The following is a 72,089-nucleotide window of genomic DNA, read 5'->3' as shown; positions in this document are numbered from 1 at the left end:
TTTAGTTTATAAAGTCATTATTTTGTAGATCTATAAGTAGTGACTTGATGTGTTTTTCTTACTGTAAAAGGTAACTGTAGGAAATTCAGAAATTACACAAGAGTAAAAAAAAAGAAAATTTCTCCTACCACTCAGAGATGACCATTGGAAATATAATGAATGGTGTGTTGCATTCTAGAGATTTGTTTCTCAAGTAGGAAATCTTGAACAGAGATGTGTTTTAATATATAGTGGGTGATGTTATTAATAGCTAGCTCTAATTTTGGCAAATTGGTTCTCTTTCTGTAAGATTTGGGACCTCAGAGTGAACATTAAAGTGATTTCAGTTAAATAAATCAGACCCTTAGCTAGGAGGATTGTTTGCACTTTCTTTAGTACAAACAATTAGTACATACAAGGATAGAGCATATGTTTCAAGATCTATTTCTTCTTTACCTCAAGCATACACATATTAAAATAGTGATTCAAGGATGGTGCAGTGTAGTATATCAAAATCTCACTACCATTATGGAATTTTCTGAGTGTTATTGGGGTTTTTTGCCTACTACCTAGTATTCCTATATTGCTTGAGTGTTCAGCTGCAGTGAGATATATGGCAAACCAATTAATTCATACTTGAAAGCATTCTTCAGTTGGAGATCTATATATCAGAGATTTGTAGGTTTGTATTTTAAAACAATTTGCCCTTTAGAGCTTAGTGTTTAAAAGAGTCACTTTCACTAAATTAAAAAATACATATAACAGTATGTTTTTCATTACCTCAACTTTTATTACAGTGAAATTTATTTTTGATATTTTAATTTCAGAAAATTTATTTAGGGAGCAGTGTATTATAATGAAATATGTGTGTTTTGGAGCCAGACAAACCAGGGTTCAAACCTGGCTTTGCCACTTCCCAAATTGTTTTGGTAAAATGATTTAACTTCTTTGAGGTTGTTTAGTTCTTCTGTCAAATGGGCTTGATAGATCTTGCTCTTCCAAGGCACTACTAACATTTCTTGAGTTTCTACAGTATGCCAGGCAATTTTCTACATGTTTTAAGTAGATTTAACTGAGATGTAAGGGAATATAATAATATGGTTAGATCCCAGTAGGTAAGCATTTATGTAGATTATTCAAGTAGAAGATACAGTTGATGATTTTCAGATGGATGCTTTTCAAGGGGTGAAATGAGCCTGGAAGAGAGGTAACATTACTGCCATAGCAAAGGTATGACATTTTGATGATTTAACTTTGGGCAGTGGCATTGTGGATATAAAGGAAGGAAGGGCTTCATGAAATATTTAGAAAATAGCAATCAATGGAGTTGTTTTAAATGGATAACTAGGGTCAAGGAGAATTTTTTGATTTCCATCTTAACTTTGGAGAAGCAAAATTTGGTCTTGAGAGTGTGTTAGACCTTTTTGGATTGGTCCGTGACAGAAATTAGATTTAGTAGTTTTAAGATTTCTTATCAGTCTCTTTCACTTTCATTGTAAAATGGGGCTTTACAGTATGTACCTTATAGGGTTGTTGTAAGGACTAAATGAGTTAATATTTAGAATACGTAGTAAATGCCCAGTAAATGTTAGTTATTTTCTTCAGATTTGCACAGGATTACAAGTAGGGATTTGCTAACCCTTTTACTCTCACACCTTTTTAGACCATACATATCTTCCTATATAGTTTTGAAAATTTCGAAGTTATTCACTATTTTAACAATTAATGAGGTTTTATATCTATCCAGATAATCATGAAAGTAAAGGAGAAAAGCTTTGGGGATATAAATGTGCACTGAGTTGAAGCCTTGACATAAAAGAAATTTTTATGATCTAGAGATAACTGGGGTAGCCACAGCCCACAGTTTATTACTTTTAGGAGCATGCCACAAAGAAAGTATAAACTGCAGTAAGAATAAAGCATTCCATAAAATGTCAGAGGATGGCCAACATTGTTCAATCTTTCTTAATAAAATCTCTTTTCAATTGTAAAAGCTATGGGAAATAGTCTAGACTTTTTAAAAAATTTAAGAAAAATTTTTTTAAATCAAAGAAATGGAAATCAATAGGTTTAAAAAAGAATTGAAGCCCCCTTTGGTAGAGTTGAGTAAAGCTAACGAAAATCAATCTCAGGATTTAAATGGCTTCACACTATTTCTCGCTCATATAACACTGCCATGCAACTGTTCTTGGTTGATGGCTGACACTCCATGTGGCGATACAAAGACCCAGACTCCTTTCATTTTATGGCTCCACCATCTTCACGTGGTTTCCAGGGCCAAAGTGTTCACATATATGAAGATACTGGAAATGGGAAGGGAGACTGTAGAAGACATTCCCAGTGCTCAAGTTCCTTGGAGTCTTCATGTGACATGCCTCATTGCTGATCATATTCTATTGGTGGGAGAAGTCACTTGACCCCACCTACATGTAAGCATTCTGGGAAGTATAATCCTTGGCCACCTCCCAACAGCTGTGAAGAGGGCACACGGATCTTTGGGGAACCACCAGTTTTCCCTGGTGTATCTACTTTGCTTAACTCCCCAGTACCATTTACTTTTCTCTCAGAGGCAACTACCATTTTGAATGTAGAGTATATACTTCAGTTCAAGTTTTTATGATTTTACGATATGTGTATATAGCTATAAAGAATATATATTGCTTTGTGTGTGTATTTTATTTAGAACATTTATTTTTAAATGTTCTAATTTATACCATTTTGTAACATTTTTACTCAACATTGTGTTTTTGAAATCTGTCCAAGTATCTACATGGAGATCTAGTTAACTCATTTTAACTGTTATATAGGATTCTACTTTAAGTACACCAATTTTTGTTTTTACTTTTCCCTATTGATGAACCTTTTGGTAGTTTCTAGTTTTTAATTATTATGAACATTATGAACACTAGCATTCTATACATGGCTCCAGGGACAAATGCATTTGTTTTCCTATATAATCTGGGAGCTTCCTTGTTGGGTTGAAGAGTACGTGTACATTTTCTATTTTATTAGATACTACCAACTTGCTCTCTGAATTATTCCATTTTATGCTCAAGGTTTATAACAATTCCCATTTTCTCGCATATTTTCTCACAAACCAAATTTGGGGATTTTTTTAGACTATATTTTATTTTGATGGGCTAATAAATAAGATACTTTAATTTGCTTTTTCTTAATCACTGTAAAGTGATATTGAATATCTTTTCATATGTCTATTGGCCACTTAGTGTCCCTCTCACATGAATTGATTGTTCATATTTTTTGTCCATTTTTCTATTTGATTGTTTATCTTTTTCTTATTAATTTATAATTATATATTCTGGATATTAATTCTTTGATATATGTGTCCCATATTACCTCTTTTCAGACTGTCTCATGTTTTACATTTTTCATGGTGACATTGTCATGCAAGGATTTAAAATATGATGCAGTCAAGTGTGCCCATCTTTTCCTTTATGAATTGCTATGGTAATTTAAAACATGGCCCCCAAGTTCTTTGACATTTTCCCCATTAAGGGTTTTGTATCTCTTCTTGAATCTGGACTGTTTGAGTTCTTGAACAGTAGAATATAGCAGAGGTGGTATTGTGCCAGTTTGGGGGGCCCCGGCTTTAAGAAACTTGCAGCTTCCACTTCCTGTCTCTTGAAATGCTTTTGGAATATAATCACCATCCTTGTGAGGAATCCCAACCTGCCTTGTACTGCAAACAGGTCCATGAGGACAGCAACTAACAGCCAGTACGAACTTGCCATCTGTGTGGGTGAGCCATCTTGGAAATGGATCTTCCAGCCCCCATCAAGCCACTCCAGCCGACATGGTGTGGAGAAGAGAGCAGCTGTCCCTTCTTAGCCGTGCCCAAATTTCAGATTTTTGAGCAAAATAAATGATTGTTGTTGTTTAAAGCACTGAATTTTAGGATGATTTGTTATGCAGGTGGAATAGTTGTACTTTGAGGTCAAAAAGATATTTCCCCTACTTTTGCACAGTATATTCAAAGCTTGATTTTTCTTACTAAGTTTCTGTAATATATCTGCCACATTTTGTTTTTATTGTGCTAAAATACATACAACATAAAATTTACCATTTTCACCAGTTTAAAGTATATAATTCAGTGGCATTTAGTACATTCACAGTGTTTTGCAACCATCACTGCTGTTCAGTTTCAGAACATTTTCATCATCTGAAAAGGAAACCTGGTACCCATTATACAGCTTATTTTTACCCACAGGTTGATATGGGGATCTAATCTCTTTTTTCCAGATGTAAAGCCAGTTTTCCCAGTATGATTTATTGAATAGCCTATCATTTTTCCCACAAATTTAAAATGTTACCTCTATCATGTACCAAGTTCCCTATATATTCTTCAGTTTGTTGCAGGGCTGTTTTTTCTCCTCAGTTCTCTTGCCCAGGGATTTTAGAAGGCAAATTTTTATCTACAAATATATTGCCTTGTGGTTAGGCTTCTTGCCAGCATCCCTTTAGTGTGTAGTTATATATGTATATTTTTCCCTGATAAACTATAACAGATCTCTGAATGGGCTTGCATGTGACTAGGTTGTTAGGACTTTACAAAATTACATAACTGCTTTATTGAAACTTACTATGTTTTATATGATTTGTTGTAAATTCATATGTTCCTATGCAGGTCATTCTAACTTGATACTACTTTCAAATGCCTCTTGATAGTAACAGTCATATGTTGAGTTTGAAATTTTCTGTTTGGCAAGACTGTAGCTTTAAGTAGCATTATTCTTATGTGTTCAATACATATCTTACTGCTATTCCACACTGAGATAAGCCAGTGTGGTCATGCCCTACTCTTAGGCTCTTTTTGGAGGATAAATAGTAGCCTGCAAAGAAATTTGAAGTAGGTAAGGACTAGCCACTTCTGACAACCTCATTGTTAGGTTCTAATGAAAGCAAATCTCTGACCAAATTCTGTTGCACATATAGACACACACATATAGAAATTTACTAATTAAATATTAACAGGCAGGCATCGACAGTTCTTGGAACCTGAGGAAACCCCGTTGCTTACTCCACAGAGAGGCTCTGACCAACACCTTGCAGAAAAAGGGGTCACTTAAGGGAGAATTCTCCTTCCTTTATATCCAGCAACAGGCAAACCGAATCCTCCACATTTCACAAATGGTAGTGGAATATTCAATTTAAAGGAAAGCATAATCCATAAGGGAAAAGCATCTATGCTCTAGTTGATTCTTAGGCTCTATTTATGAAAGGATGGGCCAAGTCTTTAAAATACTGTTTTAGCCAGCCCTTATTTCTTAAATGCTTTTTATTTCACAAATGGACCCCATACTTAATATTTATCATGCTTTTTGCACCAGTGAAAATTTTTCTGACGTTCAGTATGCTGATGGCAAAGGGTCAATTGTTCATTGAAATACAGCTAGTAGAGGTACTTATAGTGGCCACCTATGGAATATGAATTTTTATTATGACTAGAGTCGACTATCCCCTGAATTGCATATTTGTCACTTTAGGCCATATCACACTATTCCACTGTATATTATATTTTTTAGTATTTCAGAGCAAACTGAAGACATCATGATCAAGTATAGTCAATATTCTTTGATTAAAGTAAAAACAGTTCCTAGAGGAAAAATATAAATATCAGTTCTGCTTGTAAATTCTATTTAGACTCTTAATCCATATTGAATATATGCAGAGAGGGACGTTTTATTGAAACAGAAACACTCTTTCTTGCAAATGTTAGTTCTCATCAAATTATCATCTTTCAAATTCAGGTGTATTCTGATGTGATTCTCAGATTATTTTGAAGCATCGTGAGTATTCTAACGTTAGAAAATCAATTGCCATTTGTGACTCTCAAATTTTTGGACATAAATCTTCAGGATTCTGTATTATGTAATTTATTAAAATTAAAGTACAAATTAGGATTGTCTATATAATGGTGAGGTTTTGCTTCTGTGCAGGGAAAGCTGAGGAATTTCAAATTAAAAGTATCAAAAACAGTGTAATAGCCCGTGATGAAAGCAACTTGGTCATATGTGTTATTAATAGAAATTAATCATATTTATTGTTTCCTTCATCTCTTGTAGCTATTGTCACTTAGCAGACTCTGTAGCAGTATGACAGGCAAGCAGCTGCCTTCACAGCCATTTCCACCACTAAAGATTTTTCTAGGCTTTTAGCACTCTTCTTTCATCTGCAAGGACAGGCAACGCAGCTGTCTTTATGTATTGGTGTAGGGTTCGCATGGTTTGCTAAGGCAGCTGCTACACTGACTTCATAGCTGGAGGAATAGTGCTTGGTATTAACAACAAAATTTAACGAAAGTATGAAAAGGACGGGGGGGGGTCTTTTAATCTTAGAGATGGCCACTTGGAGTGAAATAAGATTATTGATTTCTCCTGAAAATGTAGTTAATTAATGGGAGGATATTGAAATAGTTTTGATTGTATTTGCTGCTAGCCTTTTTTTTTTTAAAGATGAGTAGTAAGGGGATCTTAACCTTTGACTTGGTGTTGTCAGCACCATGCCTACCCAGTGAGCTAACCGGCCATCCCTATATGGGATCCGAACCCCTGGCCTTGATGTTATCAACACCACACTCTCCCAAGTGAGCCACGGGCCGGCCCCACTGCTAGCCTTTTTTGTTTTTCCCCTTTAAAGAATCTTTTAGAATCTCTCCTTCCTGCATGATTTAGGACAGGGACATACAACTGTGAGTTGTTTGTTTCTTACTTTTATTCAAAAGTGGGCCCTGTATTCAAAATTTCTTTTATCTGTAGACAGCTTATGATTTTTTTTTCTTATACAGTACTAGCTGTAGTTGTAATAGCCTATTAGATAATTTAAACATATTTAACCTTTTTTAGTATTTTAAAATAAATCTCAGGACCAGTTTAATTAACTTTAAATGATAAAAGTGCACAAGTACTGGTCTAGCATTGCCCAGAGATCAGTTTTGATCAAATAAATGAAAACACTGATATTCTTGAGAACTGTTGGGTAAATTCACACTGACTCCATAACAACTCTGACTCCAGACTTCTAGAACAAGTATTCTCAGCTTTATTTATAGAAATTTCATGAAAGAATCTTGTGTTATGGAAGCAGATGGATACAAACATTGCCTGCAGTTGGATCATTTAGCCAGGTGTTTGGGGATAATTCTGAGATTTTGAGACTTGTCTTCAAAATCCCAGAGGTGTCATGCCTTCACTTTGAGCAGAGTCAGTTCTTGAAACTGAACCCTCTTGAGGTAGCCATAAAGCATTCATGAATTGTTCATGAAACTGTGCCTTGATTTTCACAATTTGTGCTTCTTCCACAGGTATCATTCCCTTAAATGCAGCCTGGATTGGCAGTGGAGAGTTATTGCGATCTCTGTTGCCATCTATTAATCCCCTTTTTCTTGGACTAAAATAGTGTTCCTGAACCTACTTGAGCAAATCAGAAATGTTCTCATTTTTACCCTGATGTTTTCAGTTCACTGTGCTTAGATGCGTTATTCCTCAGTAAGAAAGTCTGCATGCCACTAGGGGTTGTAAATTGAGTCTCAGATCCCTAGGTGCTTTATCTGACTTAGCTTTTTTAACAACTTTAACAAATTTTCTTGCCATCTGACCACAATAAAATAAGTTAAATATACTTAGTGTGCTTTACCTTCTTTCACAGCAACTGTTCACAGTAGTTAGCATGAGCATAAACATGAAAAACATATTTCAACTTAATCCCTTTCTCCCTAATTTACAATATTCAAGTCACAGATTTTTATAATGGATAATGCAATGGAAGATATACATATCTACCATCTCCTTAGATCTGAATAAATTGTTGAAACATTTTCTCTCTCTTTTTTTTTTTTTTTTGTCTTTTTCGTGACCGGTACTCAGCCAGTGAGTGCACCGGCCATTCCTATGTAGGATCCGAACCCGCGGTGGGAATGTCGCCGCACTCCCAGCGCCGCACTCTCCCGAGTGCGCCACGGGCTCGGCCCAGAAACATTTTCTCTTTCATTGCAGCTGACTTATCTTTGCCAGTGAGCTTAACTTTTCAGCATTTAAAACCCAACTTCTCAAATTCATTTCCAGCTCATTAGTTCACGCTAGTTAATTTAACTAAACATAATAATAATAATGACTGAGTCTAAAATTTTGGGAGAAGTGTATTTCATTATAAGCACAATGTTGATTTAGTAGAACTAAGGGAAGGAGATTTGACTAGGTGACTTCTCAGAGACCCCAAGAATTCAGTTTTTATACTATATTTACTGTTTTGTTCTGCAGATGTCTTTCTTATCAATAATTACTTAAGTGGGAGAAGTGAGCTAAAGATGTCTCTGGCTTTAAGATTATACAGACACAAAATGTTACATATAGAGAATAATAGAGGATACAGAGAATAATAATAGATCTTGACGCTGTTTGCCCCATTTTTCTTCAATTAGTGATCTGGAAGAATAGAGGGAAATTGAGCAATGAATGGATGAAGATGTTATACCACCACATTTGAATCAAGGAAGGGCTGGAGGATTTGAGGATTTGCATATATTTTTCAAAATGATTAAATTTTTAAAGTAACTACCAAAGATTCTATGTCTCACGTTTTCTTTCTTTCTTGATGGTTCTTGCAAAACACCTCAAATTTTACTCATGGTACAAAAGTATTTAGTAAGCAACACATCCCTGAGAAAAACACGTAGCTTATAGCTCATCTTTAAAACCAGAATACCCAAGTGAAAAGTCAGTACAGATTCTTATTTTTACTTAAAAAAAAAAAAACTCAAAGGCGCACAGTGGGAATTGAACTACTATGTTTTCTTCTTTCTAGACATGTGAAATACATGTTTTCTGCTAATCTACCAAATGTACTAAACCAAAGCAGATGACAGTAAAGTTGTTTGCTACCTCCTACTATGCTGAGCTAGGCCAGAGGCACACCATCTTGGCAGAAGAGATTTTGACAGGAAGAGGAAATTGCAGAGTCCCTACCTACCCCGTCAGAAAACCTAACAAACTGGTTTATACAGAAAGAATTTTAAGCAAACATGCACAAACGCACCTAACATGCTTTAAGAACAGGATACCTTTAGTCTGTATCTAGCACACAGCATACATTTACTGGTGCCCGGAAAAATGGGAACACCAACATAGAAAGCATTTTTGCCTCCACATCACTAACAAAAAAGCACACAGCATATAATACTTTGATCTTTAAGTGGGTAATCACGGAAGTTCCAAGATCATATCTACTAGCTTAGCCTGAGTATTCATCTATAAAAAATATTTTTTTCAAGAATAATGCTTAAAAGAGACTTACAGAAACAGTGGGACAAAATCAGGACCAGCAAAAGACAGTGATACAAGGACTGCAAATGAAAGACTAGGAGTTGATTTGCAATGTAGCTTTTTTAGGTAAAGGACATCTATCTCAGTTGATTCCTACAGCTCAGACAATCTGTGATCATAGGAGATTCAGAAATCTCAAGATGGGCAGCTAGCCTTAGTAACACTCTACATAAATATTCCCAAACAGTCGAAAATCCCACTGAGGCTGAACGACTCAAACTCTGACCCATGTAAAAAAGAAACAAACTGTGAATAGATTAAAAAGATTCACGCAAAGCCTGCTGGGGCAAAGAGGGTTGTGATGGTGGGTTATGCCACACTGTTGACACACCAACACGGATGCTGGGGTAAGGGGACCAGGTGGAATGCATGACATGGACTTGCTCCAGAGGAGGCTGACTCAGAAGCACCTGAGAGAGGTGTCTACTTGGGGAGGGGAGGAGTACTAGGATTACTGAGCACTTGGGAACGACTTCTAGGGTTTCTAAATATAAGAAGGTGTTTCAGGAGAAACAGTCCAAGAGGGTCAGGCCATTTTGTTTTGACCCATCAATACTTAACATGAATGAGGAGTTGGAGATCAGAGTCAGTCTTTTCAATATGTATTCTGTCATCTTTAGCTGAGGGCTCTCCCAGCCTACTGGGCCAGTGACATCCACAATGAGCCCATTCCTTGCCTGTGGGTAGGATCTAGTGCCACAGACTGTTCTGGGAAGGTGGCATAGAAAATGATTTGCACAGTGAGGTCACCACTAAACCGCTGCTTAAGTCCAATCCCCGGACTTTTTCTTTTTCTGCTCTGTAGTCCAGAAACATTTCTTTAAAAGCCAGAAAATCTGTAAATATGAGCAAGATGTCATATATATCACTAGCTGCTTCATCTTTATGGTGCTGTAATGTTGTTGTGAAAGCTGCCATGTTAAATCTGGGAATCCTCTCCCCGAGCTGTCCTTCGATATACTTTTCTACGAAAGAAATATATTCATTAAAAATGGGTGTGTAGGTGAGTTTATTCTTTTCTGTGTCTTCAAACTCTCAGTAGTACATGTCCATGAAATTTCACTGTAATACTGGAACTTGTCATCCATGATGATGTCCTCCAATATCCAAGCACAGCATCAAATTCTGCATCAGAGGCAGAGGAGGTGGCTGGCAAATTAGTGTTGGCTCTTCACTGGGAGCTCAGCTGTGGATACTGGGAAGAGGACTAGGGGGTCTCAGTTCATTTCCATGTAGGTCTTCCCGGGGATGCTTGGGTTTTCTCACACCATGGCGGCTGGATCCAACAGCAAAGATCTCACCTTTTCTTAAAGACAAATTTTTTCTAGGGTTGGGACTAGAGTCCCATTAATCTGACTTAAAATTTCAATTTTATTTTTAAGCATAGGCTAATATCTGATTCTTCTGTTGGTGGGAAAAGGGGATTACATGTATTAAAAAGTGATGGCTTCCTTTCAGATATTTCAATACCTAGGTCCAAGAAATAATGAAATAAAAATGAGTGTTGTGCTTCATTGCTTTTTCATGTGTGAGAAAACTCTTTAAACAATTATTTCTACACCAAGGGTACTATAGATTGCTTGTACTGTCAATACTTTTCTCTATTTCTTTTGTCCAATAGAATACACCTCCTTGTCCCTTCTTTTGAGAGCTGTGGTAGAATTTCACCGCCATTTAAAATGTAGATGATTTATTGTTTGGAAAAGTTGGCTTTGAAAAAAAGTAGTTTAAATCTAAGTGAATTATCACCTACGTTGTGTGTGTACCTAGACCAGCAACCGGATACTGTGGGAAAGTTACAAGCCACATTTGGAGATGATGAAAAAAGACTCTGCTGTAGAATTTCTTTTGCTGTGCAATAAAGGCAGAACTTCTTAATCGCTTGTCTATTGTTCTTTCCATATTTGGAGCCTGCACACCTTTCTGTTAGGCTGATGTCAAAAGCAAAATTGATAAGAGAAACTTTTAAAAACCATTTCTTCTCATTAGCTATCACCATACTCTTATTTTCTAGAGGGGTATAGGAGTTCATTTTACTAGCAAATGCATTATGAAAAATGTTCAATTAATTTTAAACCAAAGGACCAGATTATATATACAACAATACCTCATTTATTTAGAATAAGACTCCTGTAGTGACAGTTCTCCAAAACAGAGCAGAGAACCTGAGAATAATGTGGAGTTCTAAAAACAATGATCTTAAAACCTCTAGTATCGTCTTACCAGAGATTTTTGCTCAATATGCAAATCATTAATCTCACCCCAAATGTAAAGAATCAGAATATCTAGGGACGAGGCCCAAAAATCAGCCTTCAGCACATCCCCCAACTACTTCAAATGCTTACTAAATGAGGAAGCATTGCTTCTGGCCCTCATGAAGAGCTTCATCAACGCTTATTGATACAGGTTTCTTACTAAGATTATTTGATTTCCCAGCTAAGAGACTAGAAGTGGTGTACTTCTACAAAACATACAGGAAATTGAGGCAAGTACCAGGATAGCTGGAGGAGCAATGATAACATTGTGGAAAGAGATGAGAAATCTAACAGGTGCTTTTACTTTCCTTAAAGGAAATTTCCATATTGTACTATTTAATGCATTTTGTGACTGGTAAGGGGATCGTAACCCTTGGTTTGGTGTCGCCCGCACCGTGCTCAGGCCATCCCTATATAGGATCCGAACCTGTGGCCTTGGCGCTCCCGGTGATGATGCGCTCCCAGCGCCGCACTCACCCGAGTGAGCCACAGCGTCGGCCCATAACAGATTTTCTTAATGATAATTGAGACTAGGCCAATTTGTTTGGGTTTGCATTTTTTTTTTCTATTAAAACATGGCTTCTGCAATAAATTGTAAAATGCTGTTATGTTCATAATAAGCTAAAAAAGGAAAGGAAGTATGTGTATTTCCATCAACTCTAACTAGGTATACTTTCTGCTTTAAAGCCGCCATGCAGGGCCAGCCCGTGGCTCACCTGGGAGACTGTGGTGCTAATAACACCAAGGCCACAGGTTCAGATCCCTATATAGGGATGGCTGGTTAGCTCACTTGGGAGAGTGTGGTGCTGACAACACCAAGCCAAGGGTTGAGATCCCCTTACCAGTTATCTTAAAAACAAAACAAAACAAAACAAAACAAAACAAAAATAAAACTTGCAAGCAAAGGATTAAAAAAATAATAAAGGGGTGATTGATGACTTAGAAAATGTTTGTGTAATTGCATCATTATGAGCCTCAAGGAATCAATATACCCCTCAGCAAGCAATGACTTTGTCAAAGGAATGTTGTCCTGCTTTTAGATGTGTTAGAATGTTATGCGACCACTAGAGATATTTTCTTCAATGTGAGCAAAATCATTTTGAAGGGAAGGATGAAAATCATTAGTAAAAGCTGGGTGAGACAACTGAACCCAGTCTTACAGAATTTGGAGAGAACCTCTGCCCCGATCTTTAAATAAGTATCTCTGAAACCATGATTGCTAAGTGGACATCGATAGAAACTAGAAGTCATAGCAATAGTCACCACCGATACCCTGCCACATTCCTTCCCCTTCCACAGCCAGCTCAGCACAAAGAATCCTCTACTTATAGAATATTTCATGTTAAAGGTGTGCTTTTACTTATGTATGTGAAGGTTGTTTCTTTTCTGTTTATTTGCTTGATCAAATCAGAGTCCCTGAACAGAAAACCCATTTTTTTTCCCCCTTTTTTTTTTTTTTTTGTGACTGGTAAGGGGATCACAACCCTTGCCTTGGTGTCACGGCACCGCGCTCAGCCAGTGAGCGCACCGGCCATCCCTATATAGGATCCGAACCCGTGGCGGGAGCGCCATTGCGCTCCCAGCGCCGCACTCTCCCGAGTGAGCCGTGGGGTCGGCCCAGAAAACCCATTTATATCACTGAACTTATCATCCAACTTCTCTAGAAATCAGTTAGCTCATAACTTGACAGTCTGGTGTTCCTTTTCAGAGATTTGCAATAAATTTGTTCATTTATCTACAGATTCTCATTCATCAAACTCTTGGTTTGAGTTGAGTCTAACTTCTCTAAACAAATGCACTTTGCTAGTGTCTTTGAAGGGAGGGAAACAACTGGCAACAGTAAGGTATTTTTTTTAACCTGGTGGCATTCACTACTAAAATTTCATCCATAAATTATCCCTTAGTTTTAGCATTTAATTAATCTACTTCTCTTGACTCAGTAACATAGTAAAAAGAGCATAGACTAGAATCAGAGAGAATAGGGGTTGAATCCAAACTGTACTAAATACTAGCAGTGTAACTTTGGGAAATCTTTTTCACTTGGAAATGGTGATAGTAATGTCTACCTCTAAAGTTGTTTGTGTGAGAATAAATGGAATAACATGTAAAGTGCAAAACACAATGTGTGGCAAATAATAAGAGTTACCAGTGGGAGCATGCGCCCCACCTGTGTCTTGGTAACATGGCCTCAGATTTCACTTGATAGGTCACACTGCAGGGAAGAGATTGCACTCCCCTACAAGGTGTTTATGCAGCAATTATATCAGAAGGACTTCACATACTGAGTTTGCTCCTCTGCCTTTAATTTTATTTATGAACGTCATGAACACACACACACATAAGAACCAGATGAATTAATTAGCTTCCAGAAAAATTCTTCTTTAAAAATATAACAAGAAGTCTGCTTGTGTACAGGGAGGAGAAATGCAGATCACAAATCAGGGCACTTTTTATCGCTTTTCCAGTGATCCATCTTAAATACCATGTAGTAAACCTGCGTCACTTACAGAATGCAGCTCTGTCTCTCATCTGTTTATTTACTTATTTTTTCTGACCGCTAAGGGGATCGCAACCCTCGGCAAGGTGTTGTCAGCACCACGCTCAGCCAGTGAGCGCACCGGCCATCCCCATACAGGATCCGAACCCGCGGCCTTGGTGCTCCTAGCGCCACAGTCTCCCGAGTGAGCCACGGGGGCCGGCCCTGTCTCTCATTTATTTAACAGCTGCTTTGCAAACATATTAAATGTCAAGTATCAGAGAATACCTTTTCATCCTTTAAAAATAAAACCAGAAAGTGATTTCCTTACTAATCCAGTTTGGAAGCGTAAGGTAATATTACACCATGAAAGGTAAAAAGAAACAGTCCATATTGTCTTTGATTTAAAGAATAAAAATCTCCTTATTTTCCATTCATTCCATTTCTCCCAATGACTACACACAAAAAAATGCACACAATTACACATATTATGGTTATTGTTCATATTGTTTCAATCTATTAAAAATTAGAGGTACTTTTCACGTGGCCTGGTTTTTCAGGCTGTGAAATTCAGTATCAATCTGATATAACTGTATCTTCATTAAAGTTTTTGAGGTATAATTTTACAATTGCCCGCTACTTCTTAAAGTGATAAATCTGAGAGATTTTTCTCTTCCTTGTTCCCTAAATTATTGTTCTGACTCTGTCTTCCAATCTTTCTCTTATTATAGCTTTCATATGAAATTTTACATAATTTTCAAGGGCACAATTTTTGAAAACCCAGGAAAATGTTAATATATCTTTGAGAAGAAATGAGTTACCCTGTATTTCTTTAATGATAATAAATTAAATTTTACTGTCTATTCTAAGAGGCAGTAATGCAGGGAGGGTTTTTTCCTCATTATGAAGCTAAGAACATGTTTATTATAAAATAGAGAAATAATATTATCACAGCACATGAGATAATCCTATTAAGTTTTTTCAAGCAAGCACAGAATTTTTAAAAGGTGGGTTGCCATCATATATCATATTTTGTAATCTGCTATGAAATATATAGTGAACTTTTTTTTATTACATTTACTCTTAAACCTTATTTATTTTTGGTTGTATAGTATTCCTTGTAGAGGTGTAAAATAATTTATTTAACCAACCCCCTACAGTTGGATATCTAGGCTGTTTCTGAATTGTTTTTATTTTGAGTAAAGCACAGTAAACATCCTTACGCCAATCTCTTCTCACTTGTGTTGGATAAAATTCTTGAAATGAAATTGCTGGACCAATTGCTGTAAAAATTCATATTGCCAATTGTTCTCTTTTAGAAAGGTAGTACTCATTTAAAATTCCAACTAGCCCATTTCTTTGCAAACAAGGATTACTTTTAAAAAATATATTAACAATGTATGAGAGTTCCTTTTTCTCCACAGCCTCGCCAGCATTTATCGTTCATAGTCTTTTGGATTTTAGCCATCCTAACTGGGGTTAGATGGTATCTCAATGTGGTTTTGATTTGCATTTCCCGGATGCTGAGTGATGTTGAGCACTTTTTCATATGTCTGTTAGCCATTTGTATATCTTCCTTAGAGAAATGCCTACTTAGCTCTTTTGCCCATTTTTTAATTGGGTTGCTTGTTTTCTTCTTGTACAGTTGTTTGAGTTCCTTATATATTCTGGATATTAGTCCTTTGTCAGATATATATTTTGCAAATATTTTCTCCCACTCTGTTGGTTGTCTTTTAACTCTTTTAATTGTTTCTTTTGCTGTGCAGAAGCTTTTTAGTTTGATATAATCCCATTTGTTTATTTTTCCTTTGGTTGCCCGTGCTTTTGGGGTCGTATTCATGAAGTCTGTGCCCAGTCCTATTTCCTGAAGTGTTTCTCCTATGTTTTCTTTAAGAAGTTTTATTGTTTCAGGGTGTATATTTAAATCCTTAATCCATTTTGAGTTGATTTTAGTATACGGCGAGAGGTATGGATCTAGTTTCATTCTCCTGCATATGGATATCCAGTTATCCCAGCACCATTTGCTCAAGAGGCAGTCCCTTCGCCACTGAATAGGCTTGGTGCCTTTGTCAAAGATCAGCTGACAGTAAGTGTGTGGGTTGATTTCTGGATTCTCTATTCTATTCCATTGGTCAGTGTGTCTGTTTTTATGCCAGTACCATACTGTTTTGGTTATTATAGCTTGGGGGAAGAAGATATAACAACCACAATTACTTGAAGTTGACATGACAAGCAAACAGAAAGGACATTGTTGTGGGGGAGGGGGGGAGGGGAAGGGAGGGAGGTTTTGGTGATGGGGAGCAATAATCAGCCACAATGTATATCGACAAAATAAAATTTAAAAAAATAAATAAATAAATAAAAAATATATTAACCATACTGATAGCAAACGTATCTAGATTTAATTTGTATTTATTTGAAAATTAGTGAACTTAGGATTTTTTTCCTTTTGTCTATCTAGGGGGCAGATTGAGGTTTCAAGGTTATAATATGTAGTTTTTCTCTGATGAATCTGTAGTGAAATTTTTGTCCTTTTATTTTTTGTGCCTCAATATATTTTACTTCTTTAAGCCAAATTATTAATTTGAGGTGAAAGTAAACAGAACAGAAAAGAACATAAAATACCAAAATATGATATTCTTATGGAACTGCTTGCTTACGTTATAAATATTTTACAGGGTACATATAGTTTACAAGTTTTTCATTTTTGAGAGTATATTAACTTTTTTTAGTGTTTAATTTGCACTTATCACTTTACAAATATAAATGAAGTTCTAGAATATTCCCAGAATTGGATAGCTTCTTTTTATTAATATACTTTTAGGGATCTTCATTTTTAAGGTCAACACTCTTCAGTTAATCACAAATCTAAGCTCATATGAAATCAGAAAATAAACTTTACAGTGTTTTCAGGATTGGAACCTAAAGTAATAGTGGATGGCAGATGTAGTTGTTTGACTATCAGTTAAACAAACAAACAAACAAATAAAAGGGAAGAGGAAGGGAACGAAAGACCATTTTCTTACCAAGCAATCACACACTTTATTGTCTAGGAAATAAAAAAGAAGAAGAAAGAAAGGAAAGGAAATAAAAAAAAAAAAGAAAAGAGCTAGTTTTGTGTACTGTCGAGCACACAGATGTTCCTCTTGGCAGCCAGACAGTACTAGTCAGGATTGGGGCTTTTGCAGACATAGAATGTGAGGCTTCTTTGTTGGAGACAAAGTGCTGCCTGTGGTGGGTGGGAACTGCTGCAGTGATGGGAAAGTATCATAATGTATTGTTGGATTACTGTGATTTTCAATAGAGACAGTACATTAAAGTAGCTTTGCGGGCAGTGGATTGTTTTGGCCAAGCCTGGCTAATAACACACTCATCTTGGCAAACTGTGTTTAAAAGGTAAAGCGAGCTGGCATAGTTTTGTAATTATGGAACCTGTCCTATACTTGGGCATCAGAGTTACTTTTGCCTGCACTAGTTTTTTAACAATCAATTTATGTAATGTAATTCAACAAAAGTGCTTGTGACTATCAAGTTAGAACTGTAACCGCTTTTCAAATGGAACTATTTGTTTTTTTGACACTTGTTCATTGAAGATAAGGTTTTGTTAGAAAATAGAAAACTCATAATTTACATGTTTAATGTTTTATCAGTCTCTATATATCTGGAGTGTTTTTTGCTTAAATGTAAATATTGTATTGTGAAATGTTTAAACTGTATGTGAAAATGTAATCACTACAAAGCACAGGTGAGTTTTTTTTAATTAGTTTGCCAGCATTCTCTGTCCTGGTCTTTCATATAGTTTACCTGAAGTGGAAAAGTTAGCAGTGCTATGCTGAATGGTAACATCAATGTTAACTGTGTAAACTTTAGGGAATGATAATTGAATGTGTTTTAGTTGTCCCTCCCTTCTACCCTCTATGTTAACTATACTATCAAATAAATTTTTATGGCCTTTTAATTGGTTACATAATATTCAAACTGGAAGGGAAAAGAGAATATAAAAAGTAGTAAAGACTAGAAACTTTAAATTTACCTCTAATTAGATGGAGTTATTGACTTGGAGATTGAACTAATATGACCTGTAAAAACATAGATATTTAGTCACCCCTCTTTTTTGACAGAAAAAAAGTGAGATCCAGAGAATTTGACCTGTAATAGCCTGAACAGTGAGGAGTTGGAACCAGATTGTAAAGGTTCTAATTCTCTCATCAAAATGTTTACTCTCGTTTATATCCTTCAATCTCATCAAATTAAAGCAACATTCATTTATTGAACTCCTACTTTGTTGAAGGATTCATCAGATATTTACCATGGAGAAACCTACTTTCTAGCTAGTAAACAAGGAACGCACTCATTAAACAATAATAGGAGCTATACCTCAGAGCACTACTTTCATGGCCAAATGAACTGTGCAAAAAATTATTCTAGAAACTCAGTAAAAAGATAAATACAAGTATCTTCAGGCTAGGGTAGTTAAAGGTCTTCCTTTGACCTTATAGTATTATCTCATGATGGTGTGATAATATTGTCTTAGAGGTTGGATTTTGAGGTGGGTCTGGATTTTCTTGTCTGCCTCATTTTTGCAGAATTTTATTCCAGAGATATTTGACTCTCGACAATATTTTAATCTATTAGAATTTAGTTACCCTAGAGATACCAATCTTCTCAGAAACAATTTATTTTCTCAGATCAGAAGCAAAAATATCAACCCATTGAGCATAAGCACCCTGCTCACTGTGTAGTCACACTTCTGTTTTGACAGGGATGACCCAGAGAGCAAGGAATGCTTCCAACATTCTAAGTAACACATTGTCAACACCAAGGGTGCTCTTCAGGATTTAAAATAAATGAATGTAGCTTTGAGATTGGAATCCAAGTTCAGGAGTGCATATGACAGATGGTGGAATGCAGACTTGTCCAAAGACCTCAGACCTCCAGTTTGCAGACCAAGTTGAAGATGCAAAAAAACAGACAACATTGCATGAAGCCATGGAGATTTCTTTTTATAATTTAATTAATTATTTGTTACCACTGAAAGTAACCATTTTTCTAATGGAGAATAATTGAAATAATCAGTTGGAAGGCAGCAACATAGCTTACATTTTATTTCAAAGGAAAGAAGGAAAGACATTATAAGTCTATATGAAGTGGTAAATTCTTACTACTCCTGAAGGGTTTAAGTTTACTGTTCTTGCAAGCAGTCACAGGTCATTGAGAGCTTTAGAAAAGAAAGCAACCCCCCCCCCGATGAATCATCTTATACCTTTGTGTGGTATTAAGCCAATAGCTTTACTTTCATATACCATAATGTTTCTATCTGTAACATGGAAGAAGCTACCTACATAGAGAATTTAATTTTAACCCCTAAATATCTAATAAGACAGTTCAGTTGCTGTGTGTCTAGTACATCAAAAAGATTTGAGGAAAAATACAAAAAGTAACCAAAAGGAAAGAAACATTAGAGGGGTTAAAAATGGTAAATGTGGAGAGTCTCTGATAGTTTATTATTGCTGGATCTATTATCACTGATTATTTCATTGTACTATCTTTCCTGTAAAACCAGCCTTTCTACCACAATGTGTATTTATATATTGTGGGAACAAGTATGCTTACCATTTTTATTGTCAATTTGAAATTTTTAGAGCTGCACCATCACATGCCTATTTAAATTTTACTTAATTAAAGTTAAATATGATTTAGAAAGTTAATTCCTCAGGCACTTTAGCCATATTTTAAGTGCTCAGTAACCATATTATACAGAATGTTTCTATGATCACAGAAAGTTATGTTGGACAGTGGTGTTTTAGTATTGATATTTTAATTACGTTTTTATCAATGCATTTCATTGAAAGTTGAGACCATAAATCACATGTTTTTAGATGGCAGGTGTAGAGGAGACTGCTCTCCTACCAATGGAAATATTAAGCCAAAGGCCAAACTGTAAAGAAGGTACATTTATCACAGGTCACAAAACATAAAAAGGATATGGTTGCATTGCCTATGGTGGTGTGATTTTCTGAAATAGTGAACAAATTCTTGCTAACATTCTGAACAAAGACAGTCTTCATTAATTTACATAGTAATCACATTCCTGGAAATTTAATGTATACTTAACTATATTTTTAAAAAACTTTTTAGCAGACATAAGTTCTAGGCTTAGATAACTATAAGCAGGTTTTCACCCCCATCAAAGTCTAGCACAGATGCAGGACAACTCTGTCATACAGCAGAAGAGTTCTGTGCATTACAGGATCCCACCTGCCCCCACTAAATGTCAGCCCTGTCACTGGGACAACCAAAAGCAACTCTAAACATTTCCAACAAATTTTAGAAACCTGTGCTTTGCAGTGTAAATATTCAAAACTGTGGACCCACTCAGCCTCTTAAGATATCATCTTAAGCCTATTGCTTTGCTGGATGCATTTTTTGATTTATCCCTTTATTCTATATTTTTTAAATTGAAAATATAGTGTTGCTGTAGACCAAACTCTTCTTTTTAACACCTGTTCTTATTCATCCCTAATAAGGTGAGATTTATATAAGTGCCAAGGGATAATGAAGGAAAAGTTTCTCTTTTACATATATTATGGATTTTTGTCTTACTTCCATTAGAAAATAAGGCTGTGGTGGAGGTTGGCTCTGCTACTTACTAGCATCGAGCATTGGCCCAATGAGCTTATTCATAAAGTCCTGGGTTTTCTTAAGAAGCACATTCAAAATTGTAAAAAAACAACAAAAATAATTATCACAAGGCCATGATGTCCTATAGATGAAAAGAGAATCCATTTCTTTTACTTCAAGAAAGACAGAGTTAAAATCTAGAGCAGCATTTATTAATCTTAGAGGTCCATGGATAATTTTCAGGTAATCTGTGAACCCCCTGAAACTGTAGCAAATTATGTTTATGGACATTTGGCCATTTTCTAAAAGAGAGAGGCCACTGAGATAATAAAAGGAATGAGATAAAATGGATTAAATAAAAGAATTTTAAAAACCCATTATAGAAAGAAGACAGGAGATTAATTTGAGCTTATAAAATCATGAAGGGGAGGTAGTTGATTAGGTTAAAACTAAGTTTGCTATTGAAAGGGTAGATTGAAAAGGAAGCTTAAAAAAAAATGTTTCTCGGAAGAACAAATAGTGATCCTATAGGAATTATTATCTTCTTCTTCCAAGAAATGATATGTGCTAAAAATACAAGTAGATTCATAGAAGGCTGTGCTCTAGCTGTATCAAGACTAAAAGCAGCAAGAGTGAGAAGAGATAGGTAAAGTTAGCCAGCTCCTCCTGCCCCTCAGTCTTCCTTGCACCACTGTGGAAAAGAATCCTAGAGTAGATTCATTGCTGTGACCTTTTTGTGACTGACATTATGTGCTACTTTCTTGTTTCCAGTTTGATGGTGGCTAATGCTTGGAATAGTGGGCTGTTGTTAACTGTGTAGTCTCTTAAGTGTTTTTGTTCAGTGTTATTTTGCCTAACACCCTCAAAAGAAATTCAACATTCATTTCAAAAGAAACTTTCATTTTTGTAGAACATTTATGTTATATTCTAAAAGAGGAATGTTTATACCATTAAAATAAATAGGATTTTAATCAACGCAAATGTTGACTCAAAACCCACCACCAAACTTTCTATGCAAATCCTTTACTGGTTAATTATGACCTGAAATTATGACTGGGAGAGCTCTTGTACTCTCCATCTCACACTAGAGGGTCAGACGTCACTGGGTTTGTTTTGATGATGAGGATGATTAATGATGAGATCTACTATTTTTTAATGAGTATTTATAAGGACTTGGCATACGTTCACTCATTTTATGCTCACAAGAACCCTAGGAGATAGGCACAATTATTATTCCCATTTTACAAATGAGGAAAACTAAAACAGAGATAAAGTAACTGGCTCGGAGTTGTATATTTAAAAGGATAGAGCTGGGCCTCACACCTAGTCATCTGGGTCCACACTCTGAATCACTGCCTCCTCTGAATTTTTTATACTTGGCCAGAGCCATTGAATAAAGTGATCATTTAAAGACTGCACAAACAGTCTGGAGAAAGACTGTACTAGCATATTTATTTTAAATCTTGTTATATGGAATAATGGAGAGCCAAATGAGAAGACTAAGAATAAATGATTATCAAATACTATAGTACTGAAGGTTCACCTCAAATTACATTGGCAGAAAGGGAGTTCTTGGAAATATAATACTAGTTAACTTCTTTTTTTCTCTTTAATAAGTGTTTTAAACTTAAGGTAAGGTAATAAACTCCACATTTATTATATAGCTGCTGCCCTATTGAGGAAGGAGTGTGCTGACCTTTCAATGCCCTGGGTTTCACAGAATGGACAGTCTGTGCATAGGGGAGGCCACCCCCAGGCTGCCAGTGGGCTTTGTGGAAAGTTCTCCTTTTAGGTGCATTTCTCCACTGGAAATTGCTATTGCCTTTTCCCTCCCCCCATCTAAATGACTCACCCTAAAAGACTCTGTCATCACTTATGGAAAACATCTGTTACTCTTGAAGGTTGTTAATGGTGGCCACAGCATTCTGTCAGAGGTCCTCATTTTACCAGCCCTTTATATTCATGTAGGATGTCCTGTCCTCCTGCACTTGATTGTACACAATATAGGTAATTCTAGGCCAGTTTTTCTCAGGTGGTCATCAGAGAAGACTGCATCAAGATCACCTAGGGAACCTTTAAAAATGGCAGATTCCCAAGTTCCACAAGATTTGCCACATCACTCTCTGCGGTTGCTTCCCTCTCTTTGCATTTTTTAAAAAATTATGAATATTCATGAGATACAAAGCTAATTGTCACCCCTCATGTGCATGATGTGAGGGCCAGATTCATACTGGCAGCATGCCATTACCAGAAATTGCTTTTGTATCCGTATCCCCCACCCAATGATCCCCTAACCTCCCTCCCCTTTCCCCTCTCTCCCCCAATCCACTTTTAGCCCAAGGAATGTTCTTTCCCTCTGTAGGACCAACCCACTGCTGTGGTCTTACTTTCTTTCTTTCTTTTTTTTTTTTTTAAAGATGACCAGTAAGGGGATCTTAACCCTTGACTTGATGTTGTCAGCACCATGCTCTCCCAAGTGAGCGAACCAGCCATCCCTATATAGGGATCCGAACCCTTGGCCTTGGTGTTATCAGCATCACACTCTCCCAACTGAGCCATGGGCCAGCTCTTACTCTGGTCTCTCTTTCCTTCCTTCTTTCTCTCTTAGCTCCCTCATATGAGTGAGTGCATGCGGTATCTATTCCTCTGTGCTTTGCTTACTTCACTCAACATAAGTTTCTCCAGGTTTATCCATGTTGTTGCAAATAGGAGTATTTCATTCTTTGTTATGGCAGACTAGTATTCTACAGTGTATATACACCACAGTTTCCTTATCCAATCATCCATCAATGAACATTTAGTTTGGTTCCATCTCCCGGCTACTGTAAACAGAGCTGCAATGAACATGGGAGTGCAGGTATCCCTTTGACATGATGATTTCCATTCCTCTGGGTATATACCCAGAAGAGGGATTGCTGGATCGTATGGAAGATATATCTGTAGTTGTTTGAGAAACCTCCATACTGTTTTCCATAGTGGTTGTACTAATTTACAGTCCCACCAACAGTGTAGGAGGGTTCCTTTCTCTCCATACCCTCTCCAGCATTTATTATTCACTGTCTTTTTAATTATAGCCAGTCTATTTGGGGTGAGGTGGTATCTCAATATAGTTTTAATTTGCATTTCCCTGATGACTAGTGATGTTGAGCATTTTTTTCATGTACCTGTTGGCCATTTGTATGTCTTCCTTTGAAAAAATGTCTATTCAGCTCTTTTGCCCATTTTTTAATAGAGGTTTTTTTTTTTTAATGTATAATTGCTTGAGTTCCTTGTATATCATGGATATTAATCCCTTGTTGGATGCATAGTTAGCAAAAATTTTCTCCCACTCTGTAGGTTGTTGTTTCACTCTGCTGATTGTTTCCTTTGCTGTGCATAAGATTTTTAGTTTGACATAGTCCCATTTGTTTATTTTTTCTTTTGCTGCTTGTGCTTTCAGGCTCATGTTCATAAAGCCTATGCCCAGACCTAGTTGCTAAAGTGTTTCACCTTTATTTTCCCTTATTAATGTTACAACTTCAGGTCTTATACTTAAGTCTTTAATCCATTTTGAGTTGATTTTAGTGTATGGTGAGAGATGCATATCTAGTTTCATTCTTCTACATATGGATATCCTGTTTTCCCAGCACCACTTGTTGAAGAGCCAGTCTTTTCCCTAATATAGATTTTTGTTGCCTTTGTCCAATATCATCATCATTATTATTATTACTTTGGCAGAGTAGTATTCTCTTGTGTAAATATACCACATGTTCCTCGTCCAGCCGTCTGTTGATGGACATTTAGGTTGGTTCTGACTCTTGGAATTTGGAAATAGAGCAGAGATGAACATGTGAGTGCAGGTCTCCTCTCACCATGATGACTTCCGTTCTTTCGTGTATGTGCCCAGCAGTGGAATTGCTGGATCACACATCAGTTCTATGTGTAGTTGTCTGAGGATCCTCCATACCATTTCCCACAATGGCTGCACGATGTTGCAGTCCCAACAACAGTGGTAGGAGAGTCCCGCTTTCTCTTCATCCTTGCCAGCATTTGTTATTCTCTGTCTTTTTGATAATAGCCAGTCTAGTTGGGGTGAGATAATATCTCACGATGGTTTGAGTTTCATTTCCCTGATCCAGAGAGATGCTCAGCATTTTTTATGTGTCTGCCATTCGTACATCTTTGAGAAATGCCTATTCAGCACCTTTGCCCATTTTTAAAATTAGGGTATTTGGTTTTTTTATAGTTAAGTTGTTTGAGTTTCTTGTATCTCCTTGATATTAATCTTTTGTTGGATGCATACATAGTTAGAAAATATTTTCTCCCTTCCTGTAGGTTGTCTTTTCACTCTCTTAATTTCTTTTGCTATGCAGAAATTTACTAATTTGATATAATCCAATTTGCTTATTCCTCATTTTGTTGCCTGTGCTTTTGGGGTCATATTCATAAAGTCATTGTCCAGTCCTACTTCCTGAAGTGTTCCCCTTATGTTTTCTTTTGTGGGTTATACATTCAGGACATATGTTTAAGTCTTTAATCCATTTTTTTTTTTCTTTTTGGCTTTTTTTCATGACCGGCACTCAGCCAGTGAGTGCACGGGCCATCCCTATATAGGATCCGAACCTGCGGCGGGGGCGTCTCTGCGCTCCCAGCATCACACCCTCCCGAGTGCACCACGGGCTCGGCCCAATCCATTTTGAGTTAATTTTGGTATATGGTGAGAGGTACAGGTCTAGTTTCATTCTTCTACATGTTGATATCCACTTTTCCCAGCATTGTTTATTGGAGAGGCTGTCTTTTCCCCAATGTATGTTCTTGTTGCCTTTGTCAAAGTTCAGTTGGGGGTAAGTATGTGTGTTGATTTCTGGGTTCTCTGTTCTGTTCCATTGGTCCGAGTGTTTGTTCTTATGCCAGTAGCATGGTGTTTTGGTTACTATACCTTCGTAGTATAATTTGAGGTAAGTAGTGCTATGCCTCTGGCTTTATTTTATTTTATTTTATCAGGATTGCTATGGCTATTTGGAGTCTTTTGTTGTTCCATATGAATGTTAGGACTATTGGTTTTTTTTTTTTTTTTTATGAGGAATTCCTACTGATTTATTTAGAAATTCCCGCTACCTTGGGGAGACAACTCAAATTTTACTTGCTTTTTTTTGGTTGTTATTGTATTTTATTTTTCTTACTTTTATTTTATTTTATCAATAAGCACTGTAGTTGATTTTCGTGTCCCTTTACTGAATCTTTCCTCCCCCCTGCCTCTCCCCGCTCCATCAATATCATATCTGTTCGCTTGTCTTAACAAGTTCAAGGAATTGTGATTGTTGTGTCTTCTTCCGGGGGGAGGATTATTGTTTTTCATGTTGGTGAAGAACGTCATTGGTATTTTGATGGGAATTGTGTTGAATATGTAGATTGCTTTGGGTAGTGTGAATATTTTCACAATGTTAATTCTTACAATCCAAGATCATGGGATGTTTTTCCATCTGTTTGTACCCTCTTTGATTTATTTTAGCAGTGAATTGTTCTCATTCTAGACATTTTGCACCTCCTTGGTTAAGTTTTTGCTTAGGTTTGCTTGTTTTTTTGTTTGTTTTTTGTGACTTGAAGTGGGCTAGCTTTCTTTTTCTGCTACTTAATTGTTAGCATATAAAAATGCTACTGACTTTTTTGCATGTTGATTTTGTAACCTGGAACCTTTACTGAAATTGTTTACCAACTCTAAGAGTTTTCTTATAGAGTGTTCAGGCTTTTGTATAGATGGGATCATGTCATCTGCAAATAGGAACACTTTGACTATGTCTTTTCCAGTTACAGGCCGTTTATTTCTTTCTCTTGCCTAAGTGCTCTGGCTGGCACTTCCAATAGTACATTAAATAACAGTGGTGAGATTGGGCATATTTTTCTTGTTCCTGTTCAGGGTATATAGTGATGATTGGCTTGTTCTATATGGCTTTCATTGTGTTGAGATATTTTCCTTCTGTACGTAATTTGCTTACAGTCTTTATCACAAAGGGATGTTGAAATTTGTCACATGCTTTTTCTGTGTCTATCAATATAATCATATAGTTTTCGTCCTTGATTTTGTCAATGTGGTGCATCACTTTAATGACTTGCCTATTTTAAACAATCCTTGCATCCCTGAGATAAATCCCACCTGATAATGATGTATAATTTTTTTGATGTGTTGCTGTATTCCGTTTCATGATATTTTGTAGAGAATATTTGCATCTATGTTCAGCAGAGATATTGGCCTGTAGGTTTTTGTTGTTGTTGTTGTTGTTTTGTTTTTTGCTATTGTTGTATCTTTTTCTGGTTTCAGTATCAGGGTGATGTTGGCCTCATATAGTAAGGTTGGGAGAGTGGCCTATGTATCAGTATTTTGGAACAGTTTGAAGAGAATTGGCATTAATTACTCTTGAAAAGTTTGGTAGAAATCAGCAGTAAAGCCATTTGGTCTTGGGATTTTCTTTTTTGGGAGATTGCTGATTACTTTGAATCTTGTTGCTTGTTATTGATCTGTTCAGGTTTTCAGTGTCTTCTTGGTTCAGTTGTGGTAGTTTCCATGTGTCCAGAAATTTATCCATTTTCTCCGGGTTTTCAAATTTGTTAGTGTATAGTTGTTTATAATAGTCTCTAATGATTCTTTGTATTTCTGTGGTGTCACTTGTAATGTCTCATTTTTTCTTTTATTGTTTTCTGTATTAAGAATATTCATGAGATACAAAGCTGATTGTCACCCCTCCTGCCCATGATGTGAAGGCCGGATTCATACTGGGGGCAAACCCATTGCCAGAAATTACTTTTGTACCCTTGTCCCCATCCAATTGTCTCCCAAACTTTCTCCACCTTTGACTTTCACCCCCCCCCACTTCAATTTGTAGCCCTAGGAATGTTCCTTCCCTGTGTTGGACCACGGCACCACTGTGGTCTGTTTTTCCTTCCTTCCTTTCTCTCTTAGCTCCAACATATGAGTGAGCACATGTGGTATTTATCCCTCTGTGCTTTACTTGTTTCACTCAACATAAGTTTCTCCAGATTCATCCATGTTGTTGCAAATGGGAGTATTTCATTCTTTTTTATGGCAGAGTAGTATTCCATAGTGTGTGTGTGTGTGTATATATATATATAGCATTCCATATATATACATATATAGTATTCCATAGTGTGTGTATATATATATATATAGCACAAACAACCAAAGAAAAAATAAACAAATGGGCCTATATCAAACTAAAATGTTTCTGTACAGCAGTGGAAACAATCAACATAGTGCAAATTACAGAGTGGGAGAAAATTGTTGCTAACTATGCATCTCACAAGGGATTAATATCCAGAATATACACAGAACTCAAGCAATTATACAGTAAAAAAAAAAAAAAATGACCCAATTAAAAAATGGGCAAAGGAGATGAATAGACATTTTTCAAAGAAAGACATACAAATAGCCAACAGATACATGAAAAAATGCTCATCATCAGTAGTCATCAGGGAAATGCAAATTAAAACCATATTGAGATACCACCTCACTCTAGTTAGACTGGCTATAATCAAAAACGGTGAATAACAAATGCTGACAAGTGTGTGGAGAGAAGAGAACACTACTGCACTGTTGGTGGGACTGTAAATTAGTACAACCACTATGGAAAACAATATGGAGGTTTCTCAAACAACTACAGATAGATCTTCCATATGATCCAGCAATCCCTCTTCTGAATGTCTATCTAGAGGAATGGAAATCATCATGTCGAGAAAATACCTGCACTCCCATGTTTTTTTCAGCTCTGTTTACAATAGCCAAGATATGGAAGGAAACTAAATGTCCATCAATGAATGATCACATAAAGAAACTGTGGTATATAATGTCTCTTTTTCATATCTGATTTTTGTTATTTGTGTCTTCTCTCTCTTTTTTAAATTTGCGTAGCTAATGGCTTGTCTATTTTGTTTATCTTCTCAAAAAATCTACTTTCTATTTCATTAGTCTTTTGAATCATGTTTTAGGGTCTATTTCATTTAGTTCTACTCTGATCTTAACTATTTCTTTCCATCTACTAATTTTGAGTTTGGATTATTCCTGTTTTTCTTTTTCTTTGAAGTTTAATATTAGGTAGTTTATTTCAAATCTTTCTATTCATTGATGTAATCATTTATTGCAATAAACTTCTCTCTTAGTGCTGCCTTTTGCAGTATCCCACAGGTCTAGGTATGATGTGTCTTTATTTTTATGATTTTCAAGGAAATTTTTGATTTCCTGTGTAATTTCTCTCTTGGACCCACTGGTCATCTGAGAGCTTCTTGTTTAATTTCTCTGTATTTGCATAGTGTCCAGAGTTACATTTGTTATTGATTTCTAATTTTAATCTATTTTGGTCTGAAAAGATATTTGAAATAATTTCAATTAAAAAAAAAAATTTCTAAGACTTGGTTTGTACCTAACATCTGGTCTGTCATGGAGAATGATCCATGTGCTGATGAGAAGAATGTTTATTCTATATTGTTGGATTAAATGTTCTGTAAATGTCTGCCAGGTCCAATTGGTCTAAAATGTAGGTTTAATCATTTGTTGATTTGTTGATTTGTTGCCTAGAGGATGTGCCCTGTGCTGAGCGAGAGGGGTGTTAAGGTCCCCAACTTTTATCATATTGGTCTCTATCTCTTTCTTTAGGTCTAGTAGTGTTTTCTTTATATATCTGGGTGCTCCAGTGTTGGGTTCATATATATTTATGATTGTTATGTCTTCTTGCTGGATAGATCCCTTTATCATTATATAATGCCCTTCTTGGTTTTTGTTTATGGCTTCTGTTTTAAAGACTGTTTAAAAATCTGTTTATAAAAATAACTGCTCCTGCTCATTTTTGGTTTCCATTTGCATAGTATATCTTTTTTCCATTCTGTCACTATCACTCTGGATGAATCTTTACAGGTGAGGAGAGTCTCTTGAAGACAGCATATAATCGGTTCTAGTTTTTTAACCCAATCAGACAGTCTGTGCCTTACAAGTGAGGAATTTAATCCATTTACACTTGGGCTGTTATTGGAAGGTATTGACTTGCTCTTGTCATTTTAAGAATTTTTGTTTTGATGTTTTTAGTATCTTTTTTTTTCAATTTTTTCCCCTTATGTTATTTGCCTTCCATGTTTGTAGGTTTCTTGAGGTGGTTAGATAATGTTTCTTTCTATTTCTCATTTGCATTTTTTTCTTTCTTGTGCACTTATGGTAGCGATTATTGTTTTGGGAATTCTACATGCAGTATTCCCTTGAGGATTTCTTGCAGGGATAGTCATGTGGTGCTGAACTCCAGTAGTTTTTGTTTTTCTAGGAAGTACATTATTTCTACCTCTTATCTTAAGGATAGCCTTGCATGGTATAGTATTATTGGCTGGCAATTTTTTTCTTTTAGTATTTTGAATACATCATCCTATTCTCTTCTGGCTAATATGGTTTCTTTTGAGAAGCCTGCTGTTAGTCTGATGGGGACCTCCTTATAAGTGGCTTGGTGCTTTTCTCTTGCTGTTTTTAAGATCCTCTCTTTGTCTTTCAGCTTTGCCAGTTTGGCTATAACTTGTCTCAGAGAGGACACTTTAGGATTGAATCTGTTTGGGGATCTTTGATCTTTGGATCTGAAAGTCTTCATCTCTCCATATTTCTTGGAAGTTTTCTGCTATTATTAGGACTTCTGAGAGGAAACATGTGAAGACTTTGGGGATGGAATGAATGTACTTATCTGTGAAAAGAACATGAACTTCAGGGGCCAAGGTTGAATGCTTTGGGTTAAATGTGTCCCCCAAAGGTTAATGTATTGAAAAATTAATCCCTACTGTAACAGTGTTAATAGGGTAGGAAATTCTATTATGGTATTTGAAAGGTGGGGCCTTTCAGAGGTGATAGATTGTGAGGACTGTACCATTATGAATGGATAAATACACTGGGGGGTTAATGGGTGGCAATGAACATGGTTCTGATGGCTTTCAAAGGAGTGTAGGTAAGGAGGATAGCTCTCTCTTGCTTAGCCATTTGTCACGTTACACCCTACATTGCCATAGAGTCACCATCAAGAAAATGGTCCTCACCAGGTGTGTTTCCTGGACTTTGGATTTCCCAGCCTCCAGGAATTTAAGAAATAAGTTTTTATTTTACTATAAATTATATTGTTTATGGTCTTCAGTTATAAGCAACAGAAATGAACTAACACAATTATACCAAGATTAATTAGAAACTACCAAGTCAAATTTGGGGGATTCCAGATATTAAAAAGATTGTTTAATTGAGAGACACATCTCTACAAAAACATCAGAATTCATCTTGAAATGATTAGTTACTAAAACATAGGTCACTTTTTAAAATGTAAGATAACTAAAATAATTATCCACTGTGCATTTAAAGTATGGACTTTCTAATTACTCAGCTTGAAGGAATTTTTATGGATTGAATTATTGCTTAAACTAGCTTTTAACACTGTGCCTTTCCCCTCCTCCTCCTCCTCCTCCGTCTTTTTCTTCTTCTTTTCTCTCTCATTTTTCTTCATTTAAACTTTTTCTCTCATGGCAGAAACAAAGTATTGGAGCATTGGACACATAATGATGAGTTTATATCTGCCTAAAGTTGGTGCCTACTCATTTCTGTTTTCTGTTTTTTATTCTACTTTTCCTTATTTGAGGGAATCAGTAATATTTCCTAATATGAATACAGATATTCATTTATTTTTAAAGAGTTGATGTATTATTCCTAAGAAATAGAAAACTTTTTGACTAATTTAGATTAATTTAAGATTTAAAGCTATTATCTACTTCCATGTAAAAATTTTAATGCGATATTTTCTTCATAAAAGATTTTAATTTAATTTCTCATGATTTCATTAAAATCTTTTACGCTAGTTTTATAAACACAATAATTTATAATCATTTTCAAATTATGATTTCATATATATATATAAAATTGTGTTTCAACAAAATTGTAATAATACATGTCTATTAACATGAAGTATTTTTGAAAACTCTGGTAATGCTATAAATGTTAAAAACTTTAATCAATTGGCCAAAATGGTAATGTCTAGATATTTAGTCACCTACAGACCTATACAGCCCTTTTAGTTTATTAAGTGCAAAAACAGAAACAAAAAGTAGGAAATACATCAAACATTACAAAATATATAGTTCTTCAAGCAGCCTTACATCTAATTCTGTGGGTACTTCTAATTAGAAATAGAATATGTCAATTGGCCCAATTTGAGTACTGTTTAGAAACTTGTTTATTGGTTTCTGGATTAAAGTGAACTACAAACTCTGACCCTAATCATTTCCTAATATTTGTCTACGTAAAAATGCCCAAATGTGCAATTTCTAGAGTCTTTAATGTTGTGCCCAAACACTAATCATCAAATAGTTTACTATAAGGAAGAATGAGATGTGAGTGAATGATGTCAGGAAGACAGTGAATTAAGAATCTCCAGGGGTTTTTTTCTCCCTTAAAAATATTAAAAAAACAAGTAGACACTGGCCAAAATAATTTTAACAAACTCTGAAAAACAATCAAAGGTCAATAGCAACCAAGAAAACACCCAATCAAGGAAAAGTCACATTCAAATCAATAGAGATATTTGTGGTATTTTTACTGTTTTTGCCCCTCCACCTCATTCCTGGAGTTGTGCAGTGTCATCTGGCAGAACTGTAGGCCCAGCTCTCACTTTTTTTATCTGGTATCAGAAAAATCAGAATGGACCTTAATGGCAATGTTAGAACTGGTTTGGAGGAAGCCTGAAAAATTAGTCATTGTTTTACCTCACTCAGATCTCATATGGGGAAAAGTAGTGTGATTGGGATACCAGGCTTGGAAAAACTGCATAAAGCAGTGGATGAGGCTCATAAAACTGCAGATAAATTGCAGAACTACAGGCTACTGGGGCAAGTGATTACAGGTACAAGACTACAATAAAACATCCAAGGCTCTGAAAAGAAGCATGTTGAGACTTTATGGGAAATAAAGAGATTGAAGTGAAGTTAGGTGCATTAAAATGAGGATTATAAAAAGCACATCCAGAAGCCATATATATATGACCATAACATGCCTGAGAATAATCCAACCATTTTTTTAAATAGAAAAATAACTTCTAAAATCCAGAAATTTTTCTAAAAATGCCTGTTTTTCAATCAAAAATAATAAGTTATACAAAAAATATAAAGAAAGAGTCCAATTCAGAGACAGAAGGTAAAGAGACAAAAATTACCTTTAAAAAGCCACAGGTATTGGAAGTAAGACAAACACTTTTTAAAAATGTATTTTAAACATGTTTTAAAGACTAAGAAAAATATGGGCAAAGAAGTAGAAAAAATCAGGGAAACAATATATGAATAAAATTTAAATAACAAAAAGTTAGAAATTATACCAAAAAAAAAAAAAAAAAACCCCAGAAAATTCTGCCACTGAAAAATACAATAACTGATTTGAAATTTTCACTAGTGGTTTCAACAGAGTACATGAACAGGTAGAAGAAAGTATCAATAAACTCATACACAGGATATTTCAAATCACCAGTACTGACCAGCAGCAAAAGAATAATAAAGAAGAAAAGTGAACGGAGCATAAGGGACTTATAGGATACCAACAAGCCACCCAGGATATGTATGAAGGGGTTTTGTAAAAAATAAAAAAGAGAGGGAAGGGCAGAGAGATTATTTTAAAATGTAATGGCTGAAGATTTACCAAATTTGAAAAAAGACATATGCCTACAAATTTAAGAAACTCAACACACTACAGTAGGACAAACCCAAAGAAGACTTTGCTGAGACAAATTATGATTAAATTGTTTAAAGACATAAACAAAGATAGTATCTTGAAAGCAGCAAGAGAATAATTCATCATGTAAAAGCGTTCCCCAAAAAGTCTGTCAGTGAATTTCTCAACAGAAAACTTGCAGGCCAGAAGGCAGTGAAATGGTAGATTTAAAGTGCTAAAGCAAACCAACGGATAAAAACTATTAGCCAATAATTCTATATCCAACAAAACTGTACTTTAAAAATTACTGAGAAATAACAATATTCCCAAATATACAAAAAAAATGAGGAAGTTTATAACCACTATATCTTTTCTAAAGAAATGGTAAATGTAGTCTTTGAGGTTGAAAGAATAATAGTAAGTAATTTGAAGTCACACAATATAAAGTTATTCAATAAAAACATATAAGGGAACACATAAAAATTGATACCAATGAAATTTTTAGTTTGTAACTTCATTTTTTCTTTGATAGAATTTAAAAGAAATAGGCATACAAATAATTATAAATTTATGCAAATAGGTGTACAATATATAAAGTTGTATTTTGTAGTGTCAATAACATAAAATGGGAGGAATGGAGCAGTAAAAAAAAAAGAGTAGTTTTTGTATGCAATTAAAGTTAAGCTAACTTCATTATAAAATACATTGTTATGCTTTTGCAATGTTATATAACCAGTATGATAGGCACAAGAGAATGCCTGCAGAATATAGAGATGAAAATGACAAGGGAAAACATGTCATTACAAACAACTAAGCACAAGGAAAGACAGAGTAAATGAATAAGAGAAAAATATTAGCATAAATGAAACAAATAATAAAATGACAATATTAAGTCATTCTTTATAAGTAATTACTTTAAATGGAAGTGAATAATACTCCCCAATCAATGATGTAGATTGGCATAATAGAAAATAAAAAGCAACCCACATACACAACATGATTCCACACTATTATGCCTAAAACAGACTCACTTGAGATCTAAGGACATGCAGAGGTTGAAAGTGAAAGGGAAAAGATATTTCATGGAAATAATAAACAACGAGCAAGCAAGAGTGGTTACACTAATATTAGAAAAAATAGGTTTTACATCATGAACTGTCACAAGAAACAAAAAAGAACATGATTGTATTGGTAAAAGGGTCAATTCGCCAAGAGGTTATAACAATTACAAACATATATGCACAAATATCCAAGCTCCAGTAACTGAAGCAAACAGTGGCAGAACTGAAGTGAGAAATAGAGAACTCTTCAATAATATTAGGATACTTAAATATCTCAAATTCACTAATAGAGCAAAAGATGGAGGACCAATTTAAAAACAGAGGACTTAAACAACACTATAGATCTATTGTATCTAATAGGCCTATACAGGACACTCCAGCCAACAACAGCAGAATACACATTATTCTCAAGTGTGCACTGATTAACTATACCATGTTAGTGCACAAAAAATTTCTTTAAAAAATTTTTTAAATCATAGCAATTATCTTTTCTGACCACAATGAAATGAAACTAGAAATAAAATGCAGAGAGGAAAATGGGAAGTCACAAATATGTGAAAATTAAACATTTTTACAACAAATGGATAAAAAAAAAAATCCTCACCAGAGAAGTTAAAAAAAAATCCAGAGATAAAAATACAAACAATGCCATGACCTGTGAGATACAATGAATGCTGGGTTGAGAGAAATTTATAGCTGTAAATGTTTATAGCATAAAACAATAAAGATATCAGATCAACAACCTAATTTTACACTGAATGAATCAGAATACAATGAAGAAATTAATCCCAAAATTAGCAGAAGAAAATAAGATTAAAGCAGAAATAAATAAAATAAAGAACAAAAACAAGAGAAAAAATCAGTGCAATCAACTGTTGGCTTTTGAGAAGACCAACAAACTTGATGAACTATTAGCTACACTGACTAAAAAAAAGAAAGATGTCTTAAGTAACTAAAACCAGAAATAACACTTGGAACATTACTAACAATGTTGCAAGCATAAAAAATTAGGAGAGTAGTACTAATTATTATATACCAACAAATTGGATAACCTAGATAAAATGGAAAAATTTCTAGAAACATACTGTCTATCAAGACTGAATCATGCGCCGACCCCATGGCTCACTCGGGAGAGTGTGGCACTGGGAGTACAGCGGTGCTCCCACCGTGGGTTTGGGTCCTATGTAGGGATGGCCCGGTTTGCTCACTGGCTGAGTGCGGTGCGGATGACACCAAGCCAAGGGTTGTGATCCCCTTACCGGTCACAAAAAAGGAAAAAAAAAAAAAAAAAAAAGACTGAATCATGAAAAATTAGAAAATCTAAATTGAACTGTAATTATTAAGGAAATTGTGTCAGTAATTAAAAACCTTCCAATACAATAAAGATGGAAACAGATGTCTTCACTAGTGAATTCTACCCAAAATGTGAGGAAGAATTAACTGCTGGCTGGTCCCCAGATAGCCTTTGGTGACCCAGTCTCTCCCCCTTTTCTTTCTGCCTATAGTTCTCAGATTAGCTGTAAAAAGCACTGAGAATTCCCTGTTGTAAGGTTGGCAGGAACTGTCTGGAACATCTCAAGCTTTGTTCCTCTCTCTTCTAAAAGCAGGATGTTCCTCCAAATTGCCCAGTGAGTCCCATTGTCCCTGAAATATAAAACCCAGGTAGGGTTTCCTTTGACACTCCCTCATCTGTGGTAAAAGCGTGGCACATGCAGTCAAGACTTGATTTACCCTGGGCAGCATTCTTGAGCCTTGGAGGACAGGCTCATAATGCATCCTAAGCTTCTTCTGTCCACTGCTGCCTATTGGTAAGTCATAAACACACTGTGCATAACTTGGCAGCCAGTGCATGGTGGACTTAAATGGTAGCCCAGGATGCACTGGGCAAAAGTATTCCTGTCCTGTTCCTGGTGGTTGGCATAGTGATGATCTTTGGTATTTTCCACAGAGTGGATGTTCTCTCCAGGGAGAGCATGAATCCATTCATGAGGGATCCGCCCCCATGACTCAATCAGTTTCCAACACTGCCACATTGGAGATCAAATTTCCACATGAATTTTGGAGGGGACAACACATACAAACTCCATCACCCAGTCTCAGATATTTCTGTTATTATGTTATAGCAACACAAAAAGCACTAATACAGCCATATAAGACAAACCCACAACGAACATTATACTCAGTGGTGAAAGTGTGAAAGATTATGATCTAAATCATGAACAAGACAATAATTCCCACTTCCCACACTTCTATTCAACATAGTAATAAAATCAATTAGGCAAGTAAAAGAAATAAAAGATCTAAACTGAAAGTAACAAAATAAAATTATCTGTTTGCAGATGACATATTATATTCAGAAAAATCTAATTATTTAAAAAAATCTTTATGACCAATAAATTTGTCAGAGATGCAGGATACAAGATCAATCTCAAAATTCAATTGTGTTTCTATACACTACAAGTTAACAATATGAAAATCTGATTATAAAAATTATTACAATGACAATAGCATTCAAAAGAGTTAAATACTTAGGAAGAAACTTAACCAAGTGTGGGGAAAATAGGATAATTTAGTCAGGCTCCCTTGACATTTCTTGTAAACAAGTTGTGTGTGGGTAGAGTTAGTGTGCATGTGCACCCATGTATCTTTCTACTTTGTTGCTAATGTGTGTTCTTGAGGTTGTGAAGCAGGCTGGGGGCAGAGAGCTTGTGTCTAACAATAGAGCATGTTTACTCTGCTGGCAGCTGCTCAGATTCAGTTTGTCTTTGGACATTGCTGGTGGCATTTGAGTTTCTGAACTTCTCCTTTGTACTGCTTAGCTCTCAGAAGTATGTGTGCTGAATAAAGACTAATCCTTCTTCAACCAAGGCTCCAAGGACCTTTTTGCCAGTTACCTGGCTCATAGACCTGCATGTGAAGGGTTTGTGAATTAGCTTGAGGGGTCTGTGAGCTCCAGACCCAGCCCTAGCTCTACATATGGTCCAATGGTGTTCAAGACATGTGCTAAGATCATTCACTGGGGACTATGGAGTTACTACAAATGGATATTATTTGGAAAAGTCAAAGATAATACTTATACTTTATGTAAGTGTTAACTACTGTGAATTAAGACAATTTTTGTTCACATTTTCCTTAAGATCTATACAGACAAAGAACCTGTGTCTTAAGTTTGTTATTTTGTTACTATCGGCATGCTCATTACCACAAATTGTGATTATTCCCCATGTCCCCCACCCCACTGTGCAACCCTAGGTATGCTCTCTCCCTCTGTGAGTCCAGCACACCACACCACTGTGGTCTTTGTTTCCTTCCTTCTTTCTCTCTTAACTTCCACTTATGAGTGAGGACATGTGGTACTTTTTCCCCCTTCCCTGGCTTATATCACTCAACATAATTTTCTCGAAGTTCATCCATGTTTCCACTAATGGCAGAATTTTATACTCTTTTATGGCAGAGTAGTATTCTATAGTGTATACATACCACATTTTCCTCATCCAATCATTCATCAGTGAACATTTAGGTTGGTTCCATATTTTGGCTATTGGAAATACAGCTGTGATGAACATGGGAGGGAAGATATCCCTCTGACATGATGATTTCCATTCTTTGGGTGTATGCCTAGAAGTAGGATTGCTGGATCATGTGGTAAATCTATCTGTAGTCATCTGAGAAAACTCCATACTGTTCTCCAGAGTGGTTGTACTAATTCATATGCCTATCAACAGTGTAGAAGAGATCCCCTCTCTCTACTTCCTCGCCAGCATTTGTCATTCTCAGTCTTTATAGCCAGTCTAACTGGGGTGAGGTGATATCTCAGTGTGGTTTTAATTTGCATTTCCCTGGTGATTAGTGATGTTGAGCATTTTCTTCAAGTGTCTGTTGTTCATTTGCATATCTTCCTTAGAAAAAAATGTCAGCTTCTTTGCTCATTTTTGGTTTTGTTTTTTGGGGGGTGTTGTTTTTCTTAACATGTTATTGGTTGAATTCCTTGTATATTCTGGATACTAATCTCTTGTTAGATGTACAGTTTTCTAATATTTTCTCGCACTCTGTAGGTTGTCATTATGGACACTTTAAATTTGATAGTTTCAACATTTAGGAAATCATTCTACTAGAACTCTATTGCCTGAATAGAAAAAAAAAGTAGCCACTCCCTGCAGCTCATTCCTAGGCTTACTACAATAATAACTCCAGATCAGAAGTCTCTTCCTGTAGTGAGAATGTGAGATCTTCGCTTGACTGAACAGCAGAGTGAATACTGTCTTCATCCTCTTCCCAGGCTTGTTAAAAATAATAATTTTGGTTTCACAATCTCTTCTTAGAAAGAGGTTGGAGGCCTTTAAAAGCAAGAATGCACTTTCTTCCATTGCTTGCTCCAGAAATAAATACGTCACTTTAATATCTCCTTGGAAAAAGGTTCAAAGACCTCTGCATGCCTAATTCAATTAGTGGTCATTCCCTTCACCTTCTTCTCCAGGTTGTTCTGGCAATAAATCCAGGCCCTCAACCTCTCCCTGGAAAGTGGGTGGAGGCTTCTGCAAGCAGGAATGGGAGAGAAGTCACTTCTTGGGCCTTCTTTCTTGGCTTGCTCCAGCAATAAATCCAGGCCTGCAGAATCTCCTTGAAACTAGTTTCTGCATGCATCGAGCGGGTTAGACAGGAACAAAGAGTTGAGGCAACTACAATCTCTTGTGAGGCTGACTGAGGAGGAACTGCTCAAACAGGAGATGATGGACTTTGGATGTGTTGTCACCTCCAAAACTCATGCGGAAATCTGATCCCCAGTGTGGCAGTGCTAGAAGCACTGTTTGGATCATAGGGACAGATCCTTCATGAATGGATTGATGCTTTCCCTGGGGGTGGAGGGATTAATGAGTGAGATCTCACTCTATTAGTTCTGGCGAGAGGTGGTTGGTTGTTTAATAGACCCTGGCACCTTCTCTCTCTCTTGCTTCTTCTCACCATGTGATCTGCTTGTACCCTCCGGCTGCCTGCCATTTTCCACCATGAGTAGAAGCACCCTGAGGCCTGTGCCAGATGCAGCTGTGCCAGAATCGTAAGCCAAATAAAACTCTTTCCCTTATAAATTACCCAGTTTCAGGTATTTCTGTTATAGTAACACAAAATGAACTAATGCGCCAGACCATTTTAACAAGCCTAGAAAAATACTTGCCTTATTTAACATGCGGAAACCAACTCAGAAACAGCAAAATGTGTGCCAAATAAAAGAACAAAATAAATAAGTATGTAACTAGTACATAATCAATTTAGCATATGGACAAACTCAAAATTCTAATATGGTACTCATGGTGTAAAAATATGATTATATCTCTAGTATAAAGGTTAAAAGACAAAATTATTACAAACAAGTATAACTACAATAATTTGTTAAATAATGAAAATTATTAAAAGATGTAAAATGTGAAACCAAAAACATAAACTGTAGGGTGGGGTGAGAGTAAAAGTGTAGAGTTTGTTTAAGTCATCAAAGTTAAGTTGTTATTAGCTTCAAATAGTGTTCAGTATAAGATGTTTTATATAAGCCTCATGGTAACCACAATGCAAAAACCATTAGTACATACATGAAGTTAAAAAGAAATGATTTAAAGCATTCCATCACAGAAAATCATCAAATCAAAAAGGAGAATGGTGATAGAGAAAGAGAGGAACAAAGGATATACAAATCAACAAGAAAAAAAATTAACAAAATGAAGCTAGGAAGTCCTCACATATCAATAATTACTTTGAGTGTAAATGAATTAAATTCTCAAATTAAAACATACAAAAAAACCTAGATCTAACTATATGCTGAATGCAATAGACTTAGTTCAGCTTTAAGGATACACACAGATTAAAAGTAAAGGGATAGAAAAATTATTCCATGCAAATAAAAATCAAATGAGAGCAGAGGTTGACATACCTATATCAGACAAAATAGACTTTAAGTCAAAAACTGTAAAAAGAGACAAGGTCATTATATAATGATAAAGGGGTCAGTTAAATAATAAGATATAACAATTATAAATATATATGCAATTGACATCAGAGCACCTGAATTTATAAAGCAAATATTAATCGATCTGAAGAGAGAGAGAGAGACTGCAATACAAAACTAGTAAAAGACATCAATACACCACTTCCAACAATGCACAGATCATCTACAGATTGAACATTAGGAAAATGTCTAAACTACTCTTTTCCAATCCATGGACAAACTACATTTGTCCAATGACAAGTGTTAAACTACTCTTTTAAACAAATGAATATAACAGACATATACAGAATATTCCATTCAGTAGTAACAAAATACACATTCTTCTCAAACACACATGGAACACTTCCTAGGGTAGATCATATGTTTGGCCACAAAACACATCTTAACAAATTTATGGAGGTTAAAACCAGATTAAGTATCTTTTCTGACCACAGTGTTATAAAATTGTAAATCACTAAAGGAAAGACTCTAGAAAAATTCACAAATGTGTGTAAATTAAGCAACATGTCCCTGAACAACCAATGGTCAAAGAAGAAATTAATAGGGAAAATTTAAAGAATCTTGAGACAAATAAAAATGGAAACATAAGCAACCAAAATTCATGAGATGCAACAAAAGCTGTTTGAAAGTGAAGTTTATAACAATAAATACCAACAGCAATAAGATTTCAAGTAAAAAAAAAAATCTAAATTTACACTACTAGGAAAAACAAAAAAATGAGAAACGAAGCCCAAACTTAAGAGGGAAGAAAATAATAATGATCATGGCAGAAATATATAAAATAGAAACTAGAAAAGAACAGCAAAACTAAAAGTTGGTTTCATGATAAGATAAACAATATTTACACATCTTTAGTTAGACTAACAAGAAAAAGAGAGACCTAAATAAAATCAGAAATTAAAAAAAAAACATTACAATGAATGTCACATAGTTAACAAGAATAAAAAAGACTAGTATGAATGATTGTAAACCAAAAAAGAAGATAACCTAGAAGAAACAGGTAAATTTCTAGTAACATACAACCAACCAGGACTGAATCAGGAAAAAACAGAAAATCTCAAAAGACCAATAATGTGTAGTAAGATTGAATCAGTAATAAAAACTATTCTTCCATCAAAGAAAAGCCCAGGACCAAATGGTTCCGCTGCTCAATTCTAACAGTTACTTAAAGCAGAATTAATACCATTCCTTCTCTAATTGTTCAAAAGAGAATGAGTAATAATAGATACTCCTAAACTCATTTAAAAAGCTATCATAACCCTGTTTCTAACACCAGACAAGGGCACTACAAAACAAAACAAACAAACAAAAAAACATAGACCATTCTTCATGATAATTGCAGATGGAAAAATCCTCACCAAAATTCTAGCAAACCAAATTCAACAGCACATTGAAAGGGTCTTTCACCATGATCATGAGGGTTTTATCCCAGGTATGCAAGGATGTATCAACAAACCAAAGAAATAAGTGCGATACACCACGTTAACTAACTAAAGTTGAAAACAACCATATGATTATTTCAGCACATTCAGAAAAAGAATTTGGCAGAATTCAACATTTTAGTATAAAAACTCTCACCAAATTAGGAATGGAAGGAAGGTACCTCAACATTATAAAGACCATATACAACAAGCCCACAGCTAATAACATTCTCAATGGTGAAAAGTTGAAAGCATTTGTTCTAAGATCAAGGAAAACGACAAGGAGGCCCAATTGTGCCATATCTATTCAACATAGTATTGTAAGTCCCTGCCAGAGGAATTACTAAAGAGAAGTAAACAAAAGGCACCCACATAGAAAAAGCAGAAAATTATCAATTTGCTGATGACACAATTATATATATAAAACCCTGCAGACTCCATTAAAAATTGTTAGATTTAATAAATGAATTCTAAAGTTGCAGGATTCAAAATAAACATAAAAAAATAAGTAGTATTTCTAGACACTAACAACAAACTATCTGAAAAAAACATGATTATCCCATTTACAATAGTACCAAAAAATACAATATTTAGAAATAAATTAAACCAAGGAGATGAAAGATCTATACACTGAAAACTATAAACTTTTGATTAAGGAAATCGAAGACAACACAAATAAATTGAAAGATATCCTATATTCATGGATTGGAGGATTCATAGTATTACAATGTTCATTCTTCCCAAAGTAATCTACAAATTCCATGCAATCCTTTTGAAAATTCTAAAGTTATTTTTCTACAGAAATAGACAAGACCACCCAAAGTTTGTATGAAACTACAAAAGAGCCTGGGTAGCCAAATCAATATTGAGCAAGAAGAACAAAGCTGGAGTCATCACTCTCCCTGATTTCAAAACATACTATAAAGCTATAGTACATAGTAATTGATAGAGTTTGTATGTGTTGTCCCTGCCAAAACTCCTGTGGAAATCTGATCTCCAATGTGGTAGCATTGGGAACTGTTTGAGTCATGGGAGTGGATACCTCATGAATGGATTAATGCTCTCCCTGAGGGATGAGGGCCTGATTGAGATCTTACTCTATTAGTTCCCATGAGAGCTGGTTGGTTAAAAGAACATGGCATCTCCTCTCTCTGTGTCTCTGTCTCATCTCTATCTTTGTCTCTGTCTCTGTCTCTCTCTCTTTCTCTTCCTCTGGCCATGTGATCTCCTCATCCCTGCCAGCTGTCTGCCACTTTCCACCATGAGTAGAAGCAGCCTGAGGCCTGTGCCAGATGCAGCTGTCCCAGAATCATAAGCCAAAAAAACCTCTGTTCTTATTAATTACCCATCTCAGGTATTCTGTTATAGAAACAAAAAACAGGCTAATACAGTAATCAAAACATTGCATAGTAATCAAAAAATACATAATAATTCAATTATATGTCATAATCAAAACATCATGGTGTAAAAGTAGAAACATAGACCTATGGAACTGAAAAGAGAGCCCATAAATATAATCAATGCACTTACAGCTAATTGATTTTCATCCAAGTTGCTAAGCACACACAATGGTAAAAAAAAAAACCAAAAAACAGTTGCTTCAATAACTGGTACTGGGAAAACTGGGTCTACATGCAGAAGAGTAAAACTTGACCCTTATCTCACAGCATATATAAAAATCAACTCAGAATAAAGACTTAAACATAAGACATAAAACTGAAAAACTACTAGATAAAAACATAAGGGGAAAGCTCAACAATATGGTTCTAGACAGTGATTTTTTTGGTTTGACCACGAAAGCACAGACATCAATGGAAAAAAATAGACAAGTAGAATTGCATTTTTCTAAAAAGTTTCTGCACAACTGAGAAAACAATTAACAGAATAAAGAGACAATCCATGGATTGGGAGAAAATATTTGCAAACTATTCATCTAATAAGGGACTAATATCCAAAATATATATGGAACTCAAATCAATAGCAAGAATACAAATAATCTAGTTTTTTTTTAAAGTGGGAAAAAAACCTTAATAGACATTTTTTCAATAGAAGGCATACAAATGGCCCATATATATATATATATATATGAAAAAAATGCTCAACATCTTTAACTATCAGGGAAATGAAAATTAAATTCACAATGAGATATCACCTCACAATTATTAGAATGGCTGATATTAAAAAGGCAAGAATTAACAAATGTTGGTGAGAATGTGGATAAAAGGGTATGCTTGTATACTATTGGTGGGAATATAAATTAGCATGAACATTTTGAAAAAGAATATGAAAGTTTCTCCAAAATTAAACATACAATTATCACATGCTACAGGATGTATACACTTCTGAGCATATATCCAAAGGAATTGACATTGGTATGTTGAAGAGACATCTGCACTCCCATGACTATTCCTGCATTATTCTCAGTAACAGGATGCGGAATCAACCTAAGTATTCATCAGTGGATGAATAGATAAAAAAAAATGCAGTATATATATGCACAATGGAATACTATTAGCCTCAAAAAATAAGGATATGCTGTTATTTGTGACCACATGGATGAACCTGGAGGACATTACGCTAAGTGAACTAAGCCATGGACAAAAAGATAAGTACTGTGTGATCTCACTTATATGCGTAATCTAAAAAGTTGACATCATAAAACCAGAATGTTGAATGGAGGTTATAGGAGTCTGGGGGGAGTGGGTGGGAAAATGGTTGATGTTGGTCAGAGTACAAAGTTAGAAAGAATTATTTTTAATAATTTATTGCACAGCCTGGTGACTATAGTTAATACTAATGTATTGTATATTTGAAAATTGCTAAAAGAGAAGATTTTAAACATTCTCACCATGATGGATACATTAATAAGCTTGATTTAATCTTTCTAAAATACAGATATTAAAATATCATATTGTACCTCATAAATATGTACAATTAATATTTGTCAATTATTTTTTTAAAAAATACAGAACTTGAATAGACACTAATCCATAAAAGACATATAAACCTCCAATAAGCACATAAAAAGATGTTCAGCTTATTAGTGATTAGTAGACTGTAAATCACAGCCACAGTGAGGTATTATTTCACACTCTCTTGGGTGGCTATAATAAAAACAAGAATAAATAACAACTATTGACAAAGATTTGGAAAAGTTGGAGCCCTCCTACACTGCAAAATAGTTCAGCTTCTGTGGAAAATAGTTTGGGCAATTTCTCAAAAACTTACACATAGAATTACCATTTAACACAGTAATTCACTCCTATATATGTCATCAAAAGGATTGAAAACATACATTTGAACGTTAACTCGCATGCTGGCATTTATAGCAGCATTAGTCTCAGTAGTCAAAATATGAAAATAAACCCAATGTTCATCAACTGATACATGTACATCCACTCAATAAAATATCATTCAGCTATAAAAATGAATGAAATCCCAACACATTCTACAACATAGATAAACCTTGAAAATATTATGTTAAGTAAAAAAATCTAGACACAAAAGGTCGCATATTGCATAATTCCATTTATACAAAATGTCCAGAATTGGCAAATTCACAGAGGCAGAACAAAGATTAGTGATTAGTAGAAGCTAGTTGTAGGAAGAAGTGGGAAATGGCTGCTTACTACTTACAGAATTACTTTTTGTGTGTGTGTGTGTGACCAGTAAGGGGAATGGAACCTTTGGCTTGGTGTCGCCTGCACCACACTCAGCCAGTGAGCGCACCGGCCATCCCTATATAGGATCTGAACCTGCAGCCTCGGTGCTCCCAGCACCACACTCTCCTGAGTGAGCCATGAGGTTCGACCCCAGAATTACTTTTTGAAGTGACAAAAATATTCTAAAGGTAGAAAGTGTTAGTAGTCGCACAACTCTGGGCATATACTAAAAAACACTGGTCTGTACACCCGAGAAGAGTTAAAAGGTGAATTTTATATTATATGAATTTTATTTTAATAAAATTTGTATGATGAGAATAAGCTCAATTTAGAATATTCCTCTACACTGATTTCATTTTCTCCACTCGTTTTTCTCTCTGTACTCTTTCCACTTATATAGTGTCCTTTTTTTCCAACTAAACTTTATTAGAGGGTTATTTTCTTCTTTGTACAAAAATAAAAGAAACCCATGATTCTTTTATTAAATTTAAAAGAAATGGGTTTTATTAAATACCATTTTTAAAGAAAAAATTTGTATATTTATCTATTTATTTTAATTAGCTCCCACAAATAAGTGAGAACATGTGGTATTTCTCTTTCTGTGCCTGGCTTATTTCACTAATTTCATCCACGTTGCTGCGAATGGTAGTATTGCATTCTTTTTTTTTTTTTTTTATACAGCAGAGTAGTATTCCATTGTGTAGATATACCACATGTTCCTTATCCACTCATCCAATGATGGGCATTTAGGCTGCTTCCAACTCTTAGCTATTGTAAGTAGCACTGCAATAAACATCGAAGTACAGGTATCCCTTGGACATGATGATTTCTATTCCTCTGGGTATATATCCAGCAATGGGATGGCTGAAACATATGGTAGATCTATCTTAACTACCCCCCTTTCCACTTTTAGTAATCACACTTCTTTCCTCTCCTGAAAATTTAACATATTATTATGATAGCTATTACTTTCTCTCTTTCTGTTTTGTCTTTTTTGTTTATTTGCTTATTTATTTATTTACTCCCACTAATCATTGAGTTGAGTTGATTTGGCAGGTGCAAGATGTACAGGTCTAATGTCATTCTTGTACAAATGGATATCCAGTTTTTCCAGCACTGTTTATTGAAAAGGCATTTTCCCCAATGTATGTTCTTTATGCCTTGCTGATGATCAGTTGGCTATGCATACATGGGTTGATTTTGGAGTTCTTTATTTTATTCCATTGGTGAAAGTGTCTGTTCTTGCCAGTACCATGCTGTTTTTGTTACCATAGCTTTGTAATATAATTTGAAGTCAGGAAGTGCAACGACTCCAGATTTATTTTTGTTACTCAGGATTGCTATGGCTATTTGGGGTCTTTTGTTCATTCATATGAGTGTTAGGATTGCTTTCTATACTTCTGCGAATAAAGTCATTGGTATTTTGATGGGTACCACACTGAATCTGTGGATGAATTAGGGTAGTATGGATGTTTTCACTATACGATTTATCCAATCCATGAACATGGAATGTCATTCCGTTTTTTGGTGTTCTGTTCAATTTCTTTCCACAGTGATTTGTAGTTCTAGTTGTAGAGATCTTTCACCATCTTGGTTATCTTTATTCCTTGGCATTTTATTTTATTGGTAGTTATTGCAAATGTCCTTGCTTTCTTGATTTCTTTTTTTAGCTACTTTGTTGTTGGAGTGAAAAAGCACTACTGATTTTTCATGTTGATTTTGTATGCTGCAACTTTACTGAAATCATCGATTGACTCAGAGTTTTTTGAGTCTTCTGGCTTTCCTATATATATAATCACAGCATATGTAAACACTGTGACAATTTGACTTCATCTTTTCCAGTATGGATGCCCTTTATTTATTTCTCTTGCCTGATTGCTCTGGCTGGTACTTCCAGTACTATGTTAAATAGGAGTGGTAAGAATGGGCATCCTTGTTTTTTTCCTCTCCTTAAAATTTTTTTCAGCTTTTTCCCATTCAGGATGGTATTGGTGGTGGGTTTGTCATATATGGCTTTACTTGTGTTGAGATAATTTCCTTTTATACCTAATTTGTTGAGTCTTTATAATGAAGAGATGTTGAATTTTGTCAAACACTTTTTCTGCATCTATTGAGATAACCATATGGTTTTTGTCCTCGATTTTGTTGATGTGGCATATCATATTACCTTACTTGCATATGTTGCAAATCCTTGCAATTCTGGGATGAGTTTACTTGATCCTGATGTATAACTTCTCTGATGTGCTGCTGTATTCCACTTGCTAATATTTTGCTCAGGATTTTTGCATCTATGTTCATCAGTAGCTGTGACCATGCTGCACTGGGCTGCAGAGGCTGTGGTTGGGCAGCACAGGAGTCTGGCAGCTGTGGTCATGTGGGGTGGGGCTCCAGAAGCTCTGGTTGAGTGTCATAGGACTCTGGTGACTGTGGTCACATAGAGCAGGGCTCCATCAGCTGAGGATGGAGCTGGGGCTGCCCAGTGTGGTGCTCCAGCATCTGTGGCCATGGCTACAGGCAGCATCAGTCACACAATGGGTTGTACCAGTGGCCACTAGAGGAAGAGGGATGAACTCCTATGGGGGAAGACGGACCATGGCCATGGGACTAGACAATGGCTCAGGCAACGGTGGTAGTGGTGAGGGCAGGCTGGAGAATGAGCAAGAGGAGACTTACCACTGGGAAGTGCTCACACCAAAGTAGACTCTTCTCACTGCAAGGGAGAATTCCTCCTGCACTGATCCTAGCTGTCTGTTCCTTTCTCCGTACCCCTTCTGCAGGAGGACCACATGCTGGGCACATTTAGCTCACCATCTTGCCCCATGTTTAACCCTTTAATTCTATTTTGATAATTTCTTAAAATCTGAATTTTGAATTGAGTAGGTACTGTAACATTTAAGTATTTGCCTCTTCAGGTTTTGTACACTTCAAAACAGGACATGCACATATTTTATATCCCAAACCATTAAAAATTAGTTTTATGATACTTTTTCCATCAATTTTTATTCAGAATTTATAGTCTTCTACTCCATCTAATGTACATTGCCTTTATACATTTTATTCATTTTCTGTGTTTATGTTGTAAAAACTAGTCCAGCACCATGGTACTATTTAATTATTTTTCATAAAATTGTCATTCTACGTATGGGATTAACAATTTTTTATTATAATATTAAAATATTTTTTTTGCATTGGAAATAAAAAAAATTAATCACAACATAAATTTGATTAAAATGACAGACTTAAAACAGGAATTTCTTTTCTCCTCCATATGAATAAATGACAGTGAGTTTATGAGGAAGTTTTTACCCACAAAGACTACAGGAAAGAAACAAGAAGGCACTAAAAATGGAAAAGGTCATTTAGTTTGTATAACAGGAAGGTTTATTCAAAATGAAGTTTTAACTCCAGAACTTTTCTCCAGCTCAAGAGTCAAGAATCTACTCCAGCTCTTGGCAAAAATAGTGTTATGTAGGTTCTACATAATTGAAGCAGAGAAGATCAGCCTTGGAGACACTAAGCTCTGCAAGAGGGTGGAGGGAGTTAAGAATATGCATTAATAGGGTCCTTTGACATATACTTTGAAGTCCTTACTTTTACTTTAAAGTACTTTACAGAATTCCGGTGACCAATCCTACATTCAGAGAGCAGATTATTTGGTGGTGTTCCCTACTAGGTGGTGGCTTAAAAAATTGGTATTTGAAACCCCTAAAAACCTCTGCAACTCTCTTCCATGAAGCTTAGCTACTGACAAGCTCAGTGCATGCACCCATCATACCCAATTAATCCACTAACTGTTACACTTCTTGCTGTGTAATGGAGACACAAAAAAGATGACACAAAGCAACATGAATGCAACGAGAAGCCCTAAGGGATCGCACCTCAGCAACTCCTCTGTTACAAGGAGAAAACTTGGTACAGCCTCAACTCAAAGTTATCTTCTGTTTTTTATTGTTAAGACAAGGAAGTTTCACAGGAAATATCAGTTGATCCAATCATTACAAAACAACACAAAGACATGGGCATCATGACAAAAGTTATCTACAGCTAAGTATAGCTTAAACAATAGAAACATCATTTAAATTAACAAATAGTAACATCATTTAAATTAACAATGTGACATTCCAAAGTATAATTTGTGAAAAGCTAAGTTTATCAAACTGTGATCATTATCTAATCTAAAATATAACTTCTCCTTAAATGATTTAAGCAAAAGTTACATTCTTATGATTAAATCTAAATATAATTGTCTCTAAAGTTTCCACCAAGCAGCTTGCCCTTAGCCAACACTTTTTCACATGTTTCCCTACAGCAATTCTTTCAAAATCTTTTAATAGCAATCAGTATGTTAAATAATCAAAGTACATAATCTCATCCCTAAACCGTGATTAGAATTGATTAGATGGGCTGTTGCCCGCTAGCTGTGGACTTTTGACCCCTAGTTGAGGACTTTTGTCCCATACATGCATTACCTAAAAGCCCTACACTAAAAATCAACTGAAAATCAACATTTGCTTGAGAATCTGTACATTGAAAGATGGAGACCAAAATAACAATAATATTAGCAGAAAGGAGGATTCAGGTATTTCAGGGAACAAAAAAAAAAAATTCATAATAAAAGTTCTCAAAGAGAAATTTAAAGGGGAATTTATCTAATCAGAATTCAGTATAAAATGTTTTTAATAATTAAAACCATTAAAGCACAAATAAAGCTATGCCATAGAAAAGCTGAAAGGATATTGAGGCAACTGCCATGAAGAGCAAAGGCAAATAATTTCTATTGGAAGTTGGAGAGAGAGGACTAGAAATAACAGCAATTGACCTAGGTGGTAAATCAGGAGATACCAACCTTAATCCCTCCACACAGAGAGAAGATCAGTGGTGAGGCTGATATAGCTGAGATGCCAGGAGACAGCTAGGAACAGAGAGGAAAGGCGGAGGTTACTGGCATCAGCTGTGTGGCAGGAGCCACCATCCTCAGCAGCCTGCTTTGCAGAGGACACTGAAATCTGTTGCCACTGATATAACCAGGTCATTCCTGCTGGGAAACCCCAGAGAGGGAGATTCAGCTGCAAAACCCTGTGATCCAAGAAGCAGCTTCTCTTGTGCTGTGTCAAGACTGAAGTCACCCCCTTTCTCAGCCCAATGCACCCACTCCACAGCTGTCCCAAGTGCACACATTTCAGACACCAAATCTGTGGCTGCATATCACCTACCCATGTTTCAGACCCTGGACACACCGCTATAGTGAGCTACTTCACACCCTTAGCCCTAGGGCCAAGGTCTCCCTGCATGTTCCTGCATCCCAGTCATAAGCTCATCTTCCACAGAGAGTTCATGCACACACTGGACCCCAGAGCCGCTGAAACCAGTACAAGGCCTAACATCACATTCTCGCTCTGAGACTGCACTGTGTGCTCTTATGCCTGAGACATTAGTGCCACCTCCACAGATAGCTAATGTTAAAAGTATAGGAGTTTAAGAAGGAGAAGGTAAAGACAAAAGTACAGAAAGGTTATATAAAGAAAAAAAAATAGCTAAAAATTGTCCATATCTGGGGAAAGATACAAGTATACAGATAGAAAAAGGTCAAAGTCTCCAGTGAAACAAAATCCTGATAAGATAACAAGAAGTGATATTATGATTAAACTGTCAAAAATAACAAACAAAGAGAAGATTCTGAAAGTAGCAAAAGGAAAATAATAAAACATACTCTACATAAGGACGTTTTTATAAGGCAAGCAACATAATTCAAGCAGAAGCTTACAGGCCAAGAGGGAGTAAGGGAAGAGGATAATATATTCACAAAGCTATAATAATAATAATAAAAAAAACCCCTGCCAATCAAGAATAATTTACATAACAAAGAACAAAGCTGTCCTCTAGAAATGAAGGAGAGACAAAGATATTCCCAGACAAACAAAAACTGAGTGAGTTCATCACTGTCAGAACTGCCTTACAAAAAATGCTAAAGTGAGTTCTTCAATCTGAAAGAAAAGGACACTAATTAGTAATGTGAAAACATATGAAATTATAAAACTCACTGGTAAAAAAAGTAAGTGCAAAGTCAAATTTAGAAAACTCTAATACTGTAATGGTGGTTTGTAAACCACTTATATATTTAGTATGAAAGTTAAAAGATACAACTGTTAAAATAATCAGAGCAAAAATAATTGGCTTAGGTATACACAATGTAGAAATGTATAAATTGTGACAACAGAAGTGCAAAATGAGGGAGGCGAAGTAAAAGTAAAGCCGCTCTCTTTTTAAATGTGGATAAAGCTAACACCTTAAATATCCTGTTATAACTATAAAATATTTTAAGTAAGTCTTATGGTAACCAAAAAGCAGAAACGTGCAGTAGACATACAGAAGTCAAAGAGCAAGAAATCAAAACACAACACTGGAGAAAATGACCTAATCACAAAAGGAGAAATGAGAGGGAAAAATTTTGTTTTAAAAACTGCAAAAAAAAAAAAAAAGGAAAACAATAAAATGGCAGTAGTAAGTCCTTACTTATCAATAACCACCTTAAATATAAATGGATTACATATATAATGGATTTACTTCACCTTAAAGGACACACATAGTATGTGAATAAAGGATGAAAAAATACTATGTTTAAATTGACACCAGAAGAGAGCAAGGTAGCTATACTTACTTATAGCAGATAAAGTAGACTTTAAGTCAAAATTTACTGTAAACGGCTGGCCCTGTGGCTCACTTGGAGAGTGCGGTGTGGGTAGCACTAGGGCCATGGGTTCAGATCCTATATGGGAATGGCTGGTGCCCTCACTGGCTGAGCGTGGTGCAGACAGCACCAAGCCGAGGGTTATGATCCCCTTACCAGTCCAAAAAAAATTACTGTAAAGATAGACAAAGAAAGTTGTGACATAATGAATAATGAGTCAGTTCATTAAGAAGATATAAGATAAAACAATTATGAATATATATGTACTCAACATTGGAGCACCTAAATATGAGTATATATAGCAAATATTAAAAGGTCTGGACCTGCTTCTCTCTTAAGAATGAGGTTTGTGCTGGCTGGGCAGAGTTTATATACTGACTGTTTATACACAAATCAACCAGGATGTGGAGAACAGAGCTGAATCTGGGAAGCAGATGCCTGCTATGCTAAAAACCTCTGGAAACTGGCTAAGGAGCTATGTTCAATTTAACATGCAGTGGGAAGCCTCCATCACCTGATGGAATGCAGGAGCATTCATGGAGTCCTAGGCAAGAACCTCAGGCAGCACCACTGCCCAATATAAGACAGGAACATGCCCAAAACACCAATTCCATGAGGGTGGTCCATCACAGCCACTGCCACAGCCATGACCATCTCAAATGCAGCTTGCTACCACAGTAGCAGACACAGCCACTGTGCAGGTGACCCACAAGCTACTTGACCACACTGACACAATGAGTGTCACCAACAGAGGCTGGAAAAAGAAGAGGAAGTCTCTCTCATCAAAGCCCACTCCAGAGAAACAGAAGAAACAACTGCTCTACCAGATGACAAGACAGCAATGGAGAGATTTGAGAAATATGAAAATTCAAGGAAATATGACACCACCAAAAGAATACAGTAATTCTAAGTCCCAGACCTGTAGAGCAGGAAACTCCTGAAATGACTGAAAAGAAATTCTGAGCAATGATCTTCAGAAATCTCAGTGAGATACAAAAAGATTCAGTTAAACAACACAGTAAAATGAGAAAAATAAATCCAGGATATGAAGGAGGAAATTTACAAAGAAATCAATACCTTAAAAGAGAATGCAGCAGAACTCATGCAACTGAGCAATTCATTCAATGAAATAAAAAACACAACTGAGTGCTTAAGCAGCAGGCTAGAGTGAGCACACAAAATAATTTCCAGTCTCAAAGATAGTCTTCGAAATAGACTGGGCAGACAAAAAAATAAATAAATAAATAAAAAGGAAAAAGGAATTTAAAAAATGAAGACAATCTAAGAGAGCTAGAAGACAACCTTAAGCACACAAACATTTGAATCTTGCGTGTTCCAAAAGGTGAGAAGAAAGGAAAATGCTTTGAAAACCTATCAGTGAAATAGTAAAAGAAAACTTCCTTGGTATAGGGAGAGACATGGACCTTCACCAATGGAGGCTCAACCATTCTCAAACAGATTCAATCCAAAAGATCCTCCCTAGATACATTATAGTCTAAATGGCAAAGCACAAAAACAAAGAGAATTCTAATAACAGCTAAAGAAAAGCATCAAGTCACCTATAAGGCAGACCCTATCAAACTAATAGCAAACTTCTCAACAGAAACTCTAAAGGCTAGAAGAAAATAGGATGATATATATTCAAAACACTAAAAGAAAAAAAGTGCCAGCCAAGAATACTATAGCTAGCAAGGCTATCTTTGGAAACAAGGGAAAAAGTGTACTTCCCAGACAAGCAAATACTGTGGGAGTTCACCACCACTTGGTCAGCCCTGCAAGAAATCTTCACAGAGTAGTATTCCATGTTGTATATACATACAATGTTTTTTATTATAGCCAGTCTAATTGGAATGAGGTGGTATCTCAATCTGGTTTTAATTTGCATTTCCTTGATGACTACTGATGTTGAGCATTTATTCATGTACCTCTTGGCCATTTGTATGTCTTCCTTAAAAAATGTCTATAGAGTTCCTTTGCCCATTTTTTAAATGGGTTATTTGTTTTTTACTATGCAGTTGCTTGAATTCCTTGTATATTATAGATATAATTCCCTAGTTGACTGCCCAGAAATCAGTAGCATTTATATACTCAAATAATGAATTAACAGAAAGAGAAATAAAGTAAACCCATTTACAATTGTCACCAAAAAAATAAGATACCGAGGGATCAATTTAACCAAGGAGCTGAAAGAGCTCTACTATAAGAACTACAAACCACTTTTGAAAGAAATTAAGGAAGACACAAAAAGATGGAAAGATATTCCATGCACTTGGATTGGAAGAATTAACATTGTGAAAATGTCTATACTACCGAAAGCAATCTGCCGATTCAATGCAATCCCTATCAAAATACCAATGACATTCTTCACAGAAATGGAAAAAACCATCTTACCTATTATATGGAATAGAAAAAGACCCTGAATAGCCAAAGCATTCCTGAGCAAAAAAAGTAAAGCCAGTGGCATAAGACTACCTGACTTCAAATTATACTACAAAGCTATTGTAACCAAATCAGCATGGTACTGGCATAAAACAGACACTCACACCAGTGGAACAGCATTGAGAACCTAGAAACCACCCTGCAGGCTTACAGCCATCTGATGTTAGACAAAAGCAACAAAAATCTACAATGGGCAAAAGAATGCCTCTTGAGCAAGAGGTACTGGCAAAATTGGATAACTGTATGCAGAAGAATGAAACTAGATATGTACCTTTCACCATATACTAAAATCAACTCAAAATGGATTAAAGACTTAAGTATAACACCTGAGACTGTAAAATTACTAAGGGAAAATATAGTTGAAACACTTTAGGTGTTAGGTCTGGGCACAGAATTTACAAACATGAGCGAAAAAGCACAAGCAGTAAAAGAAAAAATAAACAAAGGGACTACATTAAATTAAAAACCTTCTGCACAGCAAAAGAAACAGTCAACAGAATGAAATGAAAACCTACAGAGAGAGAGAAAATTCTTGCTAGCTATGCATCCGACTAGGTACTAATATCCATAATATACAATGAACTCAAGCAATTACATAATAAAAAAACAAATAACTGAAGTAAAAAAGGGCAAAGAAGGTTAATAGACATTTTTCAATGGAAGACATACAAATGGCCAATAGGTACATGTAAAAATGCTCAAAATCACAAGTCATCAGGGAAATGCAAATTAAAACTACCTTGAGAAACCACCTCACCCCATTTAGACTGGCTCTAATCAAAAACATGGTGAATAACAAATGCTGGTGAGGGTATGGAGAGAAGAGAACACTCCTACACTGTTGGTGATACTGTAAATTAGTACAACCACTATGGAAAACAGTATGGAGATTTCTCAGACAACTACAGCTAGATCTTCCATACGATCCAACAATCCCATTTCTGAGTATATACTCAGAGGAATGGAAATCATCATGTCGAAGGGATACCTGCACGCCCATGTTCATCGCAGCTCTATTTACAATAGCCAAGACATGGAACCAACCTAATTGTCCATCAATGGATGATTGAATAAGGAAACTGTGGTATATATACACCATGAAATACTACTCTGCCATAAAAAGGAATGAAATTCTTCCATTTTCAACAACATGGACGAGCCTGGAAAAACTTATGTTGAGTGAAATATGCAAAGCACAGAGGGATAAATAGCGCATGTGCTCACTCATAAGTGGGAGCTAAGAGAGAAAGAAGGAAAGGAAGAAAGTCCACAGGGGTGTGTTGTATTTGTTGTGAGAGAGAACATACCTTGGGATACACAGTGGAGTGGGGGAGAAAGGGAGTGTGAGAGGGAGGATGGGAATAATTGGGTGGGTGACATGGGGTACAAACACAATTTGTGGTAAGGTGCATGCTGCAAGTATGGATCTAGCCTTCACATCTTGGGCTTGAGGGGTGACAACCAACTTTTTATATCATTAATATTCATAACCAATAATTATTTAATCATTTAATTAATTTAATTTTAAAAACTAAAAAAATTATAATAATGAATATGCTAATAGTAAATAATAAAATTTAAAAATCATGCACTATGATCAAGTGGGAGTTTTCTTTCAGATGTAAAATTACTCAGCATATGCAATTCAATACAAGTGAAAGACTACATTAAAAGAATAAAGCTAAAGCCCTATGATTACATCAATAGATGCAGAAAAGGCAAATGAAAAAATTCACCTTCATTTCATGATGAAATCTTGGAACAAATTATGTACAGAAGAAATGTACCTCCATACGATAAAGGACATATATCACAATCCCACTGCTAACATCATTCTCAATAATGAAAAATTTAAAGCATTTTCTCTAAGATCAGGAACAGATATAATGCCCACTAAGGTCACTTCTATTCAATATAGTACTGGAAGTTCTTGCTAGAGCAATTAGGCAAGAGAAAGAAATAAAAACTATCCGGTTTGGAAGAAAAAAAGTAAATGTGTTTCTGTTTGCAGATGACATGATCTTATATAGAGAAAACTCTATAGATTCCACCACAAAATTTTTAGGATTGATAAACAAAATTAGCAATGTTGCAGGATAGACAATGAACATACAGAAGTTAATAGCATTTTTATTCTTTAACAACAAACTATCTGAAAAATAACTCAATCTCATTTACAATATCTACCATAAATAAATTATTAGGTATAAATTTAACCTAATAAGATTAAAAATCTGTACTCTGGACATCGAAAAACACTGATAAAAAATGAAGACACGATAAATAGAAATATATTCCATGTTCATGGAGCAAAAGAATATTGATAAAATGTCCAACTTATTAAAGCCATCTATAGATTCAAGGCAATCCCTTTTAAAATTACAATGATATTTTTTACAAAACACTAAAATCCTAAAATACAGATGGAAACAGAAAAGAGCCCAAATATCCACAGCAATCTTGAGCAAAAAAAAAACAAAGCTGGAGGCAAAACATTCCCTGATTTCTAAATCCATTACATAGCTATAGTAATTCAACATCACAGTAATGGCATAAAAACAGATGCATAGATCAGTAAAACGGTATAGAAATAAATCCAACTATTTATATTCAATTCATTTTTGACAAAAGTGCCAAGAACACACAATAGAGAAAGGACAGTCTTTTCAATAAATGGTGCTGGGACAACTGAATATCCATGTGCAGAAGAATAAAATTGGATCCTCATCTTACATCATAAAAATTCAACCTGAAATGGATTAAATACTTAAACCTAAGACGTGAAACTATAAAACTACTGGATAAAAACACAGGAAAACACTCCATGACATTGGTATGGGCAATGATTTTAAATATGACCCAATAAGCACAGGAAACCAAAGCAAAAATAGACAAATGGGATTGCATCCAAATAAAAAGCTTCCACCTAGCAAAGAAAATAGTCATCAGACTAAAGAGAAAACATATGGATTAGGACAAAATATGTGTAAACCATACATCTGATAAGTGGTTAAAATCCAAATTACGTAAGGAATTCAAACAACTCAACGGCAAGAAAACAAATAACTCAATTTTAAAATGGGCAGAAGACCTGAATTCTTTTCAAATAAAGACATATAAATGGTCAACTGGTATATAAAAAAATGCTCAATATCACTATTCAGGGAAATGCAAATTAAAACCAAAACAAAATATCACCTAGCACCTGTTAAACTGGCTATTACTAAAAAAAAAAATATGACATGTCAGTGAGAATGTGAAAAAAAGAAACCCTTGTACACTGTTGTTGGGAGTGTAAATTTGTACAGCCATTATGCAAAACAGTATGGAGGTCCCTTAAAAATTTAAATTAAACTCCCATATAATACAGCAATCTCACTATTGGGTATATATCTAAAAAAAAATGAAATCATCATGTTGAAGATGTATCTGCACCTTCATGTTTTTTTGAAGTTTTATTCACAATAGCCAAGATTTGGAATCCACCTGAATGTTCACCAACAGATGAACGGATAAAAATAATGTGGTGTATTTACAAAATGGAATGCTATTTATCTTTAAAAAGAAAAGAATTCTGTTATTTGTGACAACATGAATGTTGAACTTGGAGGACATTATGTTAAGTGAAATAAGCCAGATACAGAAAGACAGATACCACATGATGTCAATCACACGTGGAATCTTAAAAAGTCAACCTCACAGAAACAGAATAAAATGGCGATTAAACAGAGACTGGGTTAGGAGGTGGACTGGGGAGATGTAGGTCAAAGGATGCAACATTTCAATTACATAGAAGGAATGTTTAAAAAATCTATTGTCCGTCATGATGAATTTAGTTAATAAGAATATTTTGTGTACGTGAGACTTGCTAATAGAGTTTAAGTGTTCTCAGCACACACACCAAAAATAATGAAACGAATTGCATATATTAATTATTTGATTTAGTCATTCCAAAATGTACATTTATATCAAAATATCACGGAGTATAGCATGAATGCATACAATTTTTATTTTCCATTTAAAGGGAAATTTTAAAAAGAAAATAATACTAATTAAGGAAGCTAATCATAAAACTCCAGGAAGAGGAACAGAAAGAAAACAAATAAAAATTGCAAGATAATCAGAATTAAGAAACTTAGCTTGAAAAGTAAAGGAACTAATCAAATTCCCTAAACAATAATTTATAAACAAAAATATTACACCATGGTATATTCTTGTGAAATTCCTGAGCACTAAACATAGAGAGACTCACTTAAAATCATGAAGAGAAAGAAAAATCAACAAAAATATGAAAAAAAATGATGATGAATTTTAGTGTATGAACCAGCAACACAGGAAGCGACGGGGAGGGGGGACCACATTCGAAATCCAAGAAAACAAATTTCCAGTTTAGATTTCTTCACATGATCAAAGTACTAGTCCATGGAAAGGTCAAATTCTTATATATCCGGAAAATGTGTTGGTTTGGTGTTTGTTCTGGTTTTCCAATTTGCAATACAATTTTGCTGATTATAACATTGTAAGTGTAAGCGGGGGCTCGGAAGAGGTTGGCCAGTGGCTTGATAAAACTGTGAAATCGTAGTAGACAGGAAGAATAAGATGCAGTGTCCTGCAGTACTGTAGGAGGACTGCAGTTAACAGTAATTCATTACATAATCCCATAGAGCTAATAGGGAGGATTTCGAATGTGCTAAACACAAAGAAACGACATATGCTTGAGGTGATGGATATGCCAATTACCCTGATATGATCATTGTACACTGTACAAATTCATCACACTGTAGCCCTTAAATATTCACTATTAGCATGAGTAAATTATTTTATAAATCACAGACAGAAATCGATTATAGGTTACCAGAAACTGGGGGGAAGGAGTAAGGGGAAGTTATTGCTTAATGGGGTCACACTTATGTGTAGAATAACAAAAAAGTTTTGGAAATAGAGGTGATGGTCCCACAACATTGGGAATCTAATTAATTCCACAGGTTGTATGCTTAAAAATGGTTAAAATGACAGATATTATGTTATATATATTTTACCACAACAAAGATGTAGCAACATGGTAAGTTTAAATTTAATTTCTCCCAAAAATTGGAGCTCAAATAATAATTTCAAAATCTGAACAAATGGGGCTGACCCCGTGGCGCACTCGGGAGAGTGTAGCGCTGGGAGCCCAGCGACGCTCCGGCTGCGGGTTCGGATCCTACATAGGAATGGCCGGTGCGCTCACTGGCTGAGCGCGGTGCGGGCGACACCAAGGGTTGCGATCCCCTTACCGGTCACGAAAAAGACAAAAAAAAAAAAAAAAAAAAAAAAAATCTGAACAAATGTTTAATTCAAGAATATATTGTTAAGATTTGCAAAAAAAAAAAAAAAAAAAAAAAAAAAAGGATTAACGTGCTGTTATATCTAAAGAGGAATTTTTGGCTTTGCCATTAAAGTATTCTTAGAAGCTCAACAGGTCTTGCACCCACACCACTACCTACTTTGTCCAAGTCACCATCAAGGCTGACCAGGAGTAGTGACATAGCTTCCTGCCCTTGTTCCCAGTCAGCTTCCTCTGCAGTCTATTTTCATCGGACTTTGGTTAATTTCAGATGTATGATCTCACAACATTGAATCTACAAAACGTCGACTACATAAAGAGTAGGACAGTAGTTACTAGAGCAGGAAAGGGGAGGAAAGGGGAGCAAATGGGTAGAGGCAGGCCAATGGTACAAACCTGCAGTTATGTAGGAGTGAATCTAGAGATCTAATGCACAACATAAGAACAAGAGTTAATAATACTATATTGTATAGTAGAAAATTGCTAAGAGTAGATTTCAGGTGCTCTTACCACACACACACGCACAAAGTAACTATGTTACGTGATGGATGTTAGTTTGCTTGACTGTAATTATCATTGTACTATGTGTGTGTATATCATAACATTATGTTGTGAACCTGAAACATATACAATAAAATTAAAAAGGTAATAAAAAGGAAAAAAAGTTCAAATGTAAGTCAGATAGTGTCCCTACTCTACTCAAAACCATCCCTGGATTTCCTTTCCGTCACAGTAAGAACTAACTACTTCCTATGACCTGCAGCATCTCCAGTCCTGCCTGCCATTTTTTCTTTCACTCATCTCCTTGTCTCTTCTTTACCTGCTCCCCTGACTCTGCACTAAACTCTGAAGCTCGCCTGTCACACCCCCACCTAGTATTCTTTGGAGACCTACTTTCATCACACTCTCCTGGGGATAGATCTTTCCTCTGCTTTACACATGCTTCTGCCTCTCTCCAAGGCACAACTTGGAGATGTCGGTGTTGAGACAATGTCATCCCACGAACCTTTAGAATTTGACTCACTGCATTGCTTTTACTGAAGTATGCCAACAGAAGGGACTGGTCTTTACTGGTCCTTACTCACTCAATAAATATATAAAGAAAAATTGAAACCAAAAATTAATTGCAGTCCTGTCTATAAATGTGAAAACAGCTAACAAAATAAAAATATGAAATACTAATTATTAATCACTAATTACTCAGTGAGATTTCATTATAGGCTGATATAATTAAGCAAGTCATTGGAGACAAAGGTAGCATTATTTTCCTTTTGGAATAAAGCATTTTGATAAATGGTAATTCTTGGACAGTTTTCAAGCTCATGGGAGAGAAGCAATTAAGGTAAGATAGCCAAGCTCTTCAGGTTTTCTGTTTCTGCCTACTTAGATATCCATAGAGCCAGAGTATTTGGGCATCATATCAACATGTGTTATCATCTGTATTGAAATGTTTATAACACATTTTTGTCCTCGTGATCACCAATAATTTCACTAGCAGCAAAGCACAGAAGACAGCTGGAATCTTCATGCACTAGGATTGAAGATATGTGAATAAGTCATTCAAAATTTGTTTTATATTTAAATTATTTTAGAGTTAAAATTCATCTTAGAATTGAGGAGAAAAACAGGTAAATATTGTCATTTAACAAATAATGAAAACCAATAAAATCTACATAGATATTGTTCACTGGTGCTCAAATTATTCACAATAACAACACCAGATTTTTCAGGGGGTAGGTTTCAATAGAGAAAATATTATTTTTTCTTCTCCATAATTTTAGGTGTTTCACAATAAGATTATTATTTTTAATACTTCTGGCATATTTTAACATTTTGGCTCAGGAGTTCATATGATGAATATTAGTTATTGTAATTGTCAGTGACATATTTTAGCATTTACCACACTTAGCTGAAAGTGTAGTGAAGTGCGTTAAATGGGAAATGAAATAACAACAGTTAATGAGAGGTAGCTAGAAATAAACAAACAAGACAAAACATAAAAACAATAATGTAAAGTGTTTTTAAAAGGCCAGTGCTTTTCAGCCCATAAAACATTAATGACAGATATCTGAGTTAGATAGAATCATTAAGACCAATTTCTTTGAGACAATTTTCCTTGGTCCTTTTATTTTCCTTACACAAGAAGAGATACACAGGTATGGAAATCTTCCTTAATAACCATGAATCCTTTATTTATTTATTTATTTTTTACTTAATCACTTGGGGACTATAAGTGATGTTGTAAGATGAAGAATCCACAATATTTTAACAGGAACAGCTATGGGAGGTAAATTAAATTAAATATTACAATTAAAACATTTTTTAAAAGTCATTCAAAATATCTTTCCTTCTTTTGCTGGAAAAATCCTAACCCTTATTTTTAAAATTTTTTTATTGGTTATGAATATTCACGAGATACAAAGCTGACTGTTACCCCTTGTGCCCATGATGTGAGGGCCAGATTCATTCTGGCAGCATACCCATTACCACAAATTGCATTTGTACCCCGTGTTCCCCGCCCAATTATCCCCAACCTCCCTCTCCCTCCCTCTCCCACCCACTCCACTTTGAAGCCCGAGGAATGTTCTCTCCCTCTGCAAGTCCAACGTGCTACTGTGGTCTTTCTTTCCTTCCTTCTTTCTCTCTTAGCTCCCAATTTTATTTTTAATAAAATACATGGATTTTTTTCCTCTAATAGATTAAAATTATTTTACATAACTTTTCTCCTAAATCCAAAGAACAACATTCACTCTGTGATTTTCCTTCCTTCATTGCCATAAAGAGAGGATGAGCATAAAAGAAGGCACCAAAGGAGACAGTATGGAAAGAGATATCGTAAAGTACAGTTTTAATATTTTACTAAATTTACATCAAGGTTGATGAATACAATCTGTACAAATAGGAGGCATCACACATGTCACTGCAATAGGAATGACCAACCACACTACTTCATCAGATTTAGATCATCTGAATTTTGTTCCACATATGTGGGGAGCTTTCCCTCCTGCTGCAGAATTTGCATTAATTTTTTGGAAGGAATAGAGGAAAACAGGGAAGGGGCACTGGCAAGAAGAAGACATAGGAGCATGAAAACTGATACATAACTGATATATTATGTTCTGTAGTAGTGGAACTGTGGATATGATAAAAGAGAAAAAAAGCTTGTAGGGAAAACAATTTTTAACTTAGATATGGGGAAAAAGTCAAGGAATCAAAGGGGGATTAAAAAATAAAATTGAATAATTCATTAAATATGATGCCAACAATCGGAGTTCATATGTTGTGGGATATTTGATACCTACAGTAACGAAGGGTGTGTTTTCTACGGAATTATAGGACCAAGATTGCTAATTATAAAAAGAAAGCCCCATAGTTCAATCTCTAATTAAAAATTGTAAATGTAGGAACATTTCTAAACTGAACATTTTGCAGAGAGCAAGTAGGTTAACTATTTTATAGAATAGATTGAGGAAGGTCTGTATTACCTCCGTTTTCTGTGATAATTGTGTACTGTTCAAATTCCTGGAAGCTGTATCGAAACTGAAGTTCCTTTACTCATGTCATAGTATGTAGGGACAGCAAGACTATGGCACAATTTATCAGTCACTGGTTTGTCAATTTGAGTTTTCAAGAGGGATGGGAAGAAAAACTTTAAGTTTTGATAAGGTCAGTAAAAATTTTTCAATTTTTTATCACCTTTTACAGGATATATTTGGGCAATATTATGATGACACATTTATGTGAGTTGAAACTAAATTGGTTCAATAACACAAAATTAATCAGAAAATGGTAGGTAATAAATGGACTGAATAGGAACAAAGGGAAAGTAATTTTTGTGGTAGATGGACATGTGACTGCCATCTGTAGATTCTCATAATAAAAGTATTACATGTATATATGTCTGTCTGTATGTATATATGTATTTATCTACAGAGAAAGGAAGTTATGGACCATGCATATGAAAATGGTACCATAAGATTATAATACAGTATTTTTACTGTAACTGTTCTATGTTTACATATGTTTAAATAAACAAATACCACTGTGTTACAATTGCTTACAGTAGTTAGTATAGCAACATGCTATACAGGCTTGCAGCCTAGGAGCCATATGCCATACCACATGGCCTCGGTGTGTAGTAGTCCATACTATTTAGGTTTGTGCAAGTACACTTTATGATATTTGCACAACAACAATATCACCTAATGACACGTTTCTGAGAATGTATCCCAATTGTTAAGCAATGCATAACTGAATGTGTTTAATATAGAAAGACTAAAAATTAATATTTTATTCCAGTCTCCTTTTTTCCCAACAAATCTCACAGTTGTGATTCAATTTATACTTACTGTGTTTTCTACCAATCAAAACATGCACATTTTGCATCCAGTGCTGTTCTTGTTGGTCTACTTGTGTGCCGTGCTGGGGAATATCCTCATTATCATGATCACAACTTTGGACCATCATCTTCACACACCCATGTATTTCTCCTTGAAGAATTTATCCTTCTTGGATCTCTGCCTTATTTCAATCACAGCCTCCAAATCCATTGCCAACTCCTTAACACAAACCAAATCCATTTCATTCCTTGGCTGTGTTGCCCAGGTATTTCTGTCACTTTTTTCAGCATCTGCAGAGCTGCCCCTCCTCACAGTGATGTCCTTTGATCACTAGGCTGCCATATGCCAACCCCTACACTATGGAGTCCTAATCATCAGAGGCAAGTGTGTGCAGACAGCAGCTGTGTCTTGGCTGTGTGGGGGTCTGATAGCTGTGATGCACTCAGCCAGTACCTTCTCCTTATTGCACTCTGGGTCCAGCATGGTCCATCAATTACTCTGTGATATCCCTCAGTTATTAGCTATTTCTTGCTCAGAAAACTTAATAAGAGAAATTGTGCCCATCCTCATTAATGTCGTGTTTGATTTCTGCTGTTTTATATTCAACATTATTTTCTATGTTTATGTTTTCTCTACCGTCAAAAGGATTCCATCCACAGAAGGAAAGTCAACAGTCTACTCCACTTGCCTTCCACACGTGGTGGTGGTTGTATTATTTCTGTCCACTGGTTTCATTGCTTATCTGAAGTCAACTTCAGAGTCCCCTTCAGATTTTGACCTTGTTATTTCTGTGTTTTACACTATGATGCCCCCAACCCTAAGTCCCATTATATACAGTCTATGAAACAAGGCTATGAAGATGGCTCTGGAAATGTTGATAAAAGGAAAGCTCACCAAAAAGTAAAAGCTAACACTTCTTTCCTTTCAATAATATATATTGTCTACAATTTACATCCCTATTTTCTCATTTTTTCAAGTAAATATTTAAAAAGGAAAATGAAATCCACTCTTTCATTATGAATTTTCCTTGAGTAATTAATTACATGTTTCTATTCTTAAGTAAAACTCTGGATTCCTACAATTGTGCACCCATTTTCCCAACCCCTTTGTGAGTGGTGTTCATAAGCTAAATTCTAGCTGTTTTTAATACAATAATATAAAAAAAGGTTGCTTAAAACTCATCACACATTACTAAATTTTATTTAAAAGAAGCCACAGCAAAAATAACAACAAAAAACAAACCTCTACTCTTTTATAATTTCACCAATTCAAATTACTGGAATCTTGTAGATTCTTCTAACGTATTTCTATTCCATGCATTGACTTGCCTGCTTAAATAAAATTGTGAGGAATAAATTATTTAAGACTGAGTGAGGTGATCTCACTCAACAAATACTCCATAATGGGAAGCAATCTTTCCTTCTATGTAGTCATTTAAAGTTTATGGTCAAAAGGTGAAAAGAAAATGTATATTGAATGAAACTTGCCCCCAAAAGATAAAAATATCCCTGGGAAATTGAGAAATATAATTGAAGCCATATAACTAAATGAATAGTAATTATAGTTGATGGTTTTGTTGGTCCCTAACATGACTGTACTTTCTTGATTTCCTAATTACAAAAATAAATAAGAATATAAATAAAATGTTTTAAAGATTTACATGTAAACATTCTAAATAATCGGATTCATTTAGGTATTTATTTTAATTATCATTGTTTTGAGATTTCCCCTTAGTCTTCATAATTGTATTTTGAAGCTCATTGCTAGATTTTCTTCAAGATAGACTTCCTTGTCTACATCTCATATGTTCCTCAGTCTTTCTTCTAATATTAGACATTTGTTTATTTTTTTGCATCGCATAAAATATTAAGTTAAAATAAAGATAGGAGCATATGTAAATTGTATTCCTCCTGCAACATCTGTACTAGAAATTCCCAAGTTGTAGATGACTATTTATGAAAAGTTGTGAAATATAGAGCTGTGCATGCATGATGCCATTTTTCTCAAGCAAATCTTTGGAGCACATAATTATATCTACAAATATTTTATAATATTTATTATATATATTAGATCCATGACAACATTTCTTACGATTATATACACACACACATTTTCCACAAGAACTGAGTCTATTCAAATTTTGTAATCATATTTAACTATTGTTGTCGCAAGGCAATTTTTCACATAGGCATATGACATAAGGATTGCTTTAATTTATTATTTGTTCACTATGCAAAAGAACATACTTATTTGGTTGTTTTTTAGTAGCAAAAATCATGTGTTCATATATTTTGTTCATTTATCTATCCTATCATAACATTTGCTTAACTTGAGTATGCTTTAAAAAAGTTACAGACACTGATGGCTACTACATGTAAGTATTTTTAGCCTCTGTTTTCTTCTTAAATTGTGTCTCTTTTTTTCATTTAATAAACATAATTTTTTAATAATTATGATATTATATTTGTCAAATTGTTCTTTGCAATTTTTCTTTGCATCAATTGATAATGTTATTAATTCATCACATTCAATACACATTCTTTTACATTGTTTTTATTTTTTGAACATAGAAGGGTGCATGTATACTGAGGTCAAAATGATATAGATTTTGTTTTCCCAGAAGACATAAATAAAACCAGAAAATATGTTCCTGAGTGTTGAAAAACATTTATCAACCGAGTCTCTTCTTATTATAATGAATTAACATAAAAGACAATTTGCATATTTTTCAGTAAAAGGTGAATATAATGGTATGTTTAATTATGACACAAGGGAATATTACAACCCACACAAGCAGTCGGCATGAACTTAAACCATTTGATGCTTCATTCTTAATCATCTCCACTAAACAAGCTCCTGGTGAACTGCAAGATTCAGTGCATTATTTGCTTTTGTAGCATTGTCACTACTGTTCAGCCTCTAATTTTATTTCAGTGGAGCAAGTAACAATACCTGTGTTGCCAGTATTTTAAAATAGTCATTCACAAGGTTGTTGCAAGGATTACACCAGCAAGGCATGTGCCAGTAATGGGTCTTCAGTAAAAGATGATGATAATTAATCACTCTTTTTCATTGAGTGTCTACTACTGGACAGACACCGTGGTTGAAATTACTGTTCATACTGAATAAACTTATATTCTTCACAGAAAGCTCTGTTTAATATTAACTGATGCAATCCAAATATAACTTTCTCAAAAAAAGTAACAATTATTAAATTTAATTTCAGTACTTTTGTGCATTAAGCTTGGTCCCAGACAATCAGAGCAGTGCAGAAACATATACTGACTGAGGAATTCCTTCGCCATGCTTCCATGGGTAAAGCATAATCTAAAAGGTGTGAATTTATTCATTACTCAGGTCTCAAATACCTAATTTGTTTATATAAGTTGGGAACTCACTACATATTTCAATTGCTGTGATGTTAAAGCAATACTTTTGAAAAACTTCCTTCTATTCCAATTTTTTTTAATTAAAAAAAGAAATAAAAGTAAATATTATTATGGCTTGATTGCAATAAAGAGTATGCAGTTTACAAAATTAAGAAAACACAAAGATATGATAATTTGGAGAAAGTTTAATTACATTTAACACTAAAACAGTATTTTCTTACACTTGAATATTGTCAACCTGGGATAAAAAAATAGGTGAGAAAATGATTAAATTAGCCACCACTGACAGTCCACTCCCCTTCTGCTGACTGACCAGGAGCTGAGCAACTGAGTGAGTGTCCCCAAGAAAAGGCACCCAGCCAGAATCTGCCACCACCACCACCACCAGTAGCCCCCTCCTTTCTCGCTGTCTGATGAGGATATGTCCTACCTCTGAGCGGTGCCAAAACCACTGTTTCCATGCAGGTGGTGCACCAAAGACACTGCATCAGCTACTGTAACACTGTCACGGTAACAGCCAAAACCACACTGCAGGCAGCCCACCACATACTCTAATTCATCTGAAAAGGAGAGCCACCAGCAGAGACTACAAATAGAGGAGAAAATCTTTATCCTCAAATCCCAGTACAGAATAATAGAAGAAACAGCTGCTTTACCAGTTAACAAGGTGTCAATGAAGAGATACGAGGAATGCAAATTAATGAGAAAATACAACACCACCCAAGGAATACAGAAATTCTCCAGTACCAGACTCCATAGAGCAAGAAACTCTTTTGAAATTTCTGAAAAGGATTTCTGAGCAATGATCTTAAGAAAACTCAAAGAGATAAGAGAAGACTCAATTACAGAACACAATGAAATGAGAAACAGTGTCCAAGATATGAAGGAGGAAATTTACAAAGAGATTAATGCATTTAAAAAGAATATAGCAGAACCCTTGGAACTGAAGTACTCATTCAAAAAATAATAATAATAAAACACAACAGAGAGCTTAAGCATGTTAGATCAAGCAGAAGAAAGAATGTCAAATCTTTTCAAAATAACTCAGGTGGAAAAAAAAAGGAAAAAATAATTTAAGAAACTTAAGAAGTCTGAGGGAGTTTGCAGATAACCTGAAACCCACAAACATCTGAATCATGGGCATTTCAGAAGGGGAGGAGAAAAGAAAATGTTTTGAAAACCTATCCAAGGAAATAATAACGGAAAATTTCCTAGGTATAGGGAGTGACACAAACCTTCTGTTCTGAGAAGCACAAAGTTTCACAGCCAGGTTCAATCCAAAAAGATCCTCCCTGAGACATTGTTGTTAAACTGGAAAAGCTCAAAGACAAGGTGAGAATTTTAAAAGCAGCACAAAAAAAGAGCCAAGTCACCTATAAGGGAGCCCCCATAAGACTAGCAGGAGAATTCTCAACTGAAACTCTATGAACAGAGGAAATGGAAATAAATATTCAAAATAGTAAAAGAAAAAAAAATGTTAGTGAAGAATTCTATATCCAGCAAGGTTACCTTTCATAAATGAGGGAGAAATACTATATTTCCCAGAGAAACAAAAACTGAGGGAGTTCACTACCACATGACCAGCTCTGCAAGAAATTCTCAAGGGAGTCCTATATCTGGAATCTGAAAAATGATAATCACTATCATGAATCAACAAGGAATAACAAAATCCTCTATTAAAACAAAAATGCAGTCAAGAAGGAGAAAGAAACTAAATCATCCCACTTCAAAAAAAAAACTACACTGAAGACAAATAATAAAAGGGGAAGAAAGGAACAAAAGATATTTAAAAGATTTAAACAAAAAGCAATAAAAAGCCAGGAGTAAAAAAATACTTGTCAATAGCAATCCTAAATGTAAATGGATTAAATGCTCCATTCAAAAGACACAGACTATCTGATTGGATTGAAAACATAGACCCAACTATATGCTGTCTCCAAGAGAATCACCTCTCCTTTAAAGACATACACAGACTAAAAGTGAAAAGAAGGAAAAAAATATACCACACAAGTGGAAACCAAACAGAAACAAGAGTAATTATTCTCATATCAGATAAAGTAGAGTTTAAAAGAAACACCATAAAAAAACACAAAGAAGGAAACTATATAATGATGAAGAAGACCTATCTGACAAGAGAAATAACAATCATACATATGTATGCACCCAACACTGGGGCAAACAGACATATAAAGCAAAAACTATTATACCTAAAGAAAGAGATAGACACAAATACAATAATACTGGAGGACCTGAATACCACTCTCTCAGCATTGGAAAGATCATCTCGGAAACAAATGAAAAGAGAAACACAGGATTTAATATATACCTGAGAACAATGCAGAACATTTCTTCCAACAATTGCAGAATACACATTCTTCTCATCAGCACATGGGACATTACCCAGGATAGGCCACATGTTAGGTCACAAATCTAGCCTCAACAAATTTTTGAAAAATTGAAATCATTTCAAGTATCTTGTCAGACCACAATGGATTAAAATTGGAAATCAAAGAACAGGCCAGCCACCTGCCAGACCTCTACCCTGCCTGTGCAGAAGGCAGGACCCCTGCAGTGCCACCAACAATGAGGGAGGCATACAGGCAGGCAGAAAAACAGGCCAGCCACATAACAAACCCCCACCCTGCTCATGCAGAAGGCAGGACCATGCACCACACTACCAGTGATGGGAGAAACACCCTAGCAGGCAGGAGAATAGGCCAGCCACCCACTAGATTCCTTCCCACCCATGCAGAAGGAAGGACCATGTACTGTGACACTGCTGACAGGGGAGGCACCCAGGCAGGCAGAAGAGCAGGCCAGCTACCCACCATATCCCTGCCCCATCTGTGCAGAAGGCAGGACCTCATGCCGTGACAATGCCAACAGGGGAAGTACCCAGGCAGGCAAGGGAATAAGCCACGCACCCACCAGACCACTGCTGCAACCATGCAGAAGACATGAGCACATGCTGTGCCACCACTGATGGGGAAGGCACCACAGCAGACAGGAGAACAGGCTAACAGACCTCTACCATACACATGTAGAAGGCAGAAAACCTGCCACACCACCACCGATGGGAAAGGCACCAAGATAGGCAGGAGAACAGGCCAGCCAACCACCAGATCCCCACTTTGCCTATGCAGAAGGTAGGATTCCACACCATGCCACTGCTGATGGGGGAGGTACCCAGGCAGTCAGGAGAGCAGGCCAGCCACCCACCCAGGCCCACCATGCCCACACAGAAGACAGGACCCTGCACATTGTACCACTACCATGAAGCTATACAAAGCTTCATGGGGTCCACAATAGCCCCCAAGACAGTTAATACAGTTGCAGTAATGGTTCACTGCCTTAATCACATCTGTGATCACTATGCAGGTGGCCCACTATACATTTGACTTTATTGACACAGAGAAGTCACTGCCAGAGCCTGAAAAAAGAAGTCTTTCTCCTCAAAGTCCACTCCAGAGTAATAGAAGAAGCAACTGAACTACCAGAATACCAAAAATCAATGTAAAGATACTAGAAATATGAAAAAAATCAAAAAAAAATGACACCACCAAAGGAATTTTGTAACTCTCAAGCACCAGACCCTATAGAACAGGACACACTTGAAATGACTGAAAAGGAAATCCGAGTACCTATCTTTAGTAAATGCAATGAGATAAAAGAAGACTCTGTACAACAACACAATGAAACTAGAAAAAACATCCAAGATATGAAAGATGAAATTTTCAAAGAGATTAATACCTTAAAAAAGTGTGTAGCAAAACACCTGAACTGAAAGACAGATTCAATGAAATAAAAACACAACAGAGAGCTTAAGCAGCATTTAGAATGAGCTGAAGAAAGAATATTGAAACTCTAAGATGGTTTTCATGAAATAACCCAGGCAGACAAGAAAAAGGAAAAAGGAATTACAAAAACAGAATCTCTAAGAGAACTACCAGACAACTTTAAATGCACAAACATCTGAATAATGGGTGCTCTTGAAGGGGAGGAGAAAAGTAAAGGCACTGAAAAATCTATTCAATGAAATAATACTGGAAAACTTCCTGGGTATAGGGAGAGACACAGACCTTCAGATCCAAGAAAGCTCAAAGATCCCCAAACAGTTTCAATCCAAAAAGATCCTCTCCAAGACACATTATAGTCAAACTGGCAAAGCTCAAAGACAGAGAATAGTAAGAGCAGCAAGAGAAAAGAGTTAAGTCACTTATAAGAGGTCCGCCTTCAGACCACCAGCAGACTTATCACTTGAAACTCTACAGGCAAGGAGAAAGTGGGATGGTATATTCAAAATACTAAAATAGAAAAACTGCCAGCCAAGAATCCTATTCTTGGCAAGGCTATTTTTCAGAAATGAGGGAGAAATAGTGTATTTCCAAGACATACACAATTGCGGGAG

The 72,089-nt window shown here is 35.5% G+C and overlaps 2 pseudogenes; one reads left to right on the top strand and one right to left on the bottom strand.

The window, feature by feature from the left end:
* Window positions 1-10,007: 10,007 nt before the first annotated feature.
* On the bottom strand, window positions 10,008-11,219 carry LOC134375967 (ADP-ribosylation factor-like protein 2-binding protein; annotated as a pseudogene).
* Window positions 11,220-47,959: 36,740 nt separating this feature from the next.
* LOC134375966 (olfactory receptor 14A16-like) lies at window positions 47,960-65,196 on the top strand (annotated as a pseudogene).
* Window positions 65,197-72,089: the final 6,893 nt, after the last annotated feature.

The sequence above is a fragment of the Cynocephalus volans genome, chromosome 4, assembly GCF_027409185.1.
Source record: "Cynocephalus volans isolate mCynVol1 chromosome 4, mCynVol1.pri, whole genome shotgun sequence".
NCBI lineage: Eukaryota > Metazoa > Chordata > Mammalia > Dermoptera > Cynocephalidae > Cynocephalus > Cynocephalus volans.
This window is presented reverse-complemented; position numbering and strand designations above follow the sequence as displayed.